This window comes from Parambassis ranga, chromosome 22, assembly GCF_900634625.1.
Source record: "Parambassis ranga chromosome 22, fParRan2.1, whole genome shotgun sequence".
Classification (NCBI taxonomy): Eukaryota; Metazoa; Chordata; class Actinopteri; family Ambassidae; genus Parambassis; species Parambassis ranga.
In genome coordinates, this window is record NC_041042.1 from 4,061,326 (window position 1) to 4,122,273 (window position 60,948).

General features: G+C 41.6%; 3 protein-coding genes across 5 annotated transcripts; 1 reads left to right on the forward strand and 2 right to left on the reverse strand.

Annotated features, from left to right (window-relative positions):
• Nucleotides 1-31,328: 31,328 nt before the first annotated feature.
• On the reverse strand, nt 31,329-34,515 carry ctsl.1 (cathepsin L.1). Of its 2 annotated transcripts, XM_028395050.1 has the most exons (9): nt 34,184-34,515; nt 33,865-33,969; nt 33,519-33,661; nt 33,227-33,424; nt 32,963-33,154; nt 32,576-32,741; nt 32,390-32,495; nt 32,197-32,300; nt 31,329-31,525 (listed from the first exon to the last, which is right to left on the reverse strand). In XM_028395050.1, the coding sequence occupies exons 2-8, from the start codon at nt 33,962-33,964 to the stop codon at nt 32,201-32,203; spliced, it is 1,005 nt and encodes a 334-aa protein (XP_028250851.1). In that variant the 5' UTR covers nt 33,965-33,969; nt 34,184-34,515; the 3' UTR covers nt 31,329-31,525; nt 32,197-32,200. The 2 variants fall into 2 exon arrangements, with proteins under 2 accessions (XP_028250851.1, XP_028250852.1); XM_028395051.1 differs by lacking the exon at nt 34,184-34,515 and having other exon boundaries at nt 33,519-33,673; nt 33,869-33,935.
• Nucleotides 34,516-39,036: 4,521 nt separating this feature from the next.
• Nucleotides 39,037-43,515, reverse strand: vgll2b (vestigial-like family member 2b). 2 transcript variants are annotated; one of them, XM_028395052.1, is made up of 4 exons: nt 43,175-43,515; nt 42,360-42,705; nt 40,345-40,791; nt 39,037-40,016 (listed from the first exon to the last, which is right to left on the reverse strand). In XM_028395052.1, the coding sequence occupies exons 1-4, from the start codon at nt 43,259-43,261 to the stop codon at nt 39,973-39,975; spliced, it is 924 nt and encodes a 307-aa protein (XP_028250853.1). In that variant the 5' UTR covers nt 43,262-43,515; the 3' UTR covers nt 39,037-39,972. The 2 variants fall into 2 exon arrangements, with proteins under 2 accessions (XP_028250853.1, XP_028250854.1); XM_028395053.1 differs by having other exon boundaries at nt 43,302-43,514.
• A 9,255-nt stretch (nt 43,516-52,770) lies between these two features.
• On the forward strand, nt 52,771-59,910 carry ythdf2 (YTH N6-methyladenosine RNA binding protein F2). Its single transcript, XM_028395712.1, has 6 exons — nt 52,771-52,980; nt 53,207-53,231; nt 54,412-54,491; nt 55,406-57,100; nt 58,302-58,367; nt 58,557-59,910. The coding sequence occupies exons 1-6, from the start codon at nt 52,954-52,956 to the stop codon at nt 58,578-58,580; spliced, it is 1,917 nt and encodes a 638-aa protein (XP_028251513.1). The 5' UTR covers nt 52,771-52,953; the 3' UTR covers nt 58,581-59,910.
• The last annotated feature ends 1,038 nt before the right edge of the window (nt 59,911-60,948 follow it).

Here is a 60,948-nt window from a genome sequence, read left to right on the forward strand (position 1 = left end):
TACCTACCCTTCATCGTCATAAAATATCCTCGATTTGACAGAAAATTATCGATTGTTTTTCACAGGAATAATGAGCTCTGAAATCTGATTTTTTTGAATTCTGGCAATAAACAACATTCAGGGCATATTCCTGCACTGACATGAAGCCAAGCATAGAGAAATGGGCATTAAGAGGCACAGGCAGCACATTCACATAAACTAAGTGCATAGTGTGTGTGAGTGTGAGTGAGGTTGTGGATCATTGGCCTATTCCTCTCCCCTCTACAGCAGCCTCCATCCATATTCATAACCTCCCAGAGCGGCAGCAGGGTGAAACAGGGAGGGGAAGAAAGGGCTAGAAGGAACAAGGCTTTCAGTGTGTACATGTTTAAAGGAAGGGAAAAAAGGCAGAGTTCCTTTTGTCCTGTACATATTAGTCATTAGGATATCCTTTTACTATGATCCCTGGTTTGCGAACATGAATTGAAGCGTGAAGCGATAAACAAGACAACTAATGACTGTGCTCTTGTTATCAATCTTTCTAACACACCATTTGCAGCTCGCATGAGTTCGACTTTGTGGACTCAGCAACAATATGCAGGGTGATTTAGCAGGGAAAAGGGAACATTTTCCAGTTCATAACCATTAGCACTGCAATTAAATTCAAATGAATGTAAAAGCTCAAACAAATATGCATGAAGGCAGTGAATCATCAGCGGAGGAGCCTTAGTGTGTCTGTCCCTGCAGTCAACTGTCGTACAGAGACAATACCTCAATATGGATTATTTGTCCACATGTGCTGTCACCATAATAAGAAGAAGAAATTGAGAGTGAAAATGAATGCTAGTCATCATTACTCGGGATCGTGACCTCCTACAGCTCAGAGCAGTTTTAGTAATATAGTAGATACATAACACTATCAAAATACAATATTAGTGAACTGACATCAGTCTTTTGTCACAACATTTGGGAGGCGAAGGAAATATACTGTTCATGATGCAAAGAAAAATAGTAGGGATGCACAAGATTATCTGCAAATATTTGCCAATATCAGCCAATAAGCCATTACATTGACACCCCCCAGTTCAGACATCACAAGTGAGGATCAGTGAGGATATTTGGTACAGTATGTCTGAAAGTGTCAGAAACCGATGTCTGCTTGGGATAGCTCTGCATTGGCCATGGGAGGAAATGAAATAAATACAAGTTGAGTTAACCAATTTAACATGTTCATTTGCGTCGTAAGAGACTGAGGCCCCGTCCACACGGAGACAAAGACAATTTCGTTCCTAAACGTTCTAAACAAAAGACACAGGGCATGCACACAAAACTTGTGAGATGTATGCAGATAACATGGATCTAAAAACTTTATAGTCAGTCCACTTTCTGCTCGCTGTGTTAGTAGAGGAGCAGAAGTTCAGTAGTTTCAAGTCTGTGTGGCAAAAACACATAACCGATGCAGATATGACCGTTTTCGTCTCCCTGACGACGGGGCCTGAATGCTCTGTGTAATTAGATGGAAAAATATGAACGTCTGTGTCATCATGGGATGTTTGAAGAAACTGACAATATCAGCATATTGGATATTGGCAACAATTCAATATTAAAAATACTGATATAATATTGAATGCTATATTCCTCTGCAGCAACATGATCATTCACTTTGAGTGAATATGGACTTAATATTCATTTTCAGTGTCCAAAGTGCAGGAAGATAAATAAATTGTGTAGTTAAAAAGTCAAATGTGAAGTGTTCCCTTAAGACTTCCAGACCCAGAATGCATTGCCCTTCTTAGCTGGTGGCTTGTCATGTTAAAAATGTTTGTGTCGGCATTATGGAACATGAGGTTGACAAAAAAAACCTTTACAAATAGGTGAAAATAAAAGTTCGGGAAAGTCGAACATCAGACTCCTGACTGAAAGTGCACTGCGTTGGATATCTGTCCTTACTCTGACTTTTGTGGCTTTATCTGTCGCATAATCGGATAATGTCAGCCAATGCTATCATATGATCCATTAACATAAATGTAACATAATGTCACATGTCGGGCCAATATGTCTATATGTTCTGTTAGCAGAAACAACCATGTGTGATATCTGCCAGGTGTTTTATTGGATCAAATGTGGTACTTGTTCGTAAGCACATGTTGCTCCTATTGTCAGGCTTCAATCTATGAGGTTAGTAGAAAAGTGCAGTTTGTAGTTGGCGCATCATTTCCATTTCCCATCAAGAGGATATGTTTTAAATACACCCTGTGGAATTTTGGTGGCAAATAAGCAAGGAGGTGTGGGAGCAGGCTGATAGGAGGGAGGGGAGACATTGTCCTTTTTTACATATAACAACCGTATTCTAATAAGGCAACTAGTTTAAAATATGCAAAGTTTCCCCTTTAAGGTCAAGTTATCAGTATCCTACATTCGCTTCATTAATTTTCTGAAAACAACAATCCAACAAGCATGGAGCTGAGAAAACAAAGCAGACTGCACTGCTTCCTGTCCACACACTGAACAACCCTTCTACAGTAAGTGTGTGTGTGTGTGTGTGTGAACTGCCTTCCACAGCTTTTTGTATCCTTTTTACGCATGCTTTCCTCTCTCTCTCTCTCTCTCTCACACACACACACACCTGTCATCCTTTCTCAATATCTCTGTCCATCTTCATTCCTCCATCAGTTTCATCTTATTCATATCTAATCTCTCTCCACCCATATTCACCCTGTGTATTTCTTCTAAAGCACAGAGTCCGCTTAAAGGAAGTTTTGTCATTATTGATCTGTCAGACGTTGACCTTTAAGTGAGAACCGTGAGACAGGCTTGAAGTCAGCTTGGCATTGATTGGTCTAAAGCTATCATATGCGCTAATGGTCATGTCACTCTGTGTGGTGCTTAACGATTCTTTTATGTTTGATTTCAGCACTTATGGAAATGACATGATTCATAGCTTTATAGTGAGCAATTAGCAGACGCAGACTCTTTCTCACACACACACACACACACGTCTAAGCGTGCGGTCCCAGCGGACCACTTGATGGGGTGTATAATGTGTTTCCATGTTCAAAGCATTTTACAGTCGACTTTCTTAAGGGTTTTAAAGCGGATCCGACCGTTTGATCATCCACTTGACTCTCTGTGGAGCTTTACTGAGCTCGAGGAGCCCACGCGTCCTCTGTGCAGCACTGGACAGCAGACTTGCAGAGTCACGCTGTGGAGGCATAGAGGTTACTGCAGACATGTTTGATGGTTACTGAAAAAAAATCAGGTTGTCTTCCTTTGCTGAGTCTGAGGTGATTTAGGCACCTCAGATGATGAATAACCAATAGCTGTTTCTTTAGTGTCATCATACTATAATGAGGCATTCCCCCCTTTAGATGTTTATTCTCACACTTGGTTGCACATCATACAATAGGAAAGGTTTTTGCAGGCTGAGTGCTTGTGAATTTTCTGGACAAATTTAAATATTCAAACTTTAAATAACATTAGCCACAGTATGTAAAGTTATACAGTATTATGTAAAAAGCAAATGTTGTACATAAGTTATGCTAACCAGCTCTTTCCATACTGTAACATAGCATAATCTCAGAATTGTTAGTCACTCAGAGGTCATAAATAATGCTGCCCCAAGAGCTTTTTCAGACTTGTCTGTAAGTAGTGTGCAGCATTTTTGTGACACACAGTGTTTCCCACAGACCAGGTAGCAATTTGTGCTGGCACCTTGGCGGCAGAGTGCTGCAGTGTCATAGCAGTCGGTGGAGTCGGTCATCAGGGTTTATGCAAAGGGTGTTCAAGAAGAGGAATTCAAACACACACTTTCTGAAGCTGCTATAAATATACACCTGTATGTGTGTCTAATAATGTCTACAATTTTGAAGCTACAAGAAGCACTTCGAATTTATTCAGTTCAATCTTTATTCTATAAATAAAGGGTAGGAGATTTTGAAAACTCAGTGAAAGTCAGCCAGATTTTGAAAGTAAACACACGCCCCTTTCTCTCGGAGCTCACCCCGAAGCCACGCCTCCCAACCAGTCTGTGACTTGGGCCATCATGCACGTACCTCTCTGGTGCGCGCAGAGCAGGAAGAGTGTGACAACCAGCCAATACTCTGCGCAGGTGCGCCTCATAGGATTGGCTGATGTTTTTAGCATTTTATAGCTTCCACAGATGATTCATATTCTTCGTTTTAAAGTGAAACTGCCGAACTAATCGGTTGCTATCGGATTGTAAAGAGAAGTTACACTAATTTAACAAAAAGTGCATCAGAATGAAATCTCCTACCGTACCTTTAACACACCTTTAAATAAGCCCCTGGGCTCACTGTGGGGGCCATAATCACTTTTTGGCAGATAAAACCAATTTTTGAGGTTTATTTTTTTTTAAATGGGCCATATTGGGTTTAAAGTGATTGGTTGAATTATAACCAAGAATGAATTCAAGTCATTTAGATCTAACCTCAGGAGGGGGCCCACAGAATCAATTTGTGGCAGTGGGCGTTGATTGGTTTATGTATGGGAAACCCTGGACACAGGAACTTTTGCCGCCTATCCATTTGTAAGGTGGGTTGCAAACCGCATATTTTGCACACTGCCTCTGTGTCAGTGTCATTCAGTGGTGCTAAAGTCTTCATCACAACAAGATAGTAAACTGCCTTCCTGTGTGTATAAGGAATACCTAACCTTCACAGCCGCATTATTTTTCTATTCTAAATATAAGACTGGTCTCTGTAGTTCAAGCTGGATATCTATGGGGCAGTACAAGTGGACGCAGAATAAATTGCATCTGGGCCAATCAGAGAAGTGAAAAATGTGACATAGGCAACAAGTATTTTTTTAGAAGCCCTATTTTTGTGAATGAGTATAGCGGGCCAGTCTAAAAGATGAGATTGTGTACATTGTATTGCCACACCTCAACAAAATGTAAATCCCAATACCCAAAACCTACTAAACAAATACCTGAGTGTTTGGGTCCAGCCCTATGACCATAACCCTATATGCTATGATGTCCATGCTGTTAATATGCAACCATCGAAATGGTGGAGTACAGTATTGGCTGCAGGCCTGGAGAGACTACACAAAAAAACTCCACATTTGGTCGACAGTACACCGCGGTACATTTCATTGTATTACTGGACCTCATCAAACATAGGATCGATAGAGCTCCAATAGTCTGTGTTAGCAGGACGTTAAGGTTAGGTTAGTACCCCCTAGACACCATAAGCTGTTTTGAAGTTTCATTTTGTGGTTGGGGTAATACATTGAAAGCTACTGATTAAGGTTAAGCATTAATAACAAGGTAAGGGCTTAGGTAAAGTCCAATGCTTTGTCTTAAAACATACAAACACATTTTACAAGGAACCGGTTTCACAACAGGTCCCCATAAACCCCATATTTCAGTCCTTGTTTTCATGGACTGAAATATTGAGCTCTTACGTTTATATTGGTGAGGATAGGCTGAACCAACTACTCACAATTAGTACCAAGTACCAACTTTCTTCCGATCTTCATACTGTCAAAAGATGCCTCTCTTTGGTTTGATCTGACTGAAATGAGAATATCTGCTTCTTTTTTGTAAATGAAACATTTGGCTACTGCACATGTTATTTAAAAATATAACCTGTCTTATATAGACTCGGCATGCATCATTAATGCTAAAGCATCCAGCCAATGTGAGGGAGAAAGTAAAGCTGACACAGCCACTTTCTAATTAGTGTATTTATGTAGCTGACACTTCAAATCGAATGTCTTCAATCACTTTCGGGTGGAGAATCCAATTCATGTATACAGTATGTCCTCTGCCCACAGAAGCTATTAGCTACCTCCGCTTGCCTAATTACTGTCATTCATCCTTTATCAATGAGAAGTAGTGGGAAGCAGCTGCTACCAGGTGGCTGCATTCTCATATGCATGCAAATATACATGTGCACACACTAATAGGCACGCACGCTGCACAGATATGTCACTCAAAACCAAAAAAAACAAAAAAACATGATGGAAAGATGAGGATATATATTTTTACATTTTATTTCACCACTCTTAGTGATCTTCTGCCAATACCGTTCGTCTGTATTTGGTATTCCCACGCTCTCTCAGCAGATCACATAGTGTAGCTCGCTAAGCCTGTGTGCGTGGGGGATGTGATGTGCAGGAATCTATTTGAGGCTGCCTCTCTGACACAGAGGTGATGACATATTTTATTAGCTTCTGCTCGGGGACCGTCGAGAATCTCACCTGAGAACTCAACTGTGACATTGTGGATCCTGAACTTCTTTGTTCCTTCTCATCCCCTCTCATCTGTCTTCCGATCCTGTTTCAGCTCCCTGAAATCACCTTGCCTTCTTTTCCCTCCACACTCCCAACCCCCTTTCCACACCTTAATCCCTCTGTTATTCTTACCTCTCGCCTCTCCTCCACCAATCGTTCTCTCTACTCTGGCCTTCTCGCCACATCTCCTAGCACTGCCGCCTGTTATCTGTAAAAAAAAAAATAATCCCGCCGCGATGTGCCTCCTCCCACCATCCAGCCTTCTCTCATGACAAGTGGCTAATTAGGTGTCACTACAGGAAATGACAGGTAAACGGACAGTAGATAAAGCCATAAAGCTGTCAAATGTCTCAATTGGAGCATGAGAAGAGGAAGATTGGAGGAAACGGAGATGAGCTAGATTAGGTGTAGAGGTCAGCGAAGGAGCGAGGAGTGTTGGTAGGGATTGGGTGGAATAAAGAAGTGGGAGGACTGAAAGCTGGATAAATTCAGGAGAAAATGAAGAAGATGAGAGAAGCATAGATATGTGTGCTATAAGAGAAAGCAAAAGGCCACTGCTGCCGCTGCCTGTGGCCACTAATAAAATGCTCCAGTCAGACCTCTTGTATTTACACACATCACATGCATGAGGAAACACACATACAAAGGGCAGTAAGACTTCCTGATCGATTGAGGCATACCCTGCTCTGACGTCTCAGCAGGACTCAAGATGAATGAGCTGACCTAAGAAGGGAAAGAGAAGAAAAAACGGGGGAAAAACAAACCTTTTAAATCTCACAGGGTTGTGTCACACTGCTTGAGGGATGGGAGGGTAGTGTGTTTATGAACACTTTTTGTCTGTGCAACCCTATTTACATCCAGTGGTGGGAAAAAGTACTTCTTTACTGTACTTAAGTAAATGTGTACGTATTTATACTTTATTTAAGTAAAGGTAACACATTTTGCAGCTATTATCCATACTTTCTACTCCACTCCATTTCTACAATGTTTGTCGTTACATTTTATACAGTTTCACCAAAATGTTGCCTCGATCTACACAAAAATATGGATTGTGTTGCTGTCTGTGAAGTTTCAACCAATCAGTTGGCTCTATTGAACATGGATCCAGAGTCAGCCTCCGCTGAACTGAGCCACCAGTGGGAGTTTTTAAAAGATACGTTTGAATTTAGAGGGTCTAAAACTGATTCACGGATACACCAGAGCATTCTGTGTCTGCCTCAAAGAAAAGGGTTGCTGGCAGGGATTTACTAGTAGTGACATCTGTAGAGGCAGAAGTGTTACCAGGAGCTATATCTGCATTCTTTATCAAAATGACACCACCTAGATATTGACACAAGTCGTTGTGTGAGTACTTTAAGTACATTTTAAAGTAATTACTTAAGACTTTCACTTAAGTAGGATTTTTGATGTATACTTACTTATGTATTTTGCTGGGTAATTGTACTTTACTTAAGTACTAACCTTCGGCGCCTCCTCCACCACTGTTTACATCTGTCCAATTGAGATATGTTTAGGATAGGATAGGTAAATGAGTGGCCATTGGCGAAGCTATTACTTATCAGACCCAATTAATAAGCAAATACAAGGGCCTGTCCTGGTCCACAGGGCAATCCTTGAGTTTATAATAATATATATGCTAATAGGATAAGCATTGCTAAAGTTAGCAGTTGAGGGGGAAAAAAATCAGGATTTTATCATGCAATAATTTATTTAGTGTTAAGATAGTATGAATGATTAAAAAAAGAAATTATTATTATTATTTAACCTAATGTATTAGTGTTTTAAATTATGAATATATACCTCTTATTTATTCATAGGTATGTTGTGCGGCAGGTAAATGCTGTTATAGACAACTAGCTGTCTGCCTATAGGCGTCATTTATTCATATCTTGTTTTGCACAGCGTTATGAGAATTGAACTGTGTTGTTAATGTGTAAGGACTGCTTATGGGAATGGGACTGCTGTGCGAGGTATGTGAGTATTCAGCGCACTTTGAAGATCTTGGATTTGGTTTGGATAAACATTACTTTAAAGACATTGCTGCTACACCTCTTCCAAAGTGTATTTGACAAACAGGTTGACTGTAGTATTGCAGTGTGTGCTCAGTGTGCTTTGTTGCAGAAAAATGCCTGCATGTGTGTGTCACAGCAGAGTAGACTGCGTAAATCTCTGTGTCTTAAACGGAACCATAGCCAGAGACAGATTTGAGCGGCTCCTGTTCAACCCATTACTTGAGAACCATCCATCACCTCTCAGCTGATGGTCCACTGCTGGCTGGCCTGTCACCACCACTCAGACAGGGCACCGCTCACACAACAGCCACGAGAATGACTGTTGTGCACCGAAAAGGGCACATTGACTAATAATTGGAACTGTGCCCATACTGAGCTTGAGACTAATTAGCTGTGTATCCAGTGGTGTGACTTCCATACAAATAGTGTGTGTTTTTTTCTGCAGCGATTCAGTCTGCAGCAGGTAGCTGACAACAGACCATTCACATTTCCTTGGGCACAATCATGAAACGTTAACATAATATAATCACTCTCACAAATATTCAGTGATGATATTAATTCTTCATTAAGGTAATTAGGGACAAGAGCATCCAATCAATCAATCTCATTAGCTTCTTTGTCAAGTAGTCCTCTTCTCTGCGTACCATACAGTATTTATTGCAGCGATGCTCATTTAGTGTCAGTACTTATTTAAGTCATAGCTATGAATATGTCTGCTCACAGATGGCATCCTATTAAATTCCATATAGGACTTATAAATGAGAATATCAGTCAGGGTGGTGATAACTACACTGTTTTATGAAAATGGCTGTAATTTTCTATAAAATTGACAGAGTGCAATTCCTTATTTAAGAGAACAGCAGGTACCGTGGCTGACAGTAATTCTGTAGCTATTTCTGTCTGTCTTTCAATGCAGACATGCTTCTGGAATGAAAAAGAATAAAAAGGCAGCCCCATGAAAGTTACAGCTCAGACTGCTTTGGCAGGAAATGGAAAATAGTGTACTCCATGCTAAATGACAGCTGAAAGAAATTATTGGAAGGTGGCGGTAATCCAAAAACTTAGTATGCAATTTAAAATGAGTTTAAGTGTTCTGCCTTGAATAATAACTTGCCTCCTTTAAGAGTTACCTGCTAGGCATGAGATGTCTCTTACTTTTAAATTTAAAGCATAGTCATAGCCACCATTTGAGGTTTAGAAAAGGGAACCCAACCCATGTTGGATTTGTAGTGCCAATGCTGATATCTAAGCAGAAAAACCTATATCAATACTAAAGATTAGCTGGCTAGCCACATCGCTAGGTAGTTGTCACTTAACTTTCCACCAATAAATTTCACAAACTACTACAGTCATATTACCATGAAGACATCATCCCACTCACTGAAACTCCATCTGCTCAGCTGTGCTGCATACTCTGCTACAAATGCTGCAGACAGTGCTGAAGATATTAGAAACAAAAGTGTCGATGAAGATTCTGTCATCCAGGTCATTTTCAATCACTAGGTTGAAGTGAGGCAACTGGACTTGTAGAGTTTTCTTAGAGACGTTTCTCTGCTCATCCAAGCAGCTTCATCAGCTCTAACTGTTTGGTGGGGAGACATGGTTTATATGTGGTGGAGGACCTCAGTGGGTGGGTCTGTAAGAAACTCACAAACAATAGCTCTAAATGTCTCCATACTTACCTGTGTCTGGTGTGTCTAACAACTGGCTAACGACTATGAGACTACAGGGGGCTGTGGTGATGGGACTGGTTGACAGCCCATTGTTCTTACTGGGCACATGTGACTTGGATTGGGAATAGATGGAATCACTGCATTGTATGTGGTAGAAAGATGATGTCTGAGTCCACCACCTCTGCTATGTACATAGATAGATGGCTTCCTTGACTCCTCTTTCAAACCACCTGTCCGCACTGTCTAAGATGTGAACATTGTTGAGTGTCCTTTCTCTTTGAGGTGAGGACAAACTGCAGAGTCTTGTCCTGTGGAGGTGGCTCTCCTGCGATGTGCCATTGTTCTGTGGAGTGGTTGTTTAGCTTCAACAATGTGCAGGTCGGAGGGATGTCATGTTTGTTGCTTTGAGGTGTGACGACCCCTCCACACCACTAGTTGTGCTGTGGTTCCGGTCTGTGTTCTGTGTCAGGTAGGGGTTAACCTTTTTATGCTCCTGTTCTTGCAGCCTTTGAGCGGGGTTGTAACAGAGGAGTGCCCAATTTGCACAGCCACAAGTTTGCAGGGCCTTGGTGGTAGGAATCAAAAAGCAAGTAGAGGCCCCTGTCCTCCTCAATGTAGACTGTGCAGTCCAAAGAGGCCAGATTGTTGTCCCTGGTGTCCTCCTGAGTGAACTTGATGTTGTTGTCCACTGTGTTGATGTGTTCCGTGAACCGTTCCACTTCATGGTGGTCATGATTGTGACCCAGGTGTCATCCACATATCTCCACTTCCTCCATGTATAGGTTGGCCACAATTGGTGAAAGATTCCATATAGTTAATAGACCAGTTGTCAATACAGTATTAACCATTCCAGTTGTTTCTGTGAATTGCAGCAATCTATTTGCTTCTAATCTTTTGGCCTTTCAGTGGGTATAACCATAGCAACTTCCACATGCCATGACATCTGTAATGCTCCCATTGTTAGTTACTATTACACATCTGTGGGGTACAATTCCCTTTACTTTGATTTATTTTTAGGTGATTTTTCATTCGTTTTAGCCCGTTTATATTTTCAGATTACCGTGTACAAGTGTAAATAATTTACTCCCATATATTACAACTCGAGAGTTAATCTTTGAGATGTACATATGCACAAAACATGTTAACAAGTTCTGTTTTTTGGACTTCTGGGTTTGTAAAACCATGCCTGTCCATGCACATCAATTTCAGATGAGCACAGATGATGGCCTTCCAGCCATCACACATACTTCACATTTTCTGCAAACTGCAGTGTATCAAAGAGAAACTAATAACCAAATGCCTATTGATTGTTCACAGCATGTACCAGCATACGATTCCTTCATAAATCACCAATGTTTATACCAGTTTTTCCAATATAGAAGAAGAACTTATCAGTATGACCGAACACATGTTACATCAATGCTGTATTAAGATTGAAAGCAATACACAGACACGAAGGGAAGGGAGTAAAAACATCATCAGTACACCTCACTCTGGAAATTCTCTGTATAATTATCTGTATTTACACAGGAGACATCACACAGACTTTTCTCTAGGTAGCTCAATCTATAATGTGCAGTCTGACTGATGCTGATGGTCTCAGCTGGTCCAGGTGGCGTGCAGGGAATTTGTGTCTGTCAGTTTCTTCGGTGGGCAGTTATCAGTCTCTGAAGAGAAGACTGGAGGGTATTTATAAAAATAAAAATGAGTCACATGGTTTAATTTTGCATAAGCCGAACATCTGCAATATCAGAAAATGTTTTCGGTATTAACCAAGATGATGGCGCAGAATGTGTAACTGATATTATGATCCCTCTCAGTAGCTCCCATTACCACACAAGAAATAGACTATACCTACACTTGCATGCGCTCACACATTTTTCCTCCACACACACACACTCATGCAAGCGCACACACACACACACTTGCACATACAGTAACCTCAGGGGAGCATCACTCAAACTGCTGAAGAGCAACAGGAGGTTATTACTGTGATGTAGCTGTACTCTCCTTGTACTCCAGTAATAAAACTGGCCACAGTGATGCCTGTTGAGTTGATGTTTTAAGAGCTTTAATGGACTGGCGAGCAGTCTCTGCTGCTCTATTTTTTTTTTGTAAGCCTACTCACACTCTCATGCTCACACACACACACATACACTTGCATTACACGTGGGCCAATTAGATGAATCTCTTAAGTGTTGTAACCTATACAAATGTGAACATTTTTAGCCATGCAAATGAGGCTGCTGTGCTGATTCCCTGATACCGTTGCCACACACCAGCCCTTATAGACCAGTCATTGATAACTACTTGTGTTACAAACATTTTAGAGTGTTTTAAAGGCACCATCATTATGTTAGAGGCTGCAGTCACGTTATTGCAGGAGCTGAGACAGCTTAAGTGTGCTTTTACAAATAATGTTCTAAAAGAGCGATGATAATGTTATACCTATACTATCTGTCTATAGTCTATCTGAAATATAAATAATGTAGCCATCCCATGCTGGTGTTATTATCTCAGATTCCTTTGTGTTTTGTTTGACTCTACAATCCAACTGATGCTTGATTTCCCCATTTCTTGTCTTTTTTCCCTCATGTCTTGCTTCTGTTTCCCATTCCCCTCCACGCCTCAGCCGTTGTGTAGTTTACCACTGTAGCAGATTCAATATTGATGAGATAGATCGATCAGAAGAACACTGCCCTCCCCTGTTTGTTACTGTGGGGCCCTGAATAATCTATCTCTCATCCAATATTCTGATACAAGCAATAAATGGCTGCAGTTAAAGATTTCTTCGTTTTTTTTTTTTTTTCAGATCATAGTCCCCTGAGCAAAGAATTCAGACTGAGACTTGATTTATTTAGTGCCTGAACTACTTCCTTTATGGACATAGAATGGTTTTCATGTAATGTTTCCATTATAGATGGGATGACTGATAAGTTTTTGGCCTGTAGTAGAAGGAGGTAAAATTCATTTTTTATCATAGTAGTTTCAAGAGATCAGACTAGACCCCTGTAGTGTGACACTTTGGGTAGTCCCCATCAAGAACTCTTGTATGTGTCCACATAGTAAATAAGCAAAATATAGTTCTCAAATGTTGATATTTTAAAGCCTTTTGGCTCAATTTTTGCCTCAGATATTGCACATTTAGATAAAGTTACAGGGCCCTATCACAACACTACAAGGATGCAATACATGATGCTTGACAAAAACAGTACATAAGATAAAAGAAATGGCATTGTGCTGAATCAGCTTCTGATGGAGTTTCTGGGCATTTGGGTCATTTGAAGTTCGATGTGAATTACAGTACACATTCATGCTCTAAAGCAATGTAACACTATTAAGCTTGTGATTCGTCCTTGTGTGGTGACTGCGCTGAATACTGAAGCCTATTTCGTTACCAGGCTGCTAACATTTCCATGTGATCAGCGCTCTGAATAACATAAGATATTCTTAAAATATATATATACACTGCAGAGATTAGACTGATTCATCACCTGTAATTAAGGTTGACCTTTATTTATAGCAAGCTCAGCTCAGACGCAGTAGTCAAGGCAATGAAACTAAATTATATATATATATATATATATATATAGGCATCCTATTCCTTTGTTTTGGCTCCTCTGACACAGTGGCCTCCTCTATATCATATGTCTTCTGACATCATTTCACCTCTGCTGCTGCGAGCTGGGGGTTTGATCTCGTCCTCCAGCCTCTGGAGACTTCGCCACAGAAGTGATCCTTGACTTGCAGCACCTCGAGCATCAGTCATCATCACAGAGGATTATGAGAGTGTTGGTATAATACAGAGCAATATCAATATCATATAGTTTGCTCTACATCCGCCTTGTGTGGAATTTAACTAGGTACAAGACAGTCTGATGATTGCCTTTTTCCCTTCGAGACTCTAAACTGAGTTATGTTTTAATCTTGCACTGAATCTAAGCAGCGGTGGTAGCAAAATTAAATGAAGTGGTCTGCTCCCACAAATGTGACACAGTGAAACAGATCTGGCACTGGAGTAATTGTAGGAAATTAAAGTTGTGCTTTGTACTGTGTTGCTGTTGTTGAAAGAAATGGAATTACAGACACTGTACTGTACAAGCAGTGAGTGTCTGAGGCTAATAAGACACTAACACTTTGGTTAGCCATTCCTACACAGTATATAATGCTGTGCAAATTCCTTATTATAGCTTTATGGTATAACTAATAATTATGTCTTAGTGTAGCTGCTCCATAGGGGCTCTGACCAAAGCAGCTTTTCAACAGTCATTAAACTGAGAAAAATACCATAACGGCCGACTGCTTGTTTGCTCATACTTCTTAATCTGACCACAAACGGTTTGTTTGTGTTCCCTTAATCCTTTAACAACAAGCCGGTGATGATGGCAATCAGCTATAATTGTGAATTTACTGTGATTTTGAGATGAAGACGGAGAGTAAGCTCAGAAGAGCTCACAGCTCGGGCCGTAGCTGAATAACTCTGATTGTTATTGATTGGCTTGAAGCGTGATTGTGTTGTGAGATATTCCGGCGACGCACAAAACACACAACAACAACAACACCAAAGACATTGTTGTCAGATGAAATGTTAATCATTCTTCCCATTCCCTGTAAGCACTCCAGAAGTAAACAGAGCTTATATAAATGTTCTCATGCACCCGGATGCTTGTTGGCACTCGCTAATAAGACGACAAGGAGATAAGCTTAAATGAATGCCTGCTTTTGGCTCTCTGTTTGTCACCACATAGCTGTAGCGTGACATGTAAAAACATGCGGAAGGCAGAGGTACAAAAAGCGCGCGCGTGCGCACACACACACACACGGTTAAACACACACACTTTTGCAGCAGAATGGCTAAGAGGTCTCAGAGACAGGAGGAGTCTGATGATGGATGGTTGTATCTACTTCCTCCAGACTGCTGGTCTGCAGAGTGGACAGAGGGACAGGGAAGGCCATCGGTCAACACACACTTTAGCCCCTATTTTACTTGTGTGTGTGTGTGTGTTAATGCACATCCTGGCTGTTGTCCTCCAGCCGTGGTTTCTCTGGCATCAAACTCCAAGCCTCATTCTCCCTTCCCATCTGCCCCGGCACCTCCTTTTTTGTCCCTCGGCTTGCTGTACTGACAGGCAGAGTTGCCACGGTGATGGATGACTATGCGCTAAGTTCCAGTGTCAGAGTCCTGCACCTCTGCTACCTGCCGTGTGGGTCCCTGTCAAAGACTTCCTGTCGGGTCAGATCTGCTCTTTCCTCCTTCTACCCTCCTCTTCTTTTTATCCAGCTCTTCATTTTCATCCTGTGACTCTCCCATCTCTCCTTTATTTAGCTCACCACTGGGACCTATTTCAAAAGCTGGAGCAAAGTGTAAAATTTCCCAGAAATAGGTTGTCAACCTGATAACTTTTGTGGAGCCACAGAACAAAGAGACTTATTATGCTACTCCTGTGCTCCCTCACATCACACAGAGCAATATTTTCATTCTATATTAAGTCTATTACAAAGCATGTTAATGAAGTCAGTTTTCTTAATGAGCTGCGTGATGTGAAGTCACTGTTTTTTTTTTTGGTGCACATTTGTGTATGAATATAGACCCAAATGCAGCTGCATTAGTCAGTGTGTGGTCGTGTGTTCATTATACAGCAAGCCTCCTTAACAGTGACCCCAGTTTTACACCACGCATTTTAAAATGCTGGCCCTTTGAAATGAGGTCCATAAGCAAGGCACTCATGAGTTTTGTCTGTGAATGTAATTAGCCAATTAGTCTCTTCGTTATTAGAGACCAGCAGCAGCCATGCATCTCTGCTACCAGGGACTAGTTAGTGTGTTCTAATGAGCCTTTAGCTTCCAACCAGAAACCCTGTCAAGCATTATTAATAAAGAGGCTATTTGCGCAGGCCTTCCAGTTTAAACACTGTTGATACCACTGAGCCACACTTATTAGGATTTATCTGTAGGAATCACGGGCAAAGCAGCTCTGTAAAATTCAGAGGATGAACAAGGATGAAAACATCTTCATGTGTTGCTATTTCAACACAATATTACAGTTACTACTAGTAAATACTCATTCTTCACATGGCAGAGCGGAATATATATTAAATATGTATATTAAAGAATATTCTCTGTGCTGTCAATATGTTAATAATGACAATATAATAATAAGCCAGTGGATGAATAGCCTTTAATAGCAGGGGTAAGGGTCATGTGTTGCTCTTTCAGTTTGTGAATCATATATCACAGATGGGTTACCCATGTGATGTCATGTAATTTTGAATCAACTGTTTTATGCACAGTGACACATTGTTCTTTTTAACTTTATTTGTGTGTTGTGTCTGCAACATATTTTTTCCCAGTGAAATGTTGACAGCTATTGCAGCTATGTAATGAAATGAAGGAGCTGGACAAAATAATGTCATCCACAATAAATACATGTGCCGACTCAAGTTTTCCTCATAAATGATGACACTGAAATCAGAAACAAAAAGTAATTCTAAATAAATAAATTAACTCATTTATCCACTCCAGCCTCTCAGGGTCCACACTTTGTGCCTCTGAAACAGAGTTTTTTGCTAATTTGTTGGAATCTCTGAGCAGGAGATGATCATGCACAGCAGGTTCCTGCTGAGCTGGAGGTGGACATTGTCCACTTCTTACCATTCAACACCAATAGTCCTTGTATGGACCACTAATTTGCCTTTCCATATTTGAAACTGTATTTATTGGCAAAACAATCATCCTACACTTTACAGTCATTTTAGTTATTGGTCAGTGGGTCAGGGTGATACAGAGGATGTGATTCTTAGGTATAAAACTTAAACATATATGTTTAAATATAGACATTACTTTAAGACAAAGGAATTTGTATCTTGACTCTGGGCAGCTCTCTTCACACAAAAGATATGCCCAAAATCTGCTTGAGATAAAAACTTCTTACTTGCTTTGTTCACAAGTTCAGGTCAGATGAGATCAGCCCTGAGGTTCTGATCTTTGAGCATCCAGCTCTGCATCGTCCTCAAAGTAGGCACAACCTCCTCACACCTGCACCTTGAGAGCGGTTGATGTTGAACTTCTATTAATTACATTCAAACACCAATTTATGGTTTAGGATTACTTTATTTTGCTCAATAGAAACTTAACTGTATCAGGTCACTAAGCCTGAGGGCTTGCAGCCTCTGATGTGAGATTGATTTAATTGATTCTTTTAATAATATCTCATTAATTTTTTAATTTTTTTTTATTACGGTCCCAGGCTGAACCCTGGGTGGTGCTCCTTCTAAATGACGCGTGTGTTTTAAGTGTTTAATTTCTAACCTACTGTATCCATATCAATTGTCACGTTGGTTTGTTTTATTGTTACCTATTTAGAATATAAATAGGAAAAATAAGCACTGATGAGGCTAAATGAATAGATTACAGTTTAGCAGTTCTTTCTGCAGTATGCCATTCCTAGTGGATGAGAATCCACTCGAGTTGTGTCTGCATCACAGCACGAGTACAGTATGGAAATTCTGCATAACAGCAGTCAAGACCCTAGCTTATCTCAGACACACAACTGTGTGAGCCACCAGGGACTCTTTGCAGTCTGAAATGTGATTGCTGCCTCTCATTTCTTCTTCTTCTTCTTCTTCTCTCTCCCTCTCTCTCTCTCTCTCTCTCTCTCTCTCTTTCTCCCCACAGCTTCTCTCCACAACACGGAAGATGAGTGATGCTGTCTGTGCCTCGTCTTTGACTGGCAGAATAAACACTGTTACCACAACAGCAATGCTGGGAGACAAACTACAAGCAACAGCAGAGGTAGACAGACACACCACAACTGTGACAGTACAGCAGGAGAGATAAAGCTGTGGCAGTGTTAGCAGAGATAGGTGTGTGCGTGTGCGTGTGTGTGCATGTGTGTGTGTGCACCCAGCGATGATAACAGAGTTAGAAGGCAGATATACAAGTGTGATAGTATAAGAGCAGATTCAGATGAATATGACAGTACTGCAGGAGGTCTGGGTAAGGAAACTTTGAAAGATGATAGTCGGTGGAGGCATTGATGGCATGACTGAAAGGTTGACTGACTATAATTATATCAATGGCTTGTGTTTTACTGTGCCACTGTTATTATTAGTGTGGGAGGATGGAGCAGTGACATGGTGTTTGGAGCATGGAGAGGTACGCTATTAGCAGACCCAAAAACAAAACTAACATTAAAGAAACCTTTTTAAATCCCCTCTTGCTTATTTGCCACGGTGATTAACACAAGAAAAACAAGTGAAAATGAGACAGGGTGATGGTGAGAAGGAGCGAAAAAATAAAGCAAACAACACTCCGAAAGAAATGGAGATGAAACACTGGAGGCAAAGCAAGGAGCGAGCAGAAGGAAAATGTGCACAAGAAGTGTAAAGTGTGCCAGAAAACGGCACGAGGATAGAAAAGCCTAAAAGAAACAAACCAAAAAAAAATGTCAAGATAGTCATGGAAGGAGCACAAACACACACAGATAAAGAAAGATTGTCAGGCCAAAAGGGAGACCACAGTAATGTACATATAGCATCAGCCTGATATTGTCATTCTGTGCAGCAGCCCGGCTCCAATGCGCTGATTATGAGAGCATCATTTGAGACTGACAACCTTGTTCCTATGGTACAGCATGCCAAACACATTCCCAGCCCCCATCTTTCTCTTTCTGTGTTCTCCCCCTGAGCTTGCACAATAGCTGTCTGATGAAGACTGAATGATTGGAGGAGGAATGAAGTGAAACGTGAAAGAATAACAGAAAAAAACACACTTGGAGAGGCTGGTAATGGGAAGAGAGCAAAAAAAAAAAAAAAACAGAGAGAGAGAGTGGAGAGGAGGTGTGGAGAACACGGGCTCAATGCAGCTGCAATTAAGGCAGCGATTTTTGTGCCAGGGAATATGCTAATTCCTCCTTTGTGTGAGCGGTTGATTGGCCATTGCACTGCGCACCAGGCAGTGAGGGAAAAGGGGAAGTAGTGGGCTTGGATGCCTCTGTCTGGCATGGCGTTCATCACAGGCCTCATTTAGCTACACCATCACAGTTAGCAGCAGTGGTAGAAAAAGAAAAAGATCCACTTCTGTCAAATGTCTCTTCCTGCGTCGGCATGTAGTACATCCAAGGGGTGTAAGGAAATAGATGCTACTTCAATTAGCAAGCTCTAGAGACACAGACCGGAACAAAGATATTCATTAATAGTCACGTATGACCTTTATATATGAGCTGAGCCTGAATCCGCTAAAGACTAGTTGTAATTTTGGACCTGAGGGATTCTGAGAATATTGGAGGAGTACAGCCTGTATGAGGAAACTAAAACTCTTGTGTATTTTTTTTTACTGCAGACTTAATTCAGGGCTATTTTTGTAGCAGTATAACCAAATAATTGTTTGTTGCAGGCAAAGAAAAAAACTTGTTGGTTTACACAACAAAAATGCCACAAATCAATACAACAGAGTATATATAGATGTCAAATTATGGTCATATTGATAGGCTCGGATTAATGTGAGTAGCAACATTTTCCACATAGTTCCTTATAGAGATGGAGAGAACAGAAGTCATACTCTAAAATCTCAGAGGAGGTGGAGTGAGTGCAGTAACAATCAACTTACAAGTGTATGAAAGATTAAAAAACAAAAGTGTGTAGTTGTGCGTTTTTATAGAGCGGCAAGAAATGTTACGCTATGAGCTGCAAAGCTTTCACACATTGCTCACTGAAGCTGTGCTACGAATGGATGGTGCAGTGTACACCATGCCTTAGAAGGCAGCATGTTTGCAGTGATCATTTTGATTTTCATAATGGAAACCATTCACTTTTTGTGTGTCTAGTTTTATATAGTTTTCTGTTACTTTGGACATAAGACTACTCAGACTACAAGAGTTACTCAAATCAGATTTTTTTTATGTGATAGGAAAAATATGTAGGCCAAGTTTGGGAAAAGTTCATGGTTTTTAATACCATGGTAACAAGTCCAGTGGCTTCTAAAATATGTTTTTCTACTTGACTAATAACCCGTTCACACTGGGGAAAAAAATCGGGATTCGGGCCTATCCAGGTGTGTTTTTTCTGTGTGAACACCTCAAATCCGGCAGTATCCAGTTCGATTTCAATCCGGCTAGATCCACCTCTCGTGGGTGGATATAGCTCTGGCTCAAACGTGGCTCAGGTGTGAACGCAAATGTGGCTAGCGAATCCGGCTAGCAACATGCTACTTCCGGTTCACGGGGCACGACACGGGACAAAAAACCGCATGACGCATGCGCACACGCGGTCCTACCGCGGCCTGAACGGACTCTGTATATTACGAGGCGCCACCTAGTGGTTTGGAGGACAGCAAACACGCTGGATGAAGCCGGATTGAGTGCAGACACAAGTGTGTGCTAGCCAGATTTGAAAATAGGTCTGAATGCATCCAGCTTAAAGGCTGTCTGGGCTCAATCCTACTCTAGCTGGTATGACTTTCTCCAGTGTGAACGGGGCCTAACGGTCTAAAATTCCAAGATTGAACTCTTAAAGACCTTTTAGATAAAGTCTATTAAAATACATAGTACATTAAAAACTGATACTACACTGTGATGCTTGTAGAACCAGGCCTCCAACCTCTCCAGGCTCCCTTGAGAGATATGATACAGACAAAATGGAGGTCAGATTGTAGCTAAAATATATTTGGTTGACTTGGCATCAGTTCACATTGCAGTATGGCAGGATCAAGACATTCAGTTCAGCCAGAAGGATGCTCCGACTATCCAAAAAAATCTTGGAAGATCATAGAGAATTTCACATGGACAGCTACCCCCCAGGATTACTTTGGCAGTATACTGTACATACTTAGCAGTGAAGAAAATGTATCTCTATCAATCATTTACACAGAAATCTAATCACATGTAATCAATGTTGAGTCTGATTAGAAGCACGAGCAGGCTTACGTGTTTTGTAATTCACAGGCTGAAACATGCTGCCTTTGAGCATTCAGCCTCCTCAGCATCAAACATGATTAGACATTCTCTTGAGGAATAGTGGAGGCAAAACATCACAAGGGGGCGTCAGCCTGTCAGCTAAGTATGGTTCGCTGTCTTTGTGCAATGTGCACACCTGTCCTTATCATACTGCACAGCATGCGCTTCAGCGGTGAAACGGTAGGAACACTGGTGCTGATCAAGCACTTTAGTGTAGTTCTTTAATCTGGTATGCACCATAGTGGAACTCTTAATGTGTCTTCATTGTCTTACCCCAACAAAATGAAAACCAAATAAATTGCATTTAAATTAGGTTTAAGGTGATTTATTTTCATTCCAAATATGAAGTACACGAGAGGAATGAAACTGTTATTGCATGTGCAGTAGAGTTTTTATTGTGTGGCAGAGTTCCTAATTCTCTCTTCTTCATTCTACCCAGCACAATGCTGGCAGCCCTTTTCCTGCATCTGCTCATGCAGATTTAGTTATAATCCTTAATTTGATGCAATTTAGTTGGTCAACAGTTGGTCGATAAATAATCCTCAGAATGACACTTGGTGAGGCTTATGTTAATGGAACATATGATTGTATTGTTCGATGTCATCCAATCATGGAACTGATGCAGCTTCAAAAGTCCAAGTTAGGATGTAGGTTTGGGGGTACATGCAATGTGGCAGACTTTGCAGGTCTTGGGAGTCCCCTGACACCAGGAGCTGTTATGTTTTCACCTGTGGTTGGGTTTAGGCATTATAAACTACTAGTTAAAGTTAGGCATTAAAAACAGTGTAAGGTTTGTAGGGTTAGGGTTAGGGTTAGGGTTAGGGTAATACAGGTCCCCACCTCACGGACATGTAGAAATGTGGCCTGAGAATACACACACATGTTCAGTTTTCAAGGACTGAATTATCTACCTTATGTTTCCTGCTGACTATGGGCTGACTTTTATGCATGCAAATTCAGTGCTGTGTCTAATTTCACCACTGCTGAAACTGTGAAACTTATCCTATTTCAGAAAGTAGATCCCACAGTCCATGCACTGCCTTGGAGAAAGTCAGATGTAATTCCAGAAATGTCACTGTAAAATCCTGACTACACAAGCTTATACATCTGAAGAACTCTATTTCTATTTTTCTCTCCCCCTTTGTCTTTGAGTGATGATGGCGAGTGGAGCGATCGGCTCCACCACCATCTGGTCCCCTAGAAAAAAAAAAAAAGGAGGCGCAGCAGTGCTCACACGATGCACACCCACTCACCAACCCACGACACACACACACACAACTTTACTCAGAGGCCAAAGCCAAGATCCTGCAGTAGCACCTACATGAACACACACGGCAAACACACACAGGCTGGCACCGATAGGAGCATTCACAAGCACACATACAGGGACAGGCAGGATTTTTTTTCCCGCCCACGCTTTCTCCAAGGTGCAGTCCATCTGCTCTCTCTATAGATTTAGATGGCAAAGTCTGATACGACCTACCAGCTTGGTGCGCATTACATTCCCAGGGGTCAGCGCTACACATAGAAACCGCTCGAGACATACCGATGCATCGTTCTGGCCACTGTAACTAACCATTAGATTTATTTGCCGAATTTTCCAAACCTTGTTGGCTTTCACTCTTCAAACTAGCCATGTGTGTTATGTTTTCACCACAAACTGACACAAAACACTGTAAATATAAATGTTCTTTTGAAATCGACCGGCACTGCTTAAGGTCATAAAATTGCCTGAAGGGCATGTTAGAGAACATAGGAAGATCCATGAATTATATATCTTACTTCACCCTGAACAGGAGTGGTACAAACACTTACATGTTCACCTGTAAGCATCGATGAGAAGTAGCATGTTGTCACTGCAGGTTGCCACATGCACACAGACGGGCTGAAGAAAAAAGTCACTCCCACAGCATTTTAATTGTAACACTCCAACCAAATTGAAGCTGAATACCAATTGAGAGCAGACTACAGAGGAGATCAGCCCACGGTACAGAGCTCTGAGCGCTCAGGTTGCTTGCTGCAGCTTAAAACATCACTGATGGCTGTTTCACCCTCTGACTCACTAAATTAACTCCAAATCCATTTACCAGCGTTGCAGCTTAAGCCCTCCAGTTTGGTCTTGGTCTTCAGCGGTTTCTTCTAATTGAGTTTCTAGTAATTACCACAAGGCTAATGCATTGTAAGTGCCTTCTAAATCAGGGGTAAAGATTTTGTTTCAGACTACAAGTGCACACGGCGATTGTATGCGTCGGGAAGCTTTAGGAAGTTCGTGGAGAAAAGGGAAAAAAACAACAAAGATCCACCGCAGACTCTTGTGACAAGCAGCTCACACCCCAAAGAGAGGATGATCGTCTCTCACATGGCCTTGAACCATCCGCCTCCCCCAACCCTTCCCTGTTTCACTTCTTAATCCTTGACTTTGATTCAGTGTGCCAAGCATGGGTAACCTGGCTGACATACTGCACAGGGCCCCTTTGATCTGTGCTGGCAAATTTGACAACAATGAGTGGGCTGGTTGGATAAATACAGTTGAAGCTGAACAAATTAGCTGGTTAGCTCATGTAACCCGTTTTTGGATACCACTACAAATGAGAGGATAAATCTGTAGAGTAGGATGGAAGGTGATGAATAACAGCTCTTGTTACTTTGATGGAAAATTGCAAGTCAGCACTGTCTGAGATAATGGACAATGGCCTTCATGCACTCATCTGCTATTTAAATCTCTATGGGCTATTACCCAACGAGGTCCAAGAGGAAATGTGGCTCCTTCATACTGCATAGTGTGAAGGAGAATTCAAGAGTGGCAGAGAGAGTCTGGAAGATTACTCGCAATGATCACCATAACTGAGAAGACCAATGGCAAGTTCCATCGATGATCTTAAAAGATCAAGGAAAGGACACCCCTGCAGAGTTGTCACAAATGAGGAACGTATCAAAACAGACCAACATTGTTTTTTGCATCAAGCATTTGGTCATTTTAACATGGAGGTCATTGGGGACAGTTTTTGATGCCTCAGCATTGGCTTCATTTCTGAGCCCTTGAGGTTGCTGCTTGGTCAAGAGAAGTTCGTATTGCATTTGTGGCGGATCTGAAAGACTTCTGAAACCACCCCAAGTCTCTGGCTTCTACTAATTGCTGATGTTCAACCTGTACTTGTTGATGAAGATTCTCAGTCATCTAGGTCAGTGTACCGGTACCGGTCCGTGGGTCATTTGGTACCGGGCCGCACAGAAAGACTGAGCAAAACATATATTATTCATTATCTGAGTCTGACAGCTGTTTCATTTATAAATCGATCAGATTCATCCGCTTGTGCCTTTAAGCACCTGCCCAGACGCTTGTCTCGGTCACGGGATACGGCCCCAAAATTAAGCCCACAAGCAGCAAAAATGAATAAAAAACAAACGTCTTTGGAGAGCTTCTTCGGAAAGGGGAAAAGGCCTAACGAGGAGACAGAAGAAGAGGAGCCTACCCCTTCAAAGAAAAAGAAACCTGCATTTAAAAGACTATATCAGGAGTCCTATTTAAAATACGGATTTATTGCAACAGGTGATTCTCACACACCAAGTCCGCTCTGAGTGATATGTGGCGACAGACTCGCAAATGAGGCAACGAAGCCTTCAAAACTGCGAGACCGAGCACCCTGCATTAAAAGACAAGCCATGGAAGAAAACATGAACAAGAACGACTGAAGCAATTAACGACGGCCAAAACAAAATTACAGAGTGGACTGGACATAAGAAACACACTTCGGGTGTCATGTCTCCCATTATCCCCAGATGGGACCGCCTCATTGCTGGGAAAGCTCAAAGGCTCCCACTAATTAAGCATAAGAGTAAGAGTCTGTTTATGCACTTTTTTTTTTTTTGTTGTTTTTTTTTTCTGTGCCGGTCCGTGAAAGTATTGTTTTACATGATACCGGTCCGTGGTGCAAAAAAGGTTGGGGACCGCTGATCTAGGTCATAATTCGTAGAGAAGATTGAAGCAAGGCGTCTGGACTTGTAGAGTTTTCTTGAAGACGTTTCGCTGCTCAACTTGCTTCAACCTGTACTACCAGGAAAAGGGTCATCACGTTTTGTTTTTGATTCCTATTCTTGATCCCTAAAGAGGATTGCTCTTCTCTCCAGCCCATAAGTCCAGAGTGGTAATGTGAACCAAGATCTCTCGTGTTAATCTGAACTTGCTCCCTCAGACTCCTCCTTCTTCCCTAAAATGAAGAAGGCATACCATTTTTGCAGCTGTGGACCCCTTTCTGTAGCTTGATTAGATTTGCCAACTCCTACAAAGAGGGGATCCATTTGTGTTGTGTTGAGTTTTTATTGGGCCACAAACTTATCAATATCCCCTTGTACCAAAATGAATTCTGTAAAAATTGTCTGTGTGTACAGTTCCTCTGGCCTTTCATTATCTCAGTGCTTTCACTTTGTTGTGGTGGTCAGGAAAGAGTGAGAGGGAGCTCGCAAGAGCATGAGTAAACACACAGCTTCCTTGCACGCATAAAGTTGCCTGAGACCTTCCTTCTCTCTGAAGACTCCTTTAATTAGGCTTTAATTGCCTTATTAGCTCTGGCTATCGATGGAGGAGGGAAGGCAGTGGGAGAAAAAGGTCAGGCAAGGAAGACAGCTGGAGAGGAGGAGGAACAGAAAATGTATACACACAGGTGTGTGTTGAAGGAGCGCGTAACTGCGGGTAAAAGTGGGGCCATCTCCTGTGGGTAAGAGTTGTCAGGTAATATAAAAGACACCGATAAGACAGATACATGACTACTCCTTCAAAAACAGGCGCTGCGGTGCACCTAAGCAATTGACCCTTCACCCTGAACCCAGCAGCGCAGGGGGAGATGGACGACGTAGAGGAGAGGGCTTGGAGGAAAAGGGAGGGGCAATGCGAGATGATGAATGAGAGGGGTTTGGAAGGAGGATGTGAAAGGGCAGGTCAGAAAAGAAGAAGAGTTAAAAAAAGCACACGCTCTATGCTGGACTAAAACATATGGAATCTAATTAAATGGGCATATTATACAGATGATTAAAGTCACTAGTTAAAAGTGTGGTTTGTTTACACACTACTGAGGATGTAAGCATTTAAAAATCCTTTCATTAAGATGCACATTTGCAAGTTGTAGCTCCGCCGTCTCTTTGCCTTACCTGCGCTGACTAATTTCATTTTTCTTTTCAATTTGTAATTTGTGTACAGTGATCTAGGGAAACATCATATTTGTTATTGTGCTTTACTCCGCCGCAAGTAGTTTTAGATTTTATTCCTCAGGGAGACAAAAAAAAAAAAAAACTTCAAAGGTGTGAAACTTAGTAGACGTAACACAAAAATAAAACTAACATCTGTTCTACAGGCGCGGCTGACACTCTTTATCATTGCTGAGGGCTTTACCCATCCATCTGTTGCTATATTCTACTCTACCTAGTCAAGTGATACTATAAAAGGCCGCCGGTGGGATTTAAGCGTTCACACGGAAATATCTGCAAACACAACTGCAAGTTACCTTCCACTATAATATCTCATCTTCATATGCCTCCCACTGCACACTCACAGATGCCGTGAACCCCGAGAAAGATCTGCTGTTTGTGTACATGTCTTCACTGTATTTGCCATCGTGCACCTTTTGCATCGCAGTACGTGCACAAGGCTGTGGGTGATTTCAATACTTAAGCGAGACCGGAGGAGTGTTTCTTCCTTTCCTGCACGTCGTTCCCCAGCCTCATTAGAACCCATTCAGTCAATCAAGCATGAATCCCTAACACAATAACATGCAATGTGCTTTGTCTGGATGTAATTGGCCTTGCCAGGGCTGTTTTTTTTTTTTTTTTCTCAAACGGTTAGCTTCACTTGCCTCTCTTAGACCGCAGCCAGGAGTGCCGTCCAAGAAATGCAGCTGGCTAAGAGGAAGGATGGAGAGATGGAGCGAGGAGGAAAAAAGATTTTAAAGAGCAAATAGAGGAGTGAGTGCTGTTTATTGGCCTCGGCTGTGAGATCTTATAAATGCAAGCAGGTTCTAAATTAATTTAAACATTTTTTCACAAGGTTTTGCTTCCGTTGACTTATTTAGTTTCTAAGGTTTTACTGTGTGTGTGTTTGTGTGTGTGTGTGTGGGGGGGGGGGGGGGGGGGGGGGGCGTCAGTTTTGTGTGCGGTCATGCAGAACTCCTGTCTGTCACAATCACACGTTCCCCATTACTATGACAAACCAGTTGACATCCCATTTCTCCGCGTGCACACACACACACACAGTAAACACATGCGAAAGGGGCTGCACAGATGCAGAAAGGCATGATGGGAGATGGATAACACATCGGTGCAGAAATGCGGCCCCATAGGAGAAGGCTTGTTTGTTCGCTATGGTGGGTGACACGGCTGACTGACACTTTTCCTCAGCACCAACCCCAACAGCCAATCTACTGAAATTGTGCGCTGACATTGTTGATTATGCAGACAGTCGGAGTGTATTTGTGTGTGTGTGTGTGCCATGGGTTTACGCAGTTCATGCAGGGAAATGCATGTATGTGTGCACATTGCAAGGACATGTGACTGCAAAAATCAAAGTGTGTATTTGACTTTGAACAAGAATTCAAGCCAGGCCAACAGGACGACAACCTGCTGAGATAATCATCAGTAGTCAAGTGCTGCCATCTGGTGACAGAAAAGAGTGGTTCCATAAATTCTAAATATGATAAACAACTTAAAATTAGGAGAAAATTGTAGTTTCAGCTAAAAGCTCAGCTTTAATTAATAAAAGCAGCAGGATTAGTGTTTATTTTTTTTTTCTTCTAACGAAATCCAAATTCCCCTCACCCCGCCATGCTTCCTGCATCTCCTCCTCGCTCCTGGATCCCTCAGATCAATAGATTTGTTTGCTCCCGCAACACCTCCCAGTGTTTTCACTTGTCCCTCTCTGCAGGAAGCCAATTGGATGGCCTGTCCTGTGCAGTGGTTATGCTGTGAATCAAAAAAGCCAAATTACACTGCCTAATTGGTTTCCTTGGGAAGGGTAAAACAGATTTAAATTGATTACCGGTAATGGCCTTTTTGTGGAACCACATTGGCTTCTGCTGTTTGAGGAGGATTTAGCAAAACCAATTAATTTGACTCACCTCTCACGCGGCCCTCCTCCTGTCTCCTTTTGTCTCCGGGAGCTTTTTCATCCTTTGCTTTCTCCAACTTTAGAATGCCCTCCTTCATTCTCCCAAAAATAAAAAATAAAAAAGAAAAGAAAAGGAAAGATGACAATAATGGTCACCGGATAACAATCATTCAAGCCTAATTGGCTGAATACTGTCACATCGGGGTGCTGATAAAATGGCAGAGATTATTTTTCTACCACTGTTACGCAACTCCCCTGACAAAAGATAATTTAAATCTCCCTTTCAATTACTCTGTCCGCGCATGTTTGCTTCCAAGCTGCAGCCGAGGGAGGGGAAAAAAAAGTAAGATGTCAAGGTCACATTTTGTCACACAAGCTGATTAAATCCCTAATATGCTCTCCCACTTTCTCACAGTTTCTCCACCTCCCCTCAAATATTATCACAACCAGACCTGATGTGACATTTAGAATGGGCGAATTACAAGCACTTAATGTGATTTCATTAATTACATTGGAGTACGATTAAAACAGATGTCACCCACCTCACAGGAGAAAAAGGAGAACAATCTCTTTTTTTTCACCGACTGTAATTATTAGCAAAGTTTTTTTTAACAAAGACGTCAAAGGAACGTATCATCATCATGTAGCATGGGCACAGTCAGATTTAAAGTCTTTTCTGCTTCAGTGAGTGCAGTAAATTAAATGCAGTTAGCCTGAATAGTCCATGACAAATGAACAAAATAATTTTAAGCATTATAAATGTATTTATAGCAGCAGACGTCTGCAGCAACCTTCCTCATGCCCAAGGTTCAATAGAGATGTAAGAAAAACGACTTAAGTGCCGCTCTTTAGTTGGATTACATGCAAAAACCCTAAAGCATTACAAATTACTGCTGAAAGAAAGGCCGTATTCCATTATGGGATTACTTTACACACAGTTGGTGTGGGTACTGCTTAAACCAGAGTTTGGAGATGGTATCTGCTAAAAGAAAACTATGCTGTTTGAAAGGTGGGAGTTAAAGCCTGGTATAGAGAAGGAAGAACAAAAAGCTAAATAAGTATAATCCGTGACGCATTAAAAAAAAGGAAACAAGCAGACAGAATTTACAACAAATGTGAGAAGAAAAAAAAAACACAAGTGTAATTCAAATGTGTACAGTGCCAGAGAGGGTGGAATCATATTCCTGCCTGAGACCAGCCAGGCACAGAGATATAAAAGAAAAAAGAGCAACAGTCGACAGATTCTTCATTCACACATACGTCACTATAAAGCCTATTAAATGCTGTGCATCGTGTATGCGAATGGATAAAACAGAGAGCCAGCATTGAAGCTATTTATTATGGAGCAGCACATTGGGTATACAATGAGGTTGCTGTTATAAGAGTAAGCAAAGCATCCAGGCAGAAAACTATGTCAATAATGATACTTATTTATATTACAGCTGAGCAGGCAGCCCTGTTGCATGAATATAAGATGCATTTAAGCGACTAGAAAATTGTGTAACTTGTTTTTTTTTTGTATGGATGGACAACTGTAGGCAATAAACACAAAGAGGGATAAGTGGGGCTCGGAGATACACACAGAATAACCTCATCAGGCATAACATTATGACATCTGACAGGTGAAGTGAGTAACACTGACTGTCTGGTTACCATGGCATCTGTCAGTGAGTGGGGTATGTTAGGCATGGTAAATTTTAATGTCCCTTGGAAGAACAACTGCAGCCATATATAAGGACAAACTGGGTACTCCAGCTTCCTCCTACATACTAAAGATGTGCGCCTAAGACCCTGTTCAGACTAGGGGAAAGGTAATCCAGCTAAAGGGGGATCGAATCTGGATTGCTTTTAAGCCAAATATGTTCAGACCTGTTTTCAAACCTGTGTCTGGCTTCTTTGCTGTACTCCAAACCACTAGGTGTCACCACATTGTAAAATCCGTTCGGACTGCGGTAAGACAGGGGGTTTCTTTCGTTTTGTTCATTCTGGTTTTTGTAAGCAACCTAGATACTGTAACCGTGAAGCCAGAAGTCTTGACATTGCTCGCCAGATCCGCTAGCCGCATTTGCGTTCAGACCTTAGCCACTGGCAACCTGTCCTCGGGTCGTCCTGTCCTCCCTTCTTGAGTTAATATGAAAACCTTTTATCAGGGCAGATGGGAGAATGTGGGCAGAGGATGATCTTGAAGGCAAAAGACAGTCTATTAAAAATATTGACTGTAATAGAGGTCAGGAGACATAAGAGGTTTGTCTGAAATCCGTATTGGCTTTTTACCACATCGACCGGAAAGTGTATAATTTCAGACTTTGTCTCGGTCATTGTGTTACTATGTGTTCACATTTACTAGCCAGATCCCCTTTCACTTTCCCCTCTTTTCCTCTTACCTGCATTTGATGGATGAATCTGAGATAACCTCTCACAAACCACAGAATGCCAAAGAAAGTAAAACCCTATCCGGAAAAGATAGATGCAGCCCAAAAGAAGTACAAAGACAGCAGGAAAACCAACATGCAGATATGAATTCACCACTTCTGGAGCCTTTTATCTTTGGCCTGAGGTTTGCGAGCCGCAGGCTGCAGCTGTATCACTCTGCGCTTCTCGTGGAAGAAAAACAGTTGTTTTAAGTGAATTATTTATGTCATTCCAAACTGGTATATAAAGTGAATCCAGATGCGACATGGAGATAAAGTCTTAAACTTGTCTTTGAGCAAAGTTCCCATCTAAAACACTATAAATAAAATAAAGCAAGTGTATTTATAATGTTAAAAGCCCCTTTCATGTGTTCACAGAGCATAATTTACTGTTTAACACATAAGCTGTGACTGAGGGCAAATTACCAATCAGCCTGGTAAATGTGCAGAGCAGGCAGCCGAAGCATCTAATTCTTTAAGCATGTCTGTTGTTTGTCATGTTTAGCAATGCACAGTTTTTGCAGTGATTACGGTAAGTCAAGGGGTTTATTTCCTGTCGTGAGCTGTTGACCTTTGACTAACTTCTCTCAACTGCATGACTCATCCTGCATATTTGCATGCTACTGTAGAGCCTCACTGCAGACTATGTTGCTGCACTTCTGTTTGCTTCTTCTTCCGTTTATGTAAAAAACATTTCATAGATTTAATTTGCGACTGTTACACATACAGTAACTGCTGAGTGACCAAAGCACTGTACCACTGTAAAGCACGGCGGTGGAGGGGTGATGATTTGGGCTTGTTTTGCAGCCACAGGACCTGGGCATTTAATTTGTATTAATTATCTTGCTGGAATCACAAGTTTTTGTTTTTTTTGCAATATTTCAAAAGCCAATTCAGACATTTCTAATGCAAAATAATAATAATAATAAAAAAACTCACACATTTTATTACAACCTCAATTTAAAACATTTTATTTATTTATATTGATTTACAATCTTCATAAAAAAAGGCTGTGCAAAAAGAAACTTTGGAGTACTAAAGTACTAAAGGACATTTCTTAGATAACGGGTTTTTTTCTCATTAAAAAAACTAAACTAATTAAAGTAAATTATGTGTTCACTGCTCTTCTCCTCACTAAGGAAGTTGTGGACCTGCAAACACAAACACAGACCAGTCTAAGAACTAGAAACTGCATTGATGTTCAAAGTGCATCAGCACATCAAGCTTGAAAATGCTGTCCAAATAACAATATTTCTGACAGGTTGCATCAGATTAGAATGGTACGCATCCAGGTGATGATGGTAATACTGCAGCAGGTCCTTGACTGAAGTGAGCACTCAAACTAGGTTAACTTTGCTTTCCATTTAAAATGCAGTTTTTAAGAACAGACGCACAGACGCATCAGCTTTGACTGACAAATATCTTTTCTAATGAATCAAGCTTTGTTTATATACCACCTCCTAGGCTATGACTGACACAGAAAAAAACATAAAATAAAAAAGTCCTAACCCTAATAATAAAAATATAAAAACAGTAAGTTAAATTATTAAATTAATTCATTTAAATGTAAATTTAAAAAATTAAAATTAAATTAAATTAATTATTAAATTAATACTAATGAGCCCTGAAGAAAAAAAAGTTTAGAAAAATATTAAACAATCAATTAAATTAAATTAAATGAAATTAAATTAAATTGTACTGACCACTGGTAGTATTCACTTCAAAAGTATTTTTTAAAAAAGTAAAATGAAAATGATCAAACATTTATCTCTGGGAATGCCAGTCTATTTGTTATAAGTTATGCGATGAAGTTTCCTCTCACCTGTTTAGACCAGGGGGTAGCTGGCTGCAGTAGCGATTCCGCACTGGTTGTTTTTGTTCCTGGTCATCATGATGTATCCCTTGTTTCCCCATTGAAGACCCCAGCTACAGAAACATACAAATTACAGCCAGCCATAAACTAAGAACGTTTAGCTGCTAAAACTCCACTAGGTGAGTGGTAGCTGTGTCTTTACCTGTTCTTCACCAGCCAGTAGTCATGTCCATTTTCAGTCCCGTAACCCACAGCCAGAACTCCATGGTCCAGTTCAGTGCTGCTGCACTCAGGCTCATCATACAGTCCTAGAAATGCACACAGAGATTAGTTAGATAGATTTCTCTTTTTATTTATACTTAATAATACACAGTGTTTGAGCATCCACCTGATTCATAGAGCTGGAAAGATGAATGAGAAGCATCAATTGCTACAGAAACGGGTCCGATGGTGGCCACAGCCTCCTTCAGGGCGTTTTCATCACCTTGTGTCACGTCAACGTAGCCCGTGCATGTGGCACCAATAGTGGCAGGGTTGTAACGGCACTGACCATCCTAAAATGTGCCAAAAAATATTTTAATACACAGATAGAAATTGGGTTTTGGACACTATATGTTTTCTCCACAAGATGGCAGCATTGTGCAAATTGTGCAGGATCATAATTTCTTTACACAGTCTGAATGTCTTTTTTTTATCTCCACCTCTGCCTTTTTTATAAGCTAGAAGACAAACATTAAAAGCTGTACATCAAATATAAAATATTTTTTTGCTTCACCTCAGCCTCATAAGGGTAGGACTCCTCTGTGTCAATCCCTCCATTAGCCTGGATGTACTTGAAGGCGTTATCCATCAGGCCTCCCATGCAGCCCATGTTTCCATATTCATTAGAGCAGTCAACCAGCTGCTGCTCACTCAGAGACACCAGCTTTCCTGTCTTCCTGAAGGTCTGACCCTCCAGTGAGCCAGTCTGAAAGAGAAAGTGAGATTTTAATCCAGGGAACAGCTGGCTGCATTAGAAAAAGAGAGGAGTTCAACATACTGTACTGAAGGCCCAGCAGGAGCCACACTGCTTCTGATCCTTGATGTCGGTGACGTATCCCTTATCCCTCCAGTCGACGGTGTTGGGCAGGTCGTTGCCTTCAGGCAGCCCGAGGTAGGCAGAGCCACTGCGAGGCATGGAGGCGTTGAAGGTACCCAGGCAGCCCTGAGAAATCAGCCGTTTGTACTCCTCATTGTCCTGGAGAGGGTGTCACATGAAAGGATCTCTTATCATTCACAGTCACAATTGTGTTAGATAGTTAAACATGTGCATTCGATTTTTCGGCACATACCATGTCAGCAAAGTAGGTCATGCCCAAGCGGTAGGACTTAATGCCCTGATCTGCCATGATGTTGTGTACCAGAACCAGTCTGCGGTTGCTGAGCCAGATTTCCCTGCGGTGAGCCTCTTCTGATGGAGAGTTGTATGACCGTCCTGTTTTTCAAAAAAACACACAAAAAAAGTCAAAACAACAAGATTACAGATGAGAGTTATCATGTTGTTTGGTGTTGGGACTCTATTTTGTTTCATTTAGTTCTTCATGTGAATACATTTGTGTGACTCCCACACATGTAAGCATGTGCGAATGGGTACATATTTCTCATCAAACACAAAAAAAAGAGTCTCCACTGACTCACCGAACTTGAGTTTCCACGCGTGAAACTCCAGGTCTTCCAGAGAGACGCTGGCACAGCTGGCCACAGCCAGAGCAGCGGCGACGATCAGCAGCGATTTCATCTTCACTGAACACAAGCAGAACAAGAAGATCTTTCTGTTACTTGCAGGAAACCACACAGGTTATAGCTTCAGCTGTGCATGAGGTTGGATGTGCACTCCACTAGCGGCCTCAGCTTCTTTGATTTGAGTTTCTTTGATTTACTGTTCCATCTCTGCCTCTCTCTCTCTCTGTTTGTCAGTCTAAAGTGTGTGAAAGTATATGTGTTCTGTGTTACATACCTGTCAGCGCGTGAGTAGAAGCTTGAGGTGTAACAACCTGTAGGTGACAGTGGGTTGTGTCTGAGATGAGGTCTTATATAGCTGGCTTCAGTTATGACTACAGTATTCCAGTCAGGTGCCTGTCAGCAGCTCGTAAAGGGAGGAACAAAGAGAGGGAGTCGTCAATCATTCAAACAGAAACAGGTGGTTATTTTACATGAGAGATTCTCATGATGCCTTTTTTAAAAAAAGAAAAAACATTCCTTATTCAGCAAAACAGAGAACATGAGTGTCATAAATTACTGTACTGTATGAGGACATGATCGGTTAGTCAGCACTTTGTCTGACGGCAGCATAAAGAAGAAACACGTTCTCTCTGTTTAACTGCCATCACATTACAAACCCCTGTTGGGAATTTATCTTCTTGATTCCAGTCACAGAAGAGATGGGGGATCTTTGAGAGGCAAAAAACAACATGCACAAATATCCTGCGTATGTGCTGATGTAATCAACGTGCCACCTGATTTAACCTAAATCTTGCCACAGAGGGAAAAAAGGCAAGTAGCTGATGGAGGTGTTTTTATTTCTTAGAAAGGGTGGGCGGCTCACACCCACTTACTGAACGTCTGTTTGACTGATTAACATGGAGGATCATGTTTTATAATTCCATCTTTATCGCTACATAATACTTATTAAAACACACACATGCCAAACCTTTTTTCATTGTTATACCTTGTTATTAGCCTTAAAACGAGTCTTAGGTGTGAACACAAACGGGCATTTCGATGTTGTTTAATATATGATTCATGAGTGTTTCCATTTACAGTTATTCAAGACTTCCTCTCCGTTTCCCCACGCGCATCCTGTTTTTCAGCGTGACTGCAAAGTCTGATTTGTAGCATGCTGTCGGGAACATAAGTGCAAATACAAAAGTGATTTACAAATGATACTGAATAATCATCAGCAGAGAGAGGAAAAAAAGAGAAGTGAGAAACACTTAACAGGGTGCACCGATTCATTTTTGGACACACACATCTGCATGTCTGAGCAAGGTGTCAGTCATGTTTCTGTGTTTCTTAATGTCTTACTGTCGAGCTGTCACAAGGCTTTCAGTGTTATGACCACACTTTAGATCATAAAAAACACTGTGATCTGTGTCAGGAAAACTGAAAAGCAGGCTAAAAGTTTACAGAGCTCATTAAATTCACATCTCACGAACTTGCCTGTTTGTGCAGTGTGTGCAGTCTGTTGTGTTTGTACACACACTTAGGTTATACTTCCTGTCAGAAATGTGCAGATAGTCAACACAAATGTCAAACTGAGCTCACAATACAGTCCATCCAGCCTTAAAATCATGCTTATACATATGTATATGTATTATTAGTATTTCACTGTATAAGCTCCTCTTATGTATTAGGTGGCTAACTTTCATTGATGTCTGTTGGACCACACCAATAAACGTGATGCCCAACAGCTTCCAACCTGGTCCACACCATCCCAAAGTGTTGGAGGAAGTGAAAGTATTCATTCTGTAAAAATCACTAGCTTAAAAGTACTCATGCATTATAGTGGTCTGCAGTTAGAGCTTTTAACTTTTTACATTAGTTTCATTATATTTTTTAATGGGTGCCTGCTAGTTGGATAGTTTAATATACGGATGCAGAATTCCTTAGCATTCCCAAAACCTTCATTTATAATGTAAAGGTGTCGGAAGCCACAAATGTGATGTTTCACTCGGATAGTGTGGAGTAGAATATAACATAAATGGGCTAAGACTTAAAATGAGTACAAGTTTCTTCAAAGTGTACAGTGCAAGAAATGATTTACAATCTTAACAATACACCAGTGTCTCCTAATCAATGATTGGCTAAAGGCTACTCAAGTTGAATTTCTTGTTTTAACCCTAAATAAGTGTGTCCTACCACTTAGTATTTGGGATTAAAATGTGCAACAAATTCACAGTGAAACTAATTCAAGTGCAGCCATGCACAGTCAGAAGGCTGAACTATAAACCCTTTACAAGTCAGGTCATGTGACAGGCTCAGATGTAAGGTCAGCACAGGTCCATTAGAACAAGGTTTGTGTGAGCAGAGGTGGACATAGATGGACATGGACATAGGGTAACACATTTTGTCTGTAAAGGTGAAACTGAAACCATGTAACCAAAACAATATGTAAATTCCACTCCACACCACATGTTTACTTTGTGCTTTACTCGTGTGTTTCAGTTTGTTTTGACATCATCAAGTTGGATGTGTGTGTCAGAAAAGTGTTTACTACCTTATACAGTCAGTAAACAGGTCAGGTGAATACACGGTTAAGGGTTAAATCATAGGATCAGTTGGAAACTAATGGAATTTAAATATGTGAAACACCTATATCAAACATTTATAATAATATATTTCACATTTGATAAGTACGTGATGAGATCAAACAAATGTTAATCCACATTCCTCATCATGTGACAGGTGACAGGTCACATGAGCTGTTACCTTTGAGGTTGTTTGTGGGTTAAGGGTTGGTCTTGTTGTAAATGTTGACGCAAACCAACACACTGTCAGAATGAATCAGCTGTTCTCATACAGGCTTCCCTATGATAAGTACAGTACTACATGGATTTTACCAAAATGTTTTCTAAATTACTGACACTGATCTTGTGATTATAAATTTGACGTAAAAACTCCCTTACTCTTATTTTTCCAGGCAGCCTCATACACAATTGCAAAAACTTCCTGTCATGGGAGTGGGGCTTGTCACCATGGTAGCTGAAAATGGCGGCAGCAGACATGTTAATTCATGATTGATTCCACCTGTCTGAAGATCTAACGAGCTAATCAAAGTAGCTTTGTGCTGCAACCTGTCATCTATAAATCCCTACAGGTCAGGAATGTGATTATAAGGGTGCCCACATGTATGCACATGCCTATTTTTTTGTTTAAATTGCACATATAATTGTTTCTGTTGGGCCAATAAAAAAATCACTACTGAAATGTTTCAGTCTCCATAAGGTATAACATATGATATATTCAGTTCAGCCCACCGATGAATCTAAAACAGGAGCGGAGGGGGGCAGAGATGCCCAGACCTCCCTCTGTTCAGTAACTTTGATCAACAGTTGCTTCTACGCTGTCCACTGGGTCCTGGGGTTATTTTGTTGGTGTCTGTCCAGGTAGCTGTGCCTGGTACAACCTTAAGGGTGCATTCTAACTGGATGCCCAAACCACCTAAAGTGGCTGGAGCCACAAAAAAATCTAATTTCGGCTGCTTACGTATGCTTATATATGTTCACAATCTCTTTCTTTAAGTTTTAAATTCAATTTCATAATCATATGTGAGGGTAGGAATATAGCTGCACCAGTAAATTCAGAGCTATGCTTGCTTTTATGCTAATGTAATAATATACTACATACTTTCTCTGTCAGGGAATATCACAGTATTTTGTTTTGCGTAATTGGTAGAGGAAAGGAAATGTCCAGATTCATATGTATCAAAGTTATGTTTGAAATGCTACATTTTTCTTCTTTCTATGTGGAGTTTGCATGTTCTCCCTGTGCATGTCCCCCCCCCCCCCCCCCCCCCCCCCCCCCCCCCCCCCCCCCCCCCCCGGTTAGCCGTTTTATTAAGGTTTTATTTAAATTTAGCGCTCATTGGGTCACATGACAATCCTTTAGGACAGCATGAGCATTTGTTTTTATGTTATTTATTTCTTGCATATGATTTTTTGGAGGTATTTTTCCATGGACATTTTTATTCATTTTCGTGCATATTACAGGCTTAAAAATTAGAAATAAATAATTAATTTCCTTTTAATTTAATAGCTGTACTTGTGTACCAGTGTCTGCTGAACACAGAGTGGGTTAACACAAAATTTATTGTCTTTCATACTGTAGGACCGATGTGGCTACTGTAGTCTTGGGTTCCTGTCTTATAAACTCACCAGCAGATGGCAGCATTGTCTTGGGCTTTGCCTATTTTTGAAACTGCTTCAACCTACTTTCATATACACTATCTTGTTAATATAATATAAGCAAAAGAACAATTAATTTTTACTTCCAGTCATGACCAGCATCCATTCATTTATATTGGATATTTTTACTTTGTACAAATGATTAGCATGTGGTAGTTTGAATAGGAAATATTAGCGCTATGCGGATAATGCTAAGTAGTATCGTGTAAAAATGTCCAGGATGCATCCTGGAAAGTGTGGTGTGAAAAGCACCTCTATGTGCACATTGACAATGCGAGTGTAAAATGGCAGTAAGATGCTTGGAGAGGAAAGCTATCCCTGCTAAACTCTTCTAATTTCATTACTCTACATGTTTCCTCAGCTTAAAGCCAATCACATAGTTGGCTGCACTCTAGTGGGGGGGGGGGTAGGTGAGTGGGTTGGGGGGGGGGGGTGAAGGGGGTGGAGGGGTCACACATAGCAGCCGCTAAATTGTGACAGTGTCCCACACTGGCATACCTTAGTGCATAATCTGATTATCGGATCAATAACACAGCAACATTTGGTGCATAGCTGGAATGACTGGCTTCTTCTCTTGTTACGCATTGCTGACATTCACCACTCGTTCCCACTTTATAGGTGACAAAGTGTGAATGCAAGCAGGAATTCAAATGGAAGGCCTTTCAAATAAGAGGAGTCTATCAGCGGAACCTTGATCACATCTGGCTGCGCTACTGTGGGATTAAAACATATCAGTACGCGTGTACAATTCTTGCTTCCTAAAGCTAATGTTTACTTTAATTTAAATGAGCCACCATTATGTCGTGCAAGGCAAACATTTAGGAGATGCGACAAGTGTACCATAAAAATATTTATTGACATCACCATCTTCTTCCTCAACACAAAAATGAGAAATGACACGCACAAAAAAAAAATCCAAATATTTTAGAAAGTCCAAATTCAAAACATCAAACAGACAATCAAGAACTAAAACGGAACAGCATCAAATCTTATCTGACAGCGTTCAGAGCAAACAATCGCTTGTTTAACTGAACAAATCTTGATATGTTATTTGAGAAATGACTTCCACAAATGATGAGAAAACTCCACCAAAAAGCTCAGCTGCGTCACTTCTTCTGCTTTAAAAAGTAACAACTGAACCATGATAATTTCATAACACTGGCCAACCAAAACATTTTTATAAACACCAATAAATAGAAACACTTTATTTCAGAGAGCAATATAATAACAACCGAAAAAAAAGGCCTCGTGATGACAGTCAGAGAACACAAACCGCCAAAATTGCTGCTCTTGTTTAGCGCTGCATGTTGCATTTGTGAAATGCAGATAAGTGGATAATGACAACCACTGTAAAAACACAGAGCGTGAGACAAGAGATAACTGGGGACATTGGAGGAAAATCCCTGCTCCCTGTCCCTCTGTTCATCCCTCTATCGCTCTGTCCTCTGCAGAGGAAAAAAAAAAAGTCTGTTGTGATCCTGTCTTTCTCAGTCCAAACAGGTCACTGTGGCTCACACCTTGCCAAGGTCTGTGCTGCATCGCAGAGAGAGATGAGAGAGAAGAGAGAGCGACAACACAGATTATAGACAGTTCAGACACTCTGCGTCTCTCTCTCTTTCTGCTTTATCTCCATGGTGCACACATGTCGACCTGGAGCAAGGCTGTATACTGGCAGGGGGAGGCTGGGAGCAGAGAGAAGGGGGTGGATGGATGCAGTGTGTGTGTTTGTAGGGTGTGTGTGTGTGTGTTGGGGGGGATAAAGGGACACGTTGCTTCAATAGCAGAGCAGGTCCAGGGACTAATTGGATCTGGTAATGGCTGGTCAGTGTGACTGAAGGGCTCGTTAGAACCAGTACAGCTCCTTGCCTTTCTTGTGCTGCTGGAGGCCTGAGGGGATAAAAAAGACAAGGAAACAATGAGGAGGACAACGGCTAACAACAGAACACAGGTTGTCATGGAGCCTACTTTTGCCAAACATCCTGTTTAAGGAGAGCTTCTGTGATGATTATGATGTATTGTGTGTATGTGTGTGTGTGTCTATCCTCATGGGAGCCATCACAAGTATATGCTTTACCTTTCATAAGGTTAAAGCATAATAAGGATACATGTGTTTGAATAGTTATAATTCATAGAGTCTAAAGTCTTTCAGTCAGATAATGTTTGTATACTTTTTTATAGCATCTGTCCTTTCATTTCATTTAGGTCATGTGGGTACCTGCATCGATGTTGAGTGCCAGACTCTGGCTGACGTCTCCTGGGGGAAGCAGGCTGGGCCAGGAGGCAGTGGGCTCCAGCTTGCTCACTTCATAGTGGCTTGGCAAGGTAGGAAGATGAGGCGGCCTCACGGTGGGCATGAGCAAGGGCCCATAGTGGGGCTCCAAAGCTGACGGTGAATATAGTTCATGGAGAGGCCTTGGAGGGCCGTAGGCTTGGGCCTGAGGATACCCCCAGCTCTCCGGCGGGTGAGGGTGGGAGTGGGGATGAGCGTGTGGGTGAGGATGAGCGTGTGGATGAGGCAGGCCCGGGTGCAGCCCTGATGCGTACGGGTCCATGGAATAGGCGGGCGCACCCGGCTCACAGTGCGAACGGCTCTGAGGTGAGGAGTAGGTGCTGTCCCAGAAGGATGGGGGGAAGCTTCGTCGACTGCTGGGTGAAGGGGTGTCTAAAAGGGAAACCAACGTCACAAATGAGCCAAGTCATGAGCCGTTGCACAACCGTGTAGTGAATCACTTGATCTACAGAGGCAAATGGAAAGGCTGGAGCTGTGCAAGTGGAGTAACGCGTGCTAAAACGTAGATGTCACTCACATGACTGCTACACCCTCTGGCCCAGATATCTTCCCCATTGGATCATACTGTCACACAGCCCTAGCCCCAACAAGACACAGAAATAAACACAACCACGTTCAAGCAGACAGTGGGAGTGAGAGAGAAAGAAAGGTAGAGAGAGACGTCCCTATACCCTGGAGTTCTATATAAGGCAGACACTGGGACCTGGAGAGAGCCCAAGCCTCACAGAGTCCTAAATCACTCGCTATGGTGACATCTCTCATTCTCATGTCAGTCCCACTACTCCTGAAAGTCTCACAACACACATGCTCAGACACACAGTTCTGTCCCTATGCAAGCCCCCACTGCCCCTCTCTTGTGTCTCCTGCACCCCCACCTGTTGTTTTCTCTGCCCCCCCCCCACCCCCCATCTCCTCGCCCTTGACAGAATGTCAGCAAGCCATTCTATGTTTTTAGCAATAGAATTTTATATTTAGATATTCCTCTGAAAAAAGACACCACGCAGCAAACCATGAGAGGTAGTGTTTCCCACACCGCTGCTATCACACTGACCACAACATATACAAATCTGAGGAGGGCAACTAACTGAGCGACCATTGTGGGGAGGGGGGGGTTGGGGTTTGGAAAGGAGCTGGATCGAGAGTCAGAATGGCAGCCATGGAGACGTTTGAAGGGGATACGCCGGCGAGGCTGTGCGCTTACGGCCGTGTATAAACATAGCATCTGTTGTGAGGCAGGGAGCGCGTGTTGGTGCCGAAATGAAGACGTCCGGCTGAACAAGGAAAGAGACTAACTAACAGCAGTGAGGGAGTGGGTAGGCCCTACATGGATATCCAAGGAATATATTCCAGCTGCTGAAAGAAAGAAATGTCTATGTCCTCTAAACAATTTGTGTTGACCTAAAACAAATATTTAGAGTGATAATTACTGAATATTGTGGACACTATGCTTTAAACTCTCATCTGTAACTACGAGCTCAGCCGAAGCATACCATGCAGGTTCAAAACTATCGCCTAACTGGCGTCGAAGAATTCCCTTCTGAGTGCCAACAGCTCCTAACCTCCGTGACCCTTTGCCCTGACCTCCCCAGGGACAACAGTTCCAACAAGCAAGCCCTCTGTCCTGTCACCTGATCACATCACCTGTCTGACTGACTGCTGTGCTCTGCAGAGCTGTCAGGTCACCCTGTGTGGCCTCAGAGTTCAAGACGCCTCAACTGTGACAACTGTGCAAAAATGTAGCCTGCTGGAGGAAAGGTCTTGTTTATCTAACTTTTATGTTAACTTTAATTAATGCAGTTTAGACTGAAAGGGGATTGTTGTTTGTAGTTTTACCTGAATTTGTGTTTCTAGCCAACTGAAATGATGGTTGTTTTTTTATACACACTAGATGTTGATTTGCATTACTGACACATTTATTGGGTTTAGGTCTTCCTGTGTACCTGTGCCTTGTTGGTCTGGTGCTCGCCGTTTGCCCTCTCCATCCATGTACGTGCTGAGGGCCCTTGAGAAGTGCTCGTCCACCACGCTGCTGATGTCTCCTTGGTAGTAGGTGAAGAGGACGCAGCGGGAAGTCAGGTATTCTGCTTCGGGGGCCTCCTGCTTCTCCTTGGGGCCATCCTCTTGCCTCGAAGCCGCTGGGGTGTAGGAAGAGGAGGAAGAGTTGGATGAAGATGAAGAGGAAGTAGATCCTCCAGCGCCTGGGCCCCCGGACATTCCCTCGGGACCGCTGGGAGTGTCCATAAAATCCCGGCGGTGAGGCGAAGTGCTGCTCAGACCTGTGGGAGCCTGTCGGGATATAGGAGGGGGGGGGGGGGGGGGTACGGGACAGGCGAGAGAGGGAGCGGGGAGAGTTAAGACAGGTGTTGCAGAGGACAGTTCTGGAGTTGTCTATGAGACATTTTGACATAATGTTTTTCTTTGTGTGGGGCAGCGCCGGTGTATGCGTGCGCGCAACCGTGCTTGTGCCAAAATATAAGTGGGTGCGGAAGGACTTCTGTGTTTGGTAAGAGCACGAAGAAATCCCTAAAATGATTGATTAAAATAAACAAGCACTTAGATCATAAACTTTAAAAAAAAAAACACTTTAACAGTTTTAAATCAGTTTTTTTTAGTTTGTTTTTACGCACAGGCTTCTTAAACGAATTATTCCTCGTTTCAACAGCCCCATATCCCCGCCAGTAGCTTCAAAACCCCTTTAAAAGAACATTTAAATAATATTATTTTCCTAAATAGTAATGTTTTTATCACTTCATACCTGTAAGCTATTGATAAAAGCAGGAGCAGACGGTGCGTACGGTGCGTAATGTCCATAGGCTGGGTACATAACATCCAAACAGCTCATGGTAATTGACCGGCGTCTTCACTGTTCTGTTGAAACCGACCTTAATGAGGGAGAGAGCGACAACATTCCGGTCTTCGACGAAGAGGAGAAAAGACTGTGACCAGTGATCGACGATCAATGTTTGAAAAGCCGGTGCCACACTCGATATAGTCCCTCAAGGAAAAGGAGCGCACCTCTCTTCTCCTCTCCGCTCCCTGCTTGCGCCGTAACAGCTGCGCTAGCAAAATGTGGTGAGGTTTATGGAGCATGCATGAGGGTGTCCTGTCCTGTACATCTCTGTGTCAACCCCTCCCACCTTTACCACCCCCTCCACCCCCCTCACATCACCACCACCAACACCCCCACATCTACATAATATCTGTATAGGTATATAACTTGCGCACAAAAAAGGGGGATTCGTTTTTTTTTTAGATTAATGTGTGCTAAAGTCACGGACTAAATTCTATTAAGCTTCATAAATCCCAAATTCTCATTCAAATATGTGCAAGAGTGTTTTCTAGAAAAAGCTGGGACTAATTGCAGCTCCACAACATCATAATCCTGGTGTAAAATAAAGGTTAAACAGAATGTCATCCAGCTACACAAATAGATTTGGATGAAGTCACCCAGCTTTATAACCAGCCCCACAACAATAAGCGCATGTGATTGTGTGACTTATTCCTCCCTATGTTCTTTGGATACGTGAAAACTTTGTGCTCAGTCCAAGCACAAAGTATCTGTGGTCTTAAAACAGCCATCGGTTGCCAAGTAAACCCTCAAGTCATCTAAAGTATTTAGTGTGTTCCCAGAATGACACATAGGTGTCAACTATAGGTTGCATAGACTGGTCATACTAACAGAGACGAGAAAGGGTCTCTGCACAAATCTATGACAAATTATCACCTATCAGCAGTGCAAACAAAAAGATATTTTCACACACACACACACACACAAAACATACCTATTGACAATCACAAACACCACAGGAGCAGTCAACTCAGTATGTAGCCATATGCAAACATTACTTCAGAAAAACCTGCTGAACACAAGTCAGAAACAATCTCCCAACGTACTGTAGTCTTATTCTCTTGTTTTAAGTGTTTACAGGTGCTTAGTGTTTGGGCATGCCAGTCTTTTTGACAGGCACTTCAGAATGCCTGTGAGAATAGTGTGGAAAATTTGCAGAATTCCATGGACGAGTGTCAGATGAGGTGGAATGTCTCTGATGTATGCTAGTGGACGAGCTCCTTCTGGAAGTTACATCGTCCCTCTGCTGCGTTCTCTAGATGGAGAACATGACCACTGTCTTGCTATGCATACATCAATGCATAGTATGAATAACTACAAGCAGGTTATTGGCATGCTAATGAATTGTAAATAGCGGCAATACTTAAGCTCTCAGCATGCTCTATAGTTTTGCATAGCTGTTTTAATAAAGTAAATATTCAGCATAGCTCTGCATAAGGAAATTGAATGAATCATTTCTGGGTCTATTGGAGGCTGCACCATGTGCAACATGTACATGCGAGGTAATGCGGGACGTGAGTCGCAGGAGAAAAAGAGTGATGCAATGCTAGAAAGCTCACTGTTACACCAGCGTGATCAACAGCTGCAGCTGACGGAAGGGAAGGGGAGGCCACTACTAGTATTAATGGCCATGACTAAATGTCTCTGCCTCTTTCTGTCCCTGCCTCTCTCTTGTCTTCCCTAGTGACACACACACACACACACACACCTTTTACTCTATTTAATCACTGACGTGCAGAGCATGTGTGCACACTTTTGACCAAACTAGGAAGAGGGGCAAGAGAGAGTCGACCAAACTGCAGAAACGTGGCAGTGTTTTCCAACACTCAGCCGGTGACACTGAATAGTTGCATGCTGAAATCTTTGCATGTGAAGAACAGTATGTGAGAGTGTACAGTTGCTCATGTGTGTGTGTGTTTCTGCGAGCAAGTGTGTGTGTGTGTGTGTGTCTACATTTACTTGTATATGCTGAAAATAAACACAGGTTACATCACTCCTTGTGACCCTTCAGCACATCTAGGCCACGCCCCTTTTTAAAAGAGGTCTGACCAGGCAAAGTCTCTCATTGGCTGAGATGTTGCAGGCCAGTTGAGGTAGTAATGGCAACCTGGTTTTATTTAGACCACTATTCAAATTGCAACACTGCCATTAATAGTTTAATACTCTGTCCTAGAAATACCTGAGTACATTAAAGAAATATGTCCTGCTGTGAGTACATGAAAATGATTAGACATAATGTAGGTTTACTAAGTGCTAATAAGGAGATTGTGATAAGTTTGACAGTCCGCACAGTAGAGTTTGTTGCAATATGAACCTTAAACCATATAAGCTACCTCCTGAAACAACAAGTCCTTTATTAAGGTCTCAGTCTGGCTCGGTCCCAGGGGGGGTTGAACCTTAGGATTCCACTGTTGTTTATATGCCTGTGTGTGTGTGTGTGTGTGTGTGTCTAAGACAGAGATGTACAGCTGCCTCGTTGTCCAGTTCCACACAAACTCATCTCAGCTGTTCAAAATCATCTCTAAGTGTCATCGGAAACACACACAGAACGCCTGGCACATACATACACATACAAGGGGGCCACATATGGACAGGTCTGGCTCATTCAACCTTCTACACAAATGTTGGTGATAAATCCTCTGTGATAGAATGTGCAAGTGTGCAGCTATTTTCTTCCCAAAAACAACCTCCTCATTGTCCACACAGACCACCAGGACCCAGGATTTCACAGGCTACTGGGCAGTTAAATATAAATAAGGAATTTACTGCATTAGCTTTTCGTTGGAATTTGTGGTTATTTAATGTTATGGTAAAGTAATTATTATTTATTAAGTCATAATTACTACAAATTAGGCAGTCATGGGAGTGGCTGACGGAGATTTGAAAAAACTATTCTGATGCTTTCATCATTTTTCACTATTTTAATGCTGCTGAAAACATTGATTGTATCTTCACCATGATGGTGATAAATGTGACACATTTTTTTAAGTTAGAGTGAAAATTCTACATTCTCCATTTTCATAAAAATGGGTGAAAATAATATGAAAAGACCAGCTAAATTCTCAAGGGTTTCTAGACTATTTAGAAGATGCTGCTATTGGACAGCAATAATTATATTGCACATTATGCATGTTATCAATTAGTCTTGGTCTCTTCTTCAGCAGGAACTGCTTAGCAAGCTGGCCGTTACACTGACAATCCTAGCAGGATAATTAGCAGTCCAACTTTCAGGTTCCTGGCTGTCCAACTGGACAATAATCTGGAGTGGTCCACAAACACTGAGACTGTCTACAAGAAGGGCATGAGCAGACTTTACTTTTCTAAGGAGACTCAGGTCCTTCAATGTTCTCAGTAGGATGCTCCACATGTTCTACCAGTCTGTCATGGCGAGCACCAATCATCTTTGCTGTGGTGTGCTGGGGAGCAGGCATTAAAGCAAAGGACGCCAGACTGGACAGACTCATTTAAAAAGGCAGGGTCTGTTGTTGGGTTTGAGCTTGCCAACCTGGAGGAGGTGGCGAAGGGACAGGATGCTGGATAACTGCTGACGATCATGGACTGCTCTAACAGTACAGGAAGTCATTCCTGCCGTCCGCCATCAGACTCTCAGCTCACAAAGAGCTGTGCTCACAAACTTGGACTAATGCATCATCTCAGGTGCACTTTAAGCTTCTCAGTTACACTTAATTGAATGTATTTCCATTTGCTGCTATGTGTGTGTATGTATATATTGTATTTTTTGTTCTTTTATATATGCTGCTACTAATTATTAATTGATAAAGTAAATCTTAATCTTACATTTGTTCATGGTTTTTTATTTTATATATGTCAGTCATTTCAGTCTGATACGAAACCATCCAATTTTCAATATTCAAACATCAGTTTGAATGTTAATGTTCACTTTATCAATATTTAAATGTATATATCTTTAAACAAAATACCTAAAATTATCACTGTTTTAATCACATGGCCATACATGATTGTATTCATTCTGATTGATTTGCCTGTAATAATTCTGCCAGGCAACACTCTCCACAGTGTGTTTTAGTTGATTTATTTATTTATTTGCACTGTGCTTAAATTAGCAGTGGAACTACAGTTGAGGGGAAAACCGTCTCAGAAATATGCTGCGATTTTGGCTGTTTGCTTGAGATGAAGTCGAAAAATTGTGATATAAGATTTTAAATTTTAAACAGCAACAGAAGAATATTAGTATAGACTCTTCAGGTAAATCCAGTCCATGCCCACTGTTTATTAAAGACTAACCTTATGAAATGGACAGAATGTGAATTAACAGCATCCTTTGAGAGGCTGACAAGTGCTACATTCCTGACATCCTGTTACCGCCATCAGGTCGCTGAAGTTAGGCACACACACACACATCACAAATTCACATACTTACCAACAGATATAAAGCCAAAGCAATGCATACAGACGCATCAAACATGCACAGAGAAACGCTAATCCTGGACATGTGGGATTGTCACCTTACTGCCTGACATTCCCGCCTCTGTGTGCCAGAGAGGGGTGCAGTGAGAAGGGCAGCTATGGTAGGCGGCGGGCAGAGGTAAAGAGATGCAGGGAGAGGACAGAGGGCAGAATCACAAATTTGGCATGTCACATGGTCAAACAGGGAAGATTTACGACTGATCAGGTTCCTCATCAGCAGCATGGTGTTGTGGCTTCAGAATGCCAGGTATGGGAGTGAGATCAGACTCCGGCTTTAGTTTGTACACCCTCTCTGGCAACTGCAGCCAGAGCGACTGGCTGAAGATGGCAGTGTTGCTGGTGCCTGGAGCGATCAGTGTGGAGCCCCATCTTTTATATCCTACATGCAACATGCAAAAAAAAAAATAGGAAAGGGATGCAGATTTAAATTTTTACCAACAAAAGAGAGAGTGTAAGAAGTCAAGACTTTTTTTTTATTTCTCTCTGCACTTAGGGGCTATGATTTACTCACCGGTGACATCATGGAGACCACAGCTATTTTTATTGGCTGGTAAAGGGCCAGCTCTTCTCCATGCTATGCCACCTGTCCAATCCACACCAGTCAACAAGCCTCTGCTGAAGAGAGAAAAAAAAAAGTCAAGCACCCAAAAATGATTGAGAGTTGAAAGGCGGAATATGATACATGCATGCCATGCTACTGTCCTAGGCATGTTTCACAAGTCAAATGTCTTGTCGCTGCTACTGGTTTACCATCCTTATTTGCCTGTGTTATTCATACACTCACTGAGCATAGTGTATAAACACACTGCTTTGTACATTTCCACACTGTCATTCTGTATTTTTGTTTTGTTTTTTTGCATTAAAAAAATCTAATTTAAATTGCCTTTATGTGGAGAAAAGTCATGTGATCTCTGCCATCACTTGTTTCCCTGCAGGGTTTTAATGTGTGACTGCAGGAATGGGGTTATTCCTGACCATGTGATGTGTGTGTGTTCTTGGGTGCATTTTAGTCACATGCCAGATACAGTAGCTCAGAGGTGAATGGGGTGATCATTTTACCCCACTGCCCTGCATGATGTTCTGGAAAAGCACGTTAGAGAAGCTATAAAATGGCACCGAAAGTATTATATAAAAAGTTTCCATGTTGATTAGTGATGATGGTGAAGCATAATCTAGGAAAAGCAGAATCGTTTGTGTTTGCTTACCATACGCTTTCAGAACATATAGTGTGTTCTACTTTGAGGCTCTTAAAGGCAGGTATAGGCTTCACAAAGGATGACTCACACACTGACACAATATCACATGGAGACACGTCTAATTAGTGTCAGCAGAGCCGGAAGGGACGCTAACAACACTTCACCAATGAATGCCTGAAAACTAAAAATTAACAGCCACGAAAGCATCTGCTGATGAGGAGCCAGTAGAATACCCTTTCACTGTGATTAACAGGAAGACGAACAGAGAACAGTGCTCAATGATCATTTGTGACAATTCATGACAGTGCCTAGGAGGCCACCTTGTGGCAAAAGTATGAAATGACAAGTTCACAGTTTTTCAGAATATTACTATTCTGTATGTCAATACTGGAGGGCGATGAAAACTTCTTTTTATGTATTTATGTATTCCAGAAACTTCACATTGTCACAGTTCAGCTACATATACTTTTGTTTAACTTCACTGAGCCCAGCAATGATACTTTTTTTTATTATTTTGTCTTAATTTAGGTGGTTTTAGGAGGGTAATGGTGTATTTTATTGAACTTCTTCAATATTTAACATTAAAACAAAGAAACCCTGAATTCATAAAAACCCTATATAAATGTCCCCTCCAGTGACTAAACTGAACTAAGCATATTAGAACAGAAGAAATGAAACAAAACATATCCAACAAATGATAGAAATCATTAAATCATATGGAACAAGGAATCACTAATTAACATAAACAATTTTAAATTATAGCTGATCACTTATTATTTACAAAAACGCTGTGCAATGTATATGGATATTATACTAGAAAAGTGCATTTCCTGAAGAAAATGCAAGTTTGATTGCTGCAGCTGAAGGATTGCTTTGAATACTGATGTGAAGGATTGCTCTGAATTGCTGGATAATCAGAGCAATTCAGAGCTTTGTATGCCTCTGTGTGTCAGCCTGTCACCATAGTAACAGCAGAGGAGACCTCAAAAACCACTCCACCTTTGAGAGCCTGGCGTGCCGAAACGATCTGGAATTAGAAAATTCTGAATACAAGTTTGATAGAGCAGCATCTAATGAGCGTTTTAAGACTAAAATGGAGTCTGTAGCTTGACATTTGTAGGAGGAGATACATTTGGCAGATGACCCTCGTTGAAGGGCTCTCTCATAGACTCCCATGTTAAAAATGACACCGAAATTGCTTAATATTTGAAAAATTATAATTTTTTTGAAAAAAAAACTTGGAAGTTGGCCCGGAGATGAACATTTTGATAGTTGAATGAAATTGCCTAGCAACGGCAATCAAACTATAATTAGTTGCTAGGCAATCAAACTATTGTTATTCACTTTGATCTTTGATTTGTTTTTGATTGACGTTGTCTAGCAAAATCCTAGCCGTTGCCTAACAAATCAACTAACTATAAATATCGTGATTTTAACCCTCATGCATTGTTCGCAAACACTACCCTAATGTGTTGTTCGGGGACAAAAACGTCCCCTAACTTTAACGGTTTTAAAAATATATTAGATAAATATTTTTTTGAAATTTTTTTGCATAGACCTTTTAATTAACTTCAGTTCTAATCAACAGTAGTGAAAAAATCATTTTCCCCCAGGATTTTAACCCTTTAATCACCAATTTTATAAGGGGTGGTGCTGAAGATTGAAAAAAAAACACACAAAATGGCTCATTTTTAATAGAAAAGGTGAATGTGGACTGGATTCTTTTTAACCTTTATTACAGTCTTGGTCATGTCAAACATCAGTAAAAAAATTGACTTTATTGCATTATTAGTTTTTGCACAGCACTGGATTTTCTTTTTTTCTTCCTAATGTGTTGTTCGGGGACAAAAACGTCCCCTAACTTTAACGTTTTTAAAAATATATTAGATAAATATTTTTTTGAAATTTTTTTGCATAGACCTTTGGAGCAGCACTGGATTTTCTTTTTTTCTCCCATTTTGTCCCATAGACTTACATTATAAACACACTTTTTTTGACTGCACAGCCATGGCACTACATAATCATGCATTCTTGATTGTTGGTGGTTTACCCTGTTGGTAGGAGGTAAAATTTGTGATTTTTACAGTTAACAACTTAATTACCATATTAACCCTTTACCTGCAGGCCTGTGCTCATGTACTGTAGTTTCTGGCTTGTATATGGAGTTATAGGGAGTATTTTAGCACATAATTGTGTGTCTACACACTGTGTGTGTATGTTAGAGAGGAAGAGAGCCATTTGCACACTGATCTTGTTGTCTGTGAGTACACACAACCACAGAGTCTTCATAGTAAACAAAAACAAAGAAAGTGTTGCTATGCACGTGTGGCCCTTTGATGTCTACAAGTGCAGACTAAACAAAACAAAAAGGCAAGTGGTCTTACATGTGACCTTGTGGTCATTTGATGGTGAGAAGAGCAGAAAGCAACATGAAGAGAGGATTCACTTGTGCACAATCTCTGGAAATGATTGTGCAGCCTGGCTCTATGAAGGGCCAGGCTGTGAAGCTGTGAAGGCTGCACAAGTAGATCCGTCACTTGTTCACAAGCGAATCCTTCATTCGTTCACAAGTGAATCCTTCACTCATGCACAGGTGAATCCTCTCTTCATGCTGCTTGCTGCTCTTGTCACCATTAAATGACCAGGAGGATGCATGCAAGTCCACTAGTGTTTTTGTTTTGTTTAGTCTGAACCTCTCAGCATCAAAGGGCCCGGCACTTACTTTTAGGGCTGCAACAAATTTACTTTACTTTACTTTACTAAACTACTTTTAATACTAATTTTAGTAGGGGACTAAACTGTAGATTAGATTTGGTTAGTCAATGATTATTTATTATGTTATCAAGTTATCTATCTATGGTGTCTATTTAGTAACATGCACATGTACGTATGGTCGTGTGGAGCGCAACACACCATGGAAAAGGGGCACTTAGACTTCACTTAGACTAATTCAGTGATCTCAACTGAGACACTAACCTAAAAGTAAAGTCACTCTACTGGAGGACGTGTTTTCCGAAAGCTAAAAAAAAAAAAACAGCTATTTTACCCATCCACAACTTCAGACGCCAGAACTCCTGGATGTTTTCATTTTACATGCTTATGCATCGCCGTTGTACGTCTGAATTAGGTACACTTCACTTACTTAGTAACTTTATTTTCCTGACTTTCCTTCCCTGATAGTGTGCAAATGGCTCTCTTCCTCTCTAACATACACACACAGTGTGTAGACACACAATTATGTGCTAAAATACTCCCTATAACTCCATATACAAGCCAGAAACTACACTACATGAGCACAGGCCTGCAGGTAAAGGGTTAATATGGTAATTAAGTTGTTAACTGTAAAAATCACAAATGTTACCTCCTACCAACAGGGTAAACCACCAACAATCAACAATGCATGATTATTTAGTGCCATGGCTGTGCAGTCAAAAAAAGTGTGTTTATAATGTAAGTCTATGGGACAAAATGGGAGAAAAAAAGAAAATCCAGTGCTGTGCAAAAACTAATAATGCAATAAAGTCAATTTTTTTACTGATGTTTGACATGACCAAGACTGTAATAAAGGTTCAAAAGAATCCAGTCACTACTGTTGATTAGAACTGAAGTTAATTAAAAGGTCTATGCAAAAAATTTCAAAAAAATATTTATCTAATATATTTTTAAAACCGTTAAAGTTAGGGGACGTTTTTGTCCCCGAACAACACATTAGGGTAGTGTTTGCGAACAATGCATGAGGGTTAATACATTTTAGTATTAAATATTTTGAGGCGCAGTTTATTTTCAGGTATTTAGACCTGCTCCTCCAGGCCAGTAGGGGGCGTGTGTTCGATTTAAATAAATGCCATCGTGGGTTGACGAGGGCCGCCCAGCCATGTTGAGGAGTCTGTCAAGCAAACTGCAGCCCGCCATTGTGTAGAATCCAGGCTCTGTAGAGATAAGGGCGCTTGGCTGAAAGTCTTCATTAGCTAGACTAATTCTACGCCCCGCCGCTTTTATTTAGGAGTAAATACAGTTACACAGGCTCCGGGGGTGAAAGACATGTCAGCCAGCAGCCTTCTTGAACAGGTAAAGAGAGGTATTTTCTGAACATTTAAGAGGGCCAAATTTCTCAGCATCGCGACGGCTAGCGAGGATAGCTTAGCTCAGAGGCAGCGGCTGTGGCTCAGTAGTGCAGTAGGCCTGACCACCTGCTAAAGGAACTGACTGCTGAAAATATATCTCTTCATCTATTTTTTCCCCTTCCTCTCTTCTCATAAATCAAACCTTCATGAATCACCTGGACCCAATCCAGAGACCGAAAGGCCAAGCTAATAAAGGTAAGAACAAATCCTGTCTAACGATATCGACTGAAGTTGAGTGAATGCGGACATTTTTACGTGCCGTGCGCTTTGAAAATCTTGCGTGCGCGGATGCTGGTTCCCTAGCTTCTTGGCAAACGGGCCTGTCAGTGCATGTCGTGACTATTTTTCATGTTGTCTTAACACTTGTACTTAACCCAAAACGACATTTTGTCTTAAGATGGTGTTCTCAGCATTTTAACTGGTCTATCGAGTGTCCTTTACAGCTCTGAAATTGCACTCGGAAGGTTCCCACAGGTAGCATATAGCTAGCTATTTCCTCACTAGCTTAACGTTAAATGGCAACATGATACACATCGGCATTCTTTTCCTGGTTCTGCTTGGGACAAGGGCGAGGATTCATTAGAAGTAATCGCTCTCTCGTTCTATCATTCATGCTAGGACATGTTTGCGGTGATAAGCTACAGGTGCCATCCTAGCACGCTGGCCACTCTGCTAATGTTAGCTAAGTCCGTCAAGTTGAAAGGGCTCTTGGCGCTCGTTAACATGGAGACGCTGCTAACTGCATGCAGCTGACCACACGGCTAGCGTGCTAGCGTTAGCAGGTTGCTAAGTTAACCCAAAATGACACGTCTTCCGACATGCTTTTGCTGTGCCTAAAAGGGCCTCTTTTTCTGTCGTAATTGCTTTCCAGAATGTAATATCACTCATGTTAATCACCCCTTTTATTTTCAAGGAGACATGTCCATAACCTTAAAAGCTCTCGAATAACTTCTTGTCATCAGTAACATCACCTGTAACAGAACGCTGATACACTTGTGAAAACAAACGGCTAACCACTGGTCTGCATGCACTGAACATGTATCATATCTGCTCTTTAAATGTGATTGATTGTGTCCTAACTTTCAGTTTGTCTGAGCATGTAGGAATCGATCAATTTCTATATTGTGTTTTTATGGCAACAAGATGTAACAACTGTGATACATCACTAGGCCACAGCAGTCTGTGCACACTTGTGTATGTGTTGTGTCATGCTCAGGGTTTTTACCTGTGGCATTGATAATTTCAGGGAGCAGCATGGCAACGTAACAAGTAGTCAAGACAATAAACTGACCTGTTGTTGTCATCGCTCAGTCTCTCACATCTGTGCCACAGAGTGTATATATGTTTGTTTACATCAATGTTGTTCTTATTTCAGTGCAAAACGGAGCTGTGACCCAAAAGGATACTTTGAATGACGATGAGTTTGAGCCTTACCTGAATACTCAGGCCAGACAGGTAAGCATTTGATCAATGTTTGTTAAAGGGGGGGGCTTATTTCCAGTTGAATCATTTATAGTAAGGCTGAGTTCTAAGATTTTTTTATTGGTTAAAGCCTTTTTTTATTTCAAACTACTGAGGATTCACAGGCTTTAACTTGCACTAAGGTTGTTGTAGATGACATGTTACTGAGGATTCTTGCATAGCAACGAGGACATTTAAATTGTCTTATTGAACAAGTACTTAGTAACGATGAGCACTTGTTGGTTTGCTCTTGGCATGTCGGTTTACTATATCACTTTGGTGCAAATCAATATCTATAGCCTATGCACATCCACAGATATACAATTAGGATAGAGTGACTGGTTTCAGAATGTTATTACATTGATTGGACTGCAGATAATGCCGGTAAAAAAATCTACCAGGAGATGTACAAGCTCAATTGTCATTTTCTCCACTGGCCTTGAGTTGTTTTTAGAGTAAAGTTGCTTGCTTTTTTCTTTACTAAGAAATACTGGGAGAACTGAAGCATTTGTAGCTGGAATTAGCATATGACTGTTTTGTTTTCCTTGGCCTTGGGTTTTATTTATTTGTGTGTGTGTGGTTGTCTGGGAAATTTATGCTGTAGAAGAATATATGCTGTTGTCCTTTTGTTCAACAGTCTATAAGTAACAGTTCATTGTTTAGTCATTAGTTCCCGTTAGAGGATAGTAGGAGGAATACTAAGAAATCAGGAGTGTTACAGATACATTGCGATGTCATGAATCTGTGATGTGTAATGACTATAATTCCATGTTCCTGTTCATCTTTTATCTTGGTCTGACTTTTGGATCTGCAAGAACAAGGTATATGCATTTTAAAAATGCAAAGACGTGTTTTCTAGATCTTGTCACTAAGTCTGTTGTTTTTCTTTTCTTTTATTTCCTATTTAGAGCAATGCCTATACGGCCATGTCGGACTCGTACATGCCCAGCTACTACAGCCCCTCCATAGGATTTTCCTATTCCCTGAATGAGGCAGCATGGTCCACAGGTGGGGACCCTCCTATGCCTTACCTGGCCTCCTATGGACAGCTGAGCAATGGTGAACCCCACTACCTCCCGGACGCTATGTTTGGCCAGCCAGGCCCCCTGGGGAGCAACCCATTCCTAGGCCAGCACGGCTTCAACTTTTTCCCCAGCGGCATCGACTTTTCGGCATGGGGAAATAGCAGCTCTCAGGGACAGTCGGGGACACCGCAGAGCTCTGGCTACAGCAGCAGCTATGCCTATGCTCCCAGCTCACTTGGGGGTGCCATGATTGATGGACAGTCCCCATTTGCGCCTGCTGCCAATGAGCCCCTTAACAAGGCACCTGGTATGAACAGCCTTGACCAGGGCATGGCGGGGCTTAAGATCGGCGGCGCTGCTCCAGGTGGTAATGCGGACATGACTCCCAAGGTAGTTGGCTCTGGGCTACCTGGTGGGGGTCCCCTTGGTCCTGTGTCATCTGTAGGACCTCCGAGCATGCCTCCTGTCTCAATTGCCCCTGCCAAGCCTGCCTCCTGGGCTGATATTGCCAGCAAACCAGCCAAGCCTCAACCCAAGCTTAAAACCAAGGGTGGCATGGCTGGTGCCAATTTGCCGCCTCCGCCCATTAAACACAACATGGACATTGGCACTTGGGACAACAAGGGCACGATGCCTAAAGCCACCACCCCTCAGCAGGTGCCCCCTATTCCCAGCAACGGGCAGCCACCCAACCAAGCTTCCCCACAGCCTGGAGCTACAGCTGCAGGGAACCCACAAATGCCCCTGAGCAATGGACAGCTGGTTCCACCTGTTTCTCAGATGGGGCAGCATCAGCTACCACCCGGTGGGCAGCCAGGTATGGGTCAGATGCCTCAGCCTCCTCTCTCCCAGGGTCCTCCTCCACCAAGCCAACAGCAGCAACCTTCTCAACCGACTCGCTGGGTCCCTCCGCGGAACCGGGCCAATGGATTTGGGGATGCCAGTGGGAGTGGTACAGGCCAGTCACCTCCCACCTCTTCTGGTGTCGGTGTGGTTCCCGGGGTCCCCTCTGAGCCTCACCCAGTTTTAGAGAAGTTGCGCATGGTAAACAATTATAACCCCAAGGACTTTGACTGGAATCCCAAGCAGGGCAGGGTGTTTATCATCAAGAGCTACTCTGAGGATGACATCCATCGCTCCATCAAGTATAACATCTGGTGCAGCACGGAGCATGGCAACAAGAGGCTTGACGCAGCCTACCGTTCGCTTGGTGGCAAAGGGCCGCTTTATCTTCTGTTCAGTGTCAATGGAAGTGGTCACTTCTGTGGTGTGGCAGAGATGCGCTCACCCGTGGACTACAACACGTCTGCTGGCGTGTGGTCACAGGACAAGTGGAAGGGTCGTTTTGATGTGCGCTGGATCTTTGTTAAGGACGTTCCCAACAGTCAGCTGAGGCACATTCGATTGGAGAACAACGAAAATAAGCCAGTGACCAACTCTCGGGACACACAGGAGGTGCCACTGGACAAGGCCAGGCAGGTGCTAAAGATCATCGCTGGATATAAACACACCACTTCCATCTTCGACGACTTTTCTCACTACGAGAAGCGTCAGGAGGAAGAAGAGTGTGTGAAAAAGGTAACCAAGCTCCCGCTGAATGTCCAAACACTTGAATGAATAAATAAAAGAAAACTAGCGATGTTCACTTCTATTAAAAAATGATGCAGCGTATGTAGTTTGTATGTATGTGCATGTACAACAATGCTTTGGGCATTTAGGAAAGGTATGAGGATTTGCAGGTGACCTGATCACTTTGTATGTTTTGGTTTGTTTCATTTTTTTTCCCACTGGTCTTTTGTTCTATATGTGAGCCCTTAAAGCAAAATAACACACTGAGTGAAGTTGATGTTTTCTCAAAGCTAGAATTATACAATGAAAATACTTGGTTGATTGCACATATTTCTGAAAATCATGTGTATTGTGAGTCAGTTGATTCATTTTGGCTGTGTTATCGTTCATATTTGGTGTGCAGCCTGCAAAGGTCTATGGGAAATTTATGCTTTTTCTCCATTATACAACGTGGTGAAATCTGTTTAACCTTCGGCATCAAAAAATGAATTGCGCTTCATATCAACACTGTAACAATTGTTTCCTTGGATTTAAAAATGCTGGGGCATCTATGCATTCAGCACAGTTGTTCCTCATCTGTAAACTTGTGAGCTTATAATGGGACAAAGTTTAACATAACAGATTATTAAGGTGTAGTTACACCAGTGTTATATGTGCTCTTATTGCTATACGTTTATGTATGTTTCTATACTTCTTGAAGTTCAGTGATATTTGGGGATAGAAACATGTTACCTGGTTACAAGTTAGTGCTTTCACACAATCTTTATTTTATATAAAACATTGTGCAATTTAACTCATAAAATGCAATCTTGCTGAGATGAGGAGTTTTCTAAAATTGTCATATCTCATAGGGGAGTTTTCAGTTAAATGTCCAAGCAAGAATCTGAGGTAACTTTGGTAAACGGGCTTTGTTTGCATAGCGGTGGAGGAAAACTGAAGTCTCTTATCACGAGATACGTTGTCATGCATGGCAGCTATGGCTTGATGTGGATTCAAAGTGTTGACGTTGGATGATAAGAAGAGTTGTAATCTGCATTCTAGCTTTGGATCATCACCTTGTGAGGTTACATAATCAAAATCCTTTAATGTTCACAGTCTAGACTGGTTTTTATTTGGTCAGCTTTGTGGCTTAGATATGATTTAGGTGCAGAGGCTTGTCTGAATCTGAAAGCTGTCAGTCATGCTCAGTCTTTATTCCTATGTGTGACAGGTGGAGGTCCAAGGCAGCGAGCCATATCCCAGCAACCCAAGCAACAGGAGTCATTACAGGCTTCAGGTAACTTACCGTACCCTCGCCCTACATTTGTCATCAAGCAACATGGTGTTTTTAATATTTGATTGAAATAGTTTTGGTTATCTCATATGTGCTAGTAAGAGCCTTCAATATAATGTGTTGCGTTCTGATGATTGGTGTCATCGTCCATAACTTTTTGAGTGATTCAACTTTCTTTTGATTGTGTTCCAGGAGCGCCAAGGACGAGTCAAGTAACAGCTGGTGCTTTGGTCAAAAGACTGCAATGGCCCCCTCTAAAGCCCTGTCCACCCCATTACATCATTACATCCAGATCTCTCTATGAAATTCTAATAGGGGTGAAGAATTAAAGGACAAAAAAAACTAAATGAAGACTTTGATTTCTTTTGACTTTAAAGACTTACTTCGAACTTGTAGTAAAAAGAAAGGAAACGATTATTCATAGGACTACAAAAAATGCATAGCATCCTTAGGTGAAATCTTTTTGCCCCACCCCATTCCACTACATATGCTTTTTCCCTTGTATGCTGCTTTTTCCTTTATCCTTTTTCAAAGTGAAAGGATCATCCTCTGTTTTTATGGTCCAAGAGCAAGCCTGTAATTGTCAAATCAAACACACAAATCCAATAGAAGTTTGTAGTGTTTGCTAACCATAGAGTCCCAAAGTGAAGAATGGGCAGTTTGTCACATTTTCTTTGTACCCTCACCCCCTCACAGCCCCACCTCTGTCTTCTGAGGATGCTCACATCTTCAACCAGGACCCTGCGGAGCCTCCTCAGTGGATTTTCATCGTTGGCAGGTGCCGACTACACTCAGTCCAGAATCTTTTGTACATGGTTGCCATGTTTTTGTTTGAGAGGACTGCAGATGTTCAGAAAAAAAGGCCCTCTTGTTTTGTTTTCCCATGTGTTTTGGCTGGAGTGTGTGGGGGAGGAAGGGTCAGATGGATCTGAAGAGGAAGAGTAGGGTGGAGGGTCAAGTGTTCGAAAGCAGAAGAAATGTTAAGTTAAAGAGCCTTGCTCACTGTATGTTGTTTATGGTCTAAAAAAAGTGTGGCCCCTCAGTTAACTGTCTTCATTGGACTTAATTTACCCCATTTTTCTTTCTCTTGGATAACTTAATTCATTGTTGCTATGAGCCGCTTTCTTTTTTTGTCTCCTTCCTCCATTTTCTAAAGACAGTGATGCGAGTGGCCTTGCCCTCACTCTTTCTATTAATCAGTTCAAAAGTAATAAATGTGGTGTATTCAGCAGAACGGTGTGCATTCCCCTTGTTTGACTGTGAAAAGCAGTTTTTGTCATGCAGCGTGACTTATTTTCTTTGTTTTTCTTCTCCCACATGGATATATGAATGTTTTTCTCCTAACCTTCATACTCAGCCTGGTCACTCTCCCCCCTTCCCACCCTCTCCACTCTCCAAACCTACCTTGCCCTCTGCACTCCCAATATCCCCATTTCTGCTCAGCCAGCCATTACATACTATAATATCACAATCAGCTTCAACCATTTTCAGAATGTCATTGTTGGTGAGTTAAAAAAAACAAAAAAAAACGCAAGGTCCTCTTTCAGAACTACTGGCTTTTATTTGTGGCATAATAAAGATGCTCCACAAAGTCATATGTGGGTTTCTCTCTTCATTGGCCATTGTTAGTCACATGGGTGGCCTGTTGTGTTTGGGCTGTGTCATCTTTTTGTCAGATGTGAGTAAAATGTGTCTTTATCAATTGGTTGTGAGGTCATGTGGCACTAATGTGGTCTATATAAACTTACAAGTAGGACTAGTTCATGCTGATGTAGCTGTAATGTGTTGAGCAGACCTGCTGATGCCGTGCAGGATCTTTACAGGATGTGCAGGTAAAACATCCTTTGCGTGTAAGCACAAATCATTTGCAGTCCGCCATTTTCTTTCCTTATTCTGTGTGTAATGAAAGAGGCAAACGCTAGAGGGCGACAGAGGACTGTTTACTTCGGTTCTTTCCTCATCCTGGCCAAAGCAGGGTCCTCCTGTTAATGTTTTTCCTAAACAGGTCTCGGCAGCAAGGCCTTTTGTAATCCGTCTAGAATCTGATTCAGATTTTTTGGGTATTTAATTTTTTTTTAATGCAACAAACTGCTACATTTTTTTTAATCAGACCGCTACAACATATTATTTAAATGTCAGTTTTATTTAAAACGGAAAAGCTACACACAGCTTTGACAGTAGTATGATTGCACTTCAGATATCAGATATGTGAAGGGTTCGCCGAAGTTTGAAAGTTTTATTTGCTATAATTTTATAACTGATTTACTGATGTCATAAGTATCAGTCATAGAAAACAATATTGGTTTTAATTGTTCGATCTGATCCTTCAGAAAGTCTTCTTTAGTTCATATTGTTAAAGGAAGGCCTTACAAAATAGAATATAATGTTAGTATCACTAACGGAGTCAAAGGACAGTGTGTGTGTGTGTGTGCGTGTGTGTGCGGGTATGGAGAGGGGGAGGTAGACGGCACGTGTCTTGTCTGCGTGGAGGGTGCGTGGCAAACACGCTGCCTCGAGGGGATCTCCTGTGACCCTTATCTGCGCGTCTCTGGGGGACGCCTTTTTAGCCCCTCCTGGGATGCAA

What these genes read in the sequence shown, in the direction of transcription:
- ythdf2 (XM_028395712.1), top strand. Translation starts at nt 52,954, where the DNA reads ATGTCAGCCAGCAGCCTTCTTGAACAG. An exon ending in TGAATACTCAGGCCAGACAG is followed by an intron (nt 54,492 to 55,405) that starts GTAAGCATTTGA and finishes TTTCCTATTTAG; the next exon opens with AGCAATGCCTATACGGCCAT. An exon ending in GGAGTCATTACAGGCTTCAG is followed by an intron (nt 58,368 to 58,556) that starts GTAACTTACCGT and finishes ATTGTGTTCCAG; the next exon opens with GAGCGCCAAGGACGAGTCAA.
- ctsl.1 (XM_028395050.1), bottom strand. Translation starts at nt 33,964, where the DNA reads ATGAAATCGCTGCTGATCGTCGCCGCTGCTCTGGCTGTGGCCAGCTGT. An exon ending in TGACCTACTTTGCTGACATG is followed by an intron (nt 33,425 to 33,518) that starts GTATGTGCCGAA and finishes CACCCTCTCCAG; the next exon opens with GACAATGAGGAGTACAAACG. An exon ending in TACTGGCTGGTGAAGAACAG is followed by an intron (nt 32,301 to 32,389) that starts GTAAAGACACAG and finishes ATGTTTCTGTAG; the next exon opens with CTGGGGTCTTCAATGGGGAA.
- vgll2b (XM_028395052.1), bottom strand. Translation starts at nt 43,261, where the DNA reads ATGAGCTGTTTGGATGTTATGTACCCAGCCTATGGACATTACGCACCG. An exon ending in ACCAGACCAACAAGGCACAG is followed by an intron (nt 40,792 to 42,359) that starts GTACACAGGAAG and finishes TTTCCCTTTTAG; the next exon opens with ACACCCCTTCACCCAGCAGT. An exon ending in GGCACTCAACATCGATGCAG is followed by an intron (nt 40,017 to 40,344) that starts GTACCCACATGA and finishes TTATCCCCTCAG; the next exon opens with GCCTCCAGCAGCACAAGAAA.